Source organism: Ursus arctos, unplaced genomic scaffold (genome assembly GCF_023065955.2).
Source record: "Ursus arctos isolate Adak ecotype North America unplaced genomic scaffold, UrsArc2.0 scaffold_30, whole genome shotgun sequence".
NCBI classification, from domain to species: Eukaryota; Metazoa; Chordata; class Mammalia; order Carnivora; family Ursidae; genus Ursus; species Ursus arctos.
In genome coordinates this window covers 14,550,010-14,622,098 of record NW_026622986.1, presented here as the reverse complement: position 1 = coordinate 14,622,098, position 72,089 = coordinate 14,550,010, and the positions used below count along the sequence as shown (strand labels likewise).

The 72,089-nt window shown below is 38.2% G+C and overlaps 2 protein-coding genes and 1 long non-coding RNA gene across 4 annotated transcripts; 2 read left to right on the top strand and 1 right to left on the bottom strand.

Moving 5' to 3' along the window:
* Positions 1 to 14,971: 14,971 nt before the first annotated feature.
* Positions 14,972 to 27,440, top strand: LOC130542163 (uncharacterized). The gene is made up of 3 exons (XR_008956522.1): positions 14,972 to 15,855; positions 24,428 to 24,563; positions 25,842 to 27,440. It is a non-coding gene; the product is annotated as an uncharacterized LOC130542163 (long non-coding RNA).
* On the bottom strand, positions 14,973 to 38,993 carry ENKUR (enkurin, TRPC channel interacting protein). The gene is made up of 5 exons (XM_026478924.3): positions 38,214 to 38,993; positions 30,831 to 30,976; positions 26,936 to 27,159; positions 23,365 to 23,511; positions 14,973 to 15,823 (listed from the first exon to the last, which is right to left on the bottom strand). The coding sequence occupies exons 1-5, from the start codon at positions 38,288 to 38,290 to the stop codon at positions 15,647 to 15,649; spliced, it is 771 nt and encodes a 256-aa protein (XP_026334709.1). The 5' UTR covers positions 38,291 to 38,993; the 3' UTR covers positions 14,973 to 15,646.
* Positions 38,786 to 52,925, top strand: THNSL1 (threonine synthase like 1). Of its 2 annotated transcripts, none has more exons than XM_044392207.3 (3): positions 38,786 to 38,889; positions 44,783 to 44,939; positions 46,177 to 52,925. In XM_044392207.3, exon 3 carries the CDS (start codon positions 46,225 to 46,227, stop codon positions 48,454 to 48,456), a length of 2,232 nt encoding a protein of 743 aa, XP_044248142.1. In that variant the 5' UTR covers positions 38,786 to 38,889; positions 44,783 to 44,939; positions 46,177 to 46,224; the 3' UTR covers positions 48,457 to 52,925. The 2 variants fall into 2 exon arrangements, with proteins under 2 accessions (XP_044248142.1, XP_026334706.1); XM_026478921.4 differs by lacking the exon at positions 38,786 to 38,889 and adding an exon at positions 38,986 to 39,165.
* Positions 52,926 to 72,089: the final 19,164 nt, after the last annotated feature.

Sequence of the window (72,089 nt, the reverse complement as noted above, 5' to 3'; positions counted from 1 at the left end):
TTTTCTCTCTCCCACGGCTTTTCCTTGTACACGCCCAGACCTCAGGAGCCGCAGCCCTTCAGTACTCGCTCGGCCCCAATTCTGAGCCCCAGCATTACAGAAAGCTCACCACCACCTCTCTGGTTTTTAGAAAACCAAGGTCACATGCTTCAAAAAAATTAACAGAGCTGTCTTACTATTTGAGATGGTTTCATATAATATCCAAATGCTTAGCTGTCCATGCATGTAAAAAATTAAGTTCTCTGTGAAATGAACCAAAATACTCCTAGAGCTGGGGCAGGAGGAGTATGGAAGTCGTCTAGCCCAGCCAGGATTCCTTATATCGTGCTCCTGGCGTGTGGTCAGGGTATTTTCATTGAGGGGCACGCAGACCCATCTCGGTAAATTCTAATTCTTGCTACTGCCCTACCTTGTACGTTTTGGGTTTTCTTCTGGAACAATACTGGTTGCATCTTCCTCATTCCCTAATGAGCTCCATGGCCATCGGCAAGTCATGGGCCTACAAGTTGGCTGCATTTAATGGCTTTATATGTGAATACATCAAACACAAAACAAGGAAACTAATTCTGCAGCCACACAACCACCTGAAACCTAGTCTCATTTCTTGCATTTAGTGAGGACTGTATAACTTGGAAGATGACTGATCTCCCAGTGATCTGAACCTTCAGATAAAAGGTTTACAGAATACATTCAGATTCACAGTCTTCCTCCAGAAGAATCCGTTTCAAACACACTGCAAAGGGAGTATGAATTAAAACCTCCAAGTATGTCTAGAAAATAGAGAAAGAAACTTGAACGTGACTTTTAGGCCATTTCTGCATTGGCATTTATGTCACCCTTGTAATTGGAGAAGAAAAATGAAGTATGGAGGTGCTAGAGTGGCTCAGTCAGTTAAAGCTTCTGCCTTTGGCTCAGGTCATGATCTCAGGGTCCTGGGATCCAGACCTGCATCGGGCTCTTTGCTCAGCAGGGAGTCTGCTTCTCCCTCTCCCACTCTCTCTCTCAAACAAAGAAATAAAAATCTTTAATAAAAAAAGAAAACTGAAGTATGTGCAAACCTAGGGAATATGGCCAGTGGTGCTGGGATGGCGCTGTGTGGTGACAGACGGTAGCTCCGAGCCGGTGGTTCATCCCCCACAGCGCTGTTGAATCACTAGGTCGTACACCTGCAAGTCATGGAATGTTGTGGGCCAACCGTATCCAAGTGAAACAAAAAATTTTAAATGAAGTGTATAAAAAGGCTAATAAGGGGGAGACCCCATTACGTGTCGTATGTGCAACTTTCTCACTGAATTTGAAAGCCGGGCCGACACTCTCTGGGACTGTAACACCCACCGGTTTCCTCTCATCCTTCCTGCCAGGGCTGTAAGGCTTTTTCTGCACACCAGAAACACCTTCCTCTGAGTCACTTTCCAGCGTCAACTGAGCAGCGCGTGCTGCCAGCCCGGTTCCCGGACGCCTTTTCCATTACGCAATCTCCCTGGGTCAGGACGCACCGCTCCACGTACGCAGGCACTGAAGCGCATGGAGTATGGTGCACAAAGGGTGCTAGAGATGAAGGAAATCTGTGTAGGGGGCACTCCAGGTGCCCGGATATATACCTTTATTTAAGGACACCCACACTCTCCTATCAACACTTCCAGTACCAACCCTTAATGGTGGGATCTTGAACAATTACCTAACCTATCTGTGCCTCAGTTTCCCTGTTGGTAAAAGAGGGTGGTAATCATACTTACACCATAAGGTTATGATAAGCACTAAGTGAGTTTATTTAAGTCAAGCACGTAGAACAATACAGACCCTACAACTCCTGTATGTTTCATGTTCTTCCTTTTACAGAGAAGGAAATGGGGCAATGTCTCTGTTTCTCATTTTCTTGGCTCTTCGTGGCTTTGGGAAGTCATATAATAATTGAGTTATTTTTTTACTTAATTTAATGAGCAGATTTTGTCTCCACTATGAGCAAGACCCACTGCTTTGTTCATCATAACAGACCAGAAGATTCTAGATTCCATGGGTACCAGGTTCAATTTCTGTCTCCACAAATTTAGAGCTTCTGAAGTCGTCTTTTTCTGGAGTCTATGTGTGTGTGAGTGTGTGCGTGTGCCTGCACACCCCGAGAAAGTGGCAAAGATGTATCCAGCTGGTCTGGACGACCCATTCTTCTGTCATTCCTCTTCATAATGAAACCGTGTGATTTCTTTCAGCAAGTGCAGCTGGTACCACCTGGCCGGCCTCTAATGGACGCCCTGCCCAGAAAGGATGAAAGGCTTTGGTTCTTACAAATGAGAATATCCCTCCAAATGAGCTAAATACTCACCATGGAGGTAGGGCAGGAAAAATCACAAATTATATTTTTTCCTCATTCAGTAAAGCCCTAGTGTTTCTCACTGCATTACTCTTTGCGTAATTCAATATTTAGATCCTTGAATAAAAATTCTACAAGAGTCTTTCCAGCAGTCTTATTGTGATCCTGACCTTTCTTTATGCCCTTCATTGGATAGTACTGACACCGATATATATATATGGGTGTATAAAAAATATAGATATTTAATATATTTATACTTACATATAAATAAATAAATATGTGTATATATACACACGTGTGTGTATATATTTACACACACACACATATATATACATATATATATATATATATATACACACATATAATTTTGACCAAATAATTTTGGCTCAACACACTCAAGACTAAAAGATATTAGTCAGGGGCGCCTGGGTGGCTCAGTTGTTAGGCATCTGCCTTCGGCTCGGGTCATGATCCCAGGGTCCTGGGATCGAGCCCCACATCAGGCTCCCTGCTCAGCAGGAAGCCTGCTTCTCCCTCTCCCACTCCTCCTGCTTGTGTTCCCTCTCTCACAAGATCTCTCTCTGTCAAAGAAATAAAATCTTCAAAAAAAATAATAAAAGATATTAGTCATCCTAAACATAAAAGGAAGTAGTAAAGCAATATATAATTATTTTTCTAGAGATTTTATTTATTTATTTGACAGGGAGAGCACAAGTTGGGCAGCAACAGGCAAAGGGAGAGGGAGAAGCAGGATCCCTGCTAAGCAGGAAGCCCTATGTGGGGCTCGATCCCAGAACCCTGGGATCATGACCTGAGCTGAAGGCAGACGCTTAACCTACTGAGCCACCCAGGCGCCCCCATTTTGTATTCTTTATTAATAGCAAGGTGGATGCTGCCAATCCTTAAGTAAGCCCATGCTGCCCCTTTAATTATGAGGACTCAGCGTTTTAGAGTCTACACAGGCCATGCTTGCTGAGGAGTTACGTGCTTAAGATCCTATGAACATGTTTCATAACTCCTCTGCTAAAAGTCTGTCACAGAGCTATCAAATCCATAGATCTCTCTTTCTGGGAGTGAGCTCTGAAGAAAAATTCACATGCATACCCACAAAAGAAAGATAAAATGAAAAGGACACCATGACATAAACTTTTCTAATAAATGCTAAAGTTGTAGTTTTGGTGTTTTCTTCTCTTTTTTCTTTTCTTTTTTTCTTTCTTTTTTTTTCTATAATAAGACTGTAGCATATAATTTTTTTTAAAGATTTTATTTATTTATTTGACAGAGAGAGAGACAGCCAGCGAGAGAGGGAACACAAGCAGGGGGAGTGGGAGAGGAAGAAGCAGGCTCCCAGAAGAGGAGCCTGATGTGGGGCTCGATCCCAGAACGCTGGGATCATGCCCTGAGCTGAAGGCAGATGCTTAATGACTGTGCCACCCAGGCACCCCTGTAGCATATAATTTTTAAAGAGAAAAATTCATAGAGGCCAATTAATTTGAAGAAAAAGATCAGGAGGGCCTTTTGTTGCAAATACAAAGAAGAACACTTTTCAAAACTGTGGCTTAAGTGATGTCAATAGTTACAAAGTCCTTGGAACTGATGAATTTTATCCTGTGGAATGACATTTTAGGCCATTACTGACATTTATCCTTTCTTATCATGAGCATTCGTAGGTCATTCCCCAAGGAGTTCTAAAATTTTTCTAAGGAACTTCTGCATCATTCTAGAGTAGCATTTGCTAAACTTAATTGCCTTAGGAAAAAAAAACCACTCTTTTATATCATATTTTGCATAGCAACATCCCAAACACAGCAAACATGATGATGCATGGAAAATAGAGAGAGTCTGGGAGAAACACAGCTATGGAGGGACTGGTCATGTGTTCCCAGAAATCACTTGAGGACTGTGTTTCTGCTCTCTCATGACAGCTGCCAGGGGTCAGGCTCATCCATGGTTCTTATTTCCTGAACCTCTGCCTTAGCAATTCTTACAAACAAAGCTTTATTTTATTCGGAAATCAGGTGAAAAGGAAAGAAAAATCAATGCTTATTAAAGGGGTAAAAAAATCTTCCAAGATGATGTGTACTCCCATAAGGACGGGCTGCATATTTTAGAAGTATAGTAAGTATGCACTGGTCTGAAACAGTTGCTATAGGAACCAAACTTTTTCCCCATTAGATGGAAGGGTAGTCGCTGTAGTAAATTTCCACACAAATATCTAAGCTACACCAATTGAGCATCAGTTGGGAATCAAATCCAACAGACTGTAGACTTAATAGGCTGATGTTAGAGGCGGAGGATAAGGACTCTAATATAAGGAAAATCTTTGCACATCCAGTGATCGAACTAGATTTGCTAAACAAACCATCAAAATAGACACTTTGGTGCCCATTGCTGTTTTTATTCTGCTCTAATTTCCCAGAAGGGCATCACCCAACTGTCAGCCAAAAGCTGTGCTGAGCAATATCAAAGAGGAGTCTTACAGCATGGTTCATAAGAATTTATTCTGAAAAAAGAGAGCAAATGTGACAGAGCACCACATAGACGGATACATAGGGTTCTGGGAGCAATGGGACGTGTCAAGTGGGGTTAGAGTTATGGACGCTTCCACAATGAGCTGGATTTGAGTCTAGCTCTGAATGTAAAGACATTTTAGGATTACCTTAGCCTTAATCTCTTTATTTCACATAAGACTACATGAAGAAATCTGCATCTGAAGTTGAAAAGGGCTCTTTTCCTATAAAATAAAAATTCTAAGTGATAAGAAAGCATTGCAAAGGTTTGTTAAGATTTTTTTTTTCTTAATGGTACCTAAAATGATAGCTCTACGATGACATCTTACACTTAATGAGATACGGGCATAGGAGAAGGATGAATAAGGAAAATATGATCTTGAAGACACGCAACAGAAAAGCAGAAGTTCACTTTGTGAGATGGAGAGGGGGCGAAAGATCATACCACACAAGACTCCCAGAAAAATATTGGTTAGCAAACATAATAATTTTAGATTTAGTTTTCTCTTAAACATTTGAATAAACTATCTAGCACACATGAATTCTGATATGACTTTTAAAAGAATCTAACAATTTAAAATAGTTTTAAAATCTAATTATTTTAAGAAAATTAGTCCCAATGTGTGTATTGAAAGGATTGTAATAATAAAATATCAATCTAGGGGCACCTGGGTGGCTCAGTCAGTTGAGCGACCAACTGTTGATTTCAGCTCGGGTCATGATCTCAGGGTCGTGAGATCGAGCCCCACGTCAGGCTCTGTGCTCAGCGGGGAGTCTGCTTGAGATTCTCTCTCTCCCTCTGCCTCTGCTTCTCCCCCTGCTGACATGCTTTCTCTCTCTCTCTCTCTCATTCAAATAAATAAATAAGTCTTTAAAAACATGTATCAATCTAAACACTCTGAATTGAATTAAATTTACATGAAAAATACCTCAGTCTAAAAAAAATCCCCAAATACCAGATGTTGAATCAATGCCAAGAGATGACTTAAGGGCCGCCTGGGTGGCTCAGTCCATTAGGCATCTGCCTTTGGCTTGGGTCATGATCCCGGGGTCCTGGGATTGAGTCCCGCATCAGGCTCCTTGCTCAGTGAGCAGTCTGCTTCTTCTTCTGCCTGCTGCAGTCCCTGCTTGTGGGTTTCTACAGTCTCCCCCCTCTCTGTCTAACAAATAAATAAATAAAATCTTTAAAAAAAAGGAAATTACTTAAAATATACTTAAACTTCTAAAAGAACACTAGAAACCTAAGACTAAATGTTGATAGAATAATGTATCCTTTACAAAGAGCGTATTCTACTGAAGGCCCTTGACTTCCATTTTACTTTTTTAGAATTCTTCATTTCGTTTAATTTTTAAAAGCATAAGGGTCAATCGTCATCCATTTCTTGGCTCATACTGGAGTAACTAGAAATTTTGAACACTTAGAATCTTGGCACATTCTTTATTTTACGTTTTACGTTATAAAATATACTTAGAAGACTTCTTACCAGAGTCTTTAAGGCTTTACTACTGTATTTTAATTCCCTGAAGGGTGTGTCAAAGAGATTTAAAAAAAAAAAAGTTTTGGGTGCATTAAAAGAACTCCAGCAGTTTAATGCTATAGAAGACGATGACCTAAAATCTAAGATAATGCTATAATTTCAGGCTGAACTCACCAGTCTCACTCGTCTATACCACCCGTACCCTAGAAGGCCCTTGGGTTAATGCTGGACATCATCTCACTACGTGGGTGGCAGCTGCCTGTCATCTCAACAATTCTGAAGAAAAGCCAGGGAATTTGTTTGAAAGTATTTGTCCAGATGAAACCACATGTGGCCTCCAGGGTGCTCTGGGCCTGAAGCCTAAGCCTGCTGGCCATGGAGAGCCACAGAGCTCATCCAGAAGAAAATCTGATGTCTCCTCAAAGCCAGTAAAGATAAAAGAAACCTGCATTAGTCCAAAACAGCACAGTTCATGTGTGGGAATTGCACAAGATGAGGGCTTGTCCTCTTTGTTGGCCTCAGAAAGGCCACGGAATAGAAAGGAAAGTAGACAGCTGCTGAGTCCCTCTGTTTTGTTGTTTTCCTTGTTTACAAGAAACTTTGGACAGTTAACTTTGCCTTGATTAACCCTATGGGTGGATCAGGGGCCTTGAGCATATAATAGCGAACTGGTTACTACGTCCACTTAGGTGACGGAACCACACGACTGGAACAGAATGCTGTGACAAGTAAGGCTTGACAGGCTTTCTGTGCCTTAGAAAGGTCTGATTCCTCTTAATGGTGGTTGACTTGCATGACATATGGATGGTAGGAAAGATTCTCGGGCAGGCTGGAAAGCTGTTGACCCTTGTTATCCCATGGCAAAATATTTGGTAAAGTTGTCACTCAAATTGTCATAGAAGAGAAACCACTCACTTATCTATCCCGTCGAGGGGAACTGTTTGGAAGAACTCAGACTACTGCGGTAGGTCGACGGCTCCTTGTTGCTTTTCTCAAGATATGATGAGAGAAAAGAATTCAGGCAAGGGCCATGCAGTTTGCACGGAGAAATGGAAGTGAACAGACTTGTGTTAAGAAGGGCTTCTTAGAATGCAGCTTGCCATCTAAAGTCCAAATGTGTAGCCCTCTAGTGTTGGAAAATGCAATCAAGAAAGAGAGAAACACAAAACAAAGGGGGCAGGACACCCAACACAGACTCTACCCCTGGGAAGATGAAAGGGGATCTCAGAGGGCTGCAGCGACTCCAGATTGGAAAATTCACCCAGTACCGATGGCCTCTCTTCCATCCAGAACGTACAGAGACCTAGCGAAGGTTATCCTATGACCTTCCAGAATGTAGACAGAGGCATCCAGAAGGCACAGAGGCTTTCCTGATGGAATCCACAGTGCTGTTGGTGTCTGGCTGATGAAGAATGATAAGACAACAAAAAAATCTATTCCTTACTTGAATACTTAGAGTGATCGATGATGCCTTTCTTGGCAAGAGTCTTCTGATTCTCATAGGCTGTAACAGAAGAAAACTGCATTATCTGTCAGACTGGAGTACTTCTCCTAGAGATAATATAGGATTGTTTTAATATTATAGATACATGTGCATAGAATATTCTTTGGAGACATACACAAGAAGCCGGTCACAGTGGTTGCTTCTGGGAAGAGGGGTACCGTACCTGTAGGAAACAGCATGAGGGAGGCTTCCTTCCCCCTGTTCCCAATTAGGTAAATCATCAGTCCGTGCACATCCATCTCTTATTCACACACACACCGCAAAGTAAAAAAAAAAAAGTTTCTGGGGCGCCTGGGTGGCTCAGTCGTTAAGCGTCTGCCTTCGGCTCAGGGCGTGATCCCGGCGTTCTGGGATCGAGCCCCACATCAGGCTCCTCCGCTGGGAGCCTGCTTCTTCCTCTCCCACTCCCCCTGCTTGTGTTCCCTCTCTCACTGGCTGTTTCTCTCTGTAATAAATAAAATCTTTAAAAAAAAAGTTCCTAATAAAATTACAAGTGCACATACCTTTTCACCTAGTTCTCTCCCTCTTGTCAATGATCTACAGATAGAACCAAATGTGTGAAATGATGTCTGTTTAAAGTCGTTAAATTGTAGCATCCCTTTTAATAGCAAATATTGAAAACAACTTAAGTGAAATCTTAAGCGTCCATCGACAGGGCACTGGTGAGGTGTCTTACATACAGCCTTATGATTTAATACCCACATCCACAAAAAAGAGATAAAGAACAGTATATACTGGTAAAAATGAGCTCTACAATATTACTAACTCAAAGAGGCAAGTATTACGCAGTCTCATTTGAGCTAACTAAATGAGAGGAATATATACGTGTATGTATAAATACGTGTATATATATAGTTAGCGTGTTTTTGTATATACATATATATATTCATTTGTTTTGATTAAATATTTCTGAAAGGTACATAAAAGATGATAACATACGCTGTCTCAGAAAAGGAGAACTTGGCAGAGGTTCAGGGGTGGGGTAAGTAACACTTATTCCAAAAGAATTCCATATCCATATTCCATATCGATAATAACGTTTAGGTGTATAACCTTGCTTCATACACAACATTCGAGTGCCTAAGTTAAGGCATTTAAAAAAATATGTATATATATATATTACCTCTCCAAACTCATTTCCTTATATAGGCAGCATCCCGTAGAATAAAAAGTGTGATTCTAAAGGCCATATCCGCATGTACAATTTTAAAAATTAATATGTGCATGGATTTTTTACACCGATCTTGTGAAACAGTATGTTCAGTTTCCAGGGATAATTAGCATCAACTTAGTCTGTTGCTAATTTCAGTTATTTCTCACCAAGTACATTACGGAGAAAAAAAATGCTGCTGCCACCTTTGATGTCTTTCACCAATGAATGAGTGAATCAATTGTTTATTGTGAAGACCAGCTTCCTTTTTACTTATTTATTTTTTGGCCACGGGCATCGAGTCTGTGGCATGGTCAGAGAGAATGTTCTTCTGTAATGGAAACCACTCTTTCTAGCTACAAGGACATATTCCATTTCTTTTTAAAATGTTCTCTTCCTCTCCCTGTTGCCTTCCCTCCTTCTCTTTGTTTTCCACTTCTTTCCTTCTGTTTTTCAGCATTAGTTTCCTAGAGAGACCATTTGTTTAAAATCCTTAGAGTAAAGAATACCTTAGAGCAGTTGGAAACCTCTAATGACTATTATTAATAAAGCTTTCATCTAAAAAGACCTAAAAACTAGCAAGAGTTTTGCTTTACTTAACATTCTTTCTAGTATGTCAAATGGCAGATTGAGCTGGTCAGTGTTGGTGCAAATCATTGGCTCTGGATCTTCTAGTGCTTTTCTGTGTCCCGAAGAGTTTCGAGACCAAATTTCTGCATAAACTAAATTGAAAATAGTCAGATACTTTGAGAGCAATGGACCATTAGAACTGGAGGGAGGGTTGAACAAAGCCTACTTCAGTTTCTTTGCTTTACAGATGAGGAGACTAAGGTTAAGGGACACTGAGTGATTTCTCAAAGGTCGCATTACTTAACAGTCAGAGCCAAAATTTTTCACCATAGAGGTCTCAGCCAGGAAGAAACAAACCCTCCAGAAAAATTATCTTGCTCTTTTTGTCCCTTATCTATGCTTGTCTTTTACTTGGAGTAACCTGTGTTTATGAACAAATCACCTTCTGTGGGTTACTAAGAACTTGGAAATGAGAGAAGTTACATTGCCCTCTTAAGAGTTAATCGTGCTATTAACCAGCATTGGCCTTCTTACCTCCTGAAAAATTCCCTTGAGCTGTTGAAAAGTATCCTTGGCTTTGGTGGTCAAATTGTTAATGTGGGCTGTATTAATAGACAAGTAAATTCACATGCTAATCTTGTGACATTGGCCGATGATATTAACATATCTAGAGAGATAAGAGGATTTCAGCATAAGAGTTTGAACTGCAAATATAGAACAGGAGCAGGGGAGCCAAGGTGGGAGTTGACCTGTATCCTGCTCAGAGCAGGGGAGAGGAAAGCCCAGCTAGGGTGTTGAGAATTTCATTGTCCAGCATCTCCCTTAGGAAAAGAGTCCTTCTGTTTTGAATTTCCTTGGGTTCCTGGTTTTCTTTTGACCTCTGAGGCCACTCATTCTCTAATCACTTTCTCCTTCCTGCTCTCCCATCTGACTTCTAAGTGGTAGAGTCATTGAAACCTCATTCATTGTCTTCTCACCCGATAACTTTGTCCCAAGGTGATCTCATTCATACTGATGAATTCTCAGATTTATAGCTCTATCCCAGATCTCTTTTCTTTTTTCTTAGAGACAGACAAAGAGAGAGAGAGTGAGTGTGTGTATCCCAAGGAGGTCCATGCACAGCACAGAGCCCAACACTGGGTTGGATCTCACAACCCTGAGATCAAGACCTGAGCTGAAATCAAGAGTCAGACACTTAATCGACTGAGCCACCCAGGTGCCCCTCTGACTCAAATATCTATCTATCTATCTATCTATCTATCTATCTATCTATCTATCTATCTATCCATCCACCTACCTACCTGTATATATCGTCTAACTCCAACTAGATGTCACAAGATTGTCATAAATACAAAAGGTCTAAAATTATATTCTTGATCTTTTTACCTATCCTCCCCAGTCTGGTCTGTGTTTAGATGTCCCCAACTCAGAAAATGGCACCTCCATTGCCTGGCTGCTAAAATCATAAGTTTAGTGGTCATCCTTGAAATCTCCCTCCTTCTCCCCTTTTAATCCATCACCATGTTACATTTTTATTTTTTATATATTTCTTGACGCCAGAAGCTATGCTTTGTCTTCACTACCATGGCACTGGTAAATGCCAGTATCTTCTTTACCTGGTGGGCTGTGATAGTGTCCTAGTCTTCCCACATTCATTCATTCTTCTGCTTTAGTCCATGTAGCAATTGATCATTTGCCCCCTCTCTGCTTAGAACATGTTAATGCCCATTGCTTCCCTCTTCATCGTCAGCTTAAATCCTTCTGCTTTCTCTGTATCCTCCAGCCCCAATGGCTACCTTCCTCCTGTGGGTTGAGGGTTCCTTGCCCCATATCCTTTATACATTTTATTCTCTCTGCTTGGAGTTCTTTTACTTCCACAATCCTTCTCTTCCTCATCTCTCCCAGCTTCTATTAATTCTTTAGTCTAATTTAAATGTCATAGAGACAGAAAGTAGAATGGCAGTTGCCAGGGGCTGGGGGGTGGGGGAGAATGGGGAGTTATTGTTTAGAGGGTATAGAATTTGTTTTATAAGATGATAAGACTCATGGAGAAAGATGGTGGTGATGGGTGCACAACACATTGAATGTTTTTTTTTAAAGATTTTATTTATTTATTCGACAGAGAGAGAGACAGCCAGCGAGAGAGGGAACACAAGCCGGGGGAGTGGGAGAGGAAGAAGCAGGCTCATAGCGGAGGAGCCTGATGTGGGGCTTGATCCCATAACGCCGGGATCACGCCCTGAGCCGAAGGCAGACGCTTAACCGCTGCGCCACCCAGGCGCCCCCCATTGAATGTATTTAATCCCACTGAAATGTACACTTAAAAATGGTTAAGATAGTAAATTTTGTCAGGTATTTTATCACAATAAAAAAATGATGTTCAGGTGACAACTCAGACTCACGTGCCTTTTGATTCTGTGCACCAGTCTCTGAGGTCCTGTAGACAGTGAACCTGTGGGCCCTCAGACTTGAGGTCAGGCCCTGGGCCACACTAATTCACTAATAAATATCACCCAGGAGGCTTTGTTGGAGACAACCTTGCAAACCGTTTTCCTCAGTGATGCTTGGCAGCATTACTGACTTCAGCTTATCTTTTTGGGGGGTAATATCTGTGCTGAGTAATTCAGGAAGTATTGCCAAATTTTTGCCAGTTATTAAAGATAGCAGTTTCCAAATACAGTTATCATCTGCGTGCGCCACTAAGGACATTAGCCAGGCTGGGGTAATTTCAGGCTAGGACTTCTAAACTGTTCAATCTGGTCCTTTCCTGTAACTGGATTTCATAAGCTTGGAAAGTTCTGCTGATAGTATGCTAATGGGCCCAGAACCAACTGGACAAAAGTACTACAGAGTTGAAGAGTTTGTTTTTGTTTTTGTTTTTGTTTTTTTTGAGAGAGAGTGCGTGAGCTTGGCGGGGGGTGGGGGGGGCAAGAGTTGCAGAGGGAGAGAGAAAATCTTGAGCAGGCTCCATGCCAAGTGCAGAGCCCCACACAGGGCTCAATCCCATGATCCTGAGATCATGACCTGAGCTGAGACCAAGAGTCAGACACTTAACCAACCAAGCCAGCCAGGTGCCCCAGAATTATATTAATAATAATTATTAATAATAAATAATAAAATAATAAATAATTATTAATAATAAGCCTTAGCAAGGAATGTATTGTCTTTCTACATACCAGGGACTATGCTGTTATATTGTTTCATTTCGTTTTCATCACAACTCGACAAAGCATGGCTATAGGTTTTCAACCCCATCTTATAGACTAGGAAAACATATCTTCAATTTTGAAGCACGGTTAATAGGTGCTGAGCTGCGATGTGAACCTGAGTCCACCCGACTCCAGAGTTTGAGCTCATAAGCACGACAAGAGATTGCCCTCTGACTTGCTCATGCAGCTAGTTGCTGTGCGCTCAACTGCTTTGTTTAGTAGCCAAAATCCCTATCCTCTAAGTCTGGTTTATGTCATGATAATAATGCCAATGGGTCATCAAAATATATGTTCGGACATCATTGATTTATTCAACAAAGGTTTTTTGAGCACATTTTATGATGTAGATTCTAAGGAATGTAGACGAAAAATACGGTCACTTCTCCCCAGAAGCTTGCAGCTTTGTGGGAAAAAAGCAGATAATCACACAAGCACAATACAAGATGAGCCATACTGGAATAGGAGGATTGAGTCTGGGACTCAAAAAGGGGTGTCAGGAGACAGAAAAGGGCAGAGGGAACAATGTGCAAAGACTGGGGGGCAGGGGGCAGGCATCTATACCTCAGTATTATAGGAACACCCATCACCGCGGGGAGGGGGCAGCATTTCAAGGAATCAAGCCGAAGAGATCACAGGCAAGGGGCCAGACCACATGGGCTCTTTATTTGACTCAGAGCTCTTTTGAATAGGAATAAAAACCAAGTCAAACCAGCTGCAGGAATGAAGTCTGACCTTTTAGGCTCAAGTGCCTGCTCCCAAATGGCTCTGGTCTCTGTGTCTCTTAATTCACACCCTTGAGAAAAAGAATCTGATCAGTCACTGACCGATCGCTGAGTCCGGTGTCTGCCCCTCTTCTGCCTGGTAGAGTGAGCCAGGTATATGCGCGTGTGTGTTTGAATGTAGATGCAGGAAGCTAGCACTGGAGATTTCAAGGTCGGGATCCCATGGTAGGAGTGCAGGATAATGTCTCAGGAATCACAGATGGGAAGGTTTCCCTCAGAGGCCTGTGAGTGAGAAGGGCAATAAAGTCAACCTAGCAGGACATTGTGGGCCATGGAGAAAAGTCTATTCTTTAGTAGACATTTACAGGAAGCAAGAGAAAAACCATCTGTTAAAACCACAAAGTTATCATGTAAGGCAACTCTCATTCACGGCCCCCAAGCCTAACCATCGTAAGGCTGAAATAATTAGAATATTTTTGTATCACTACTGATTGTGAATTTTAAAAAACGTAGTATGTGTAGGGATCATCTCACAAATAAAATACTAACCTAAACATCTTATCCTTCAGTGTGGCAGAGAAGGGTGACTGTACCAGCAGAGCCACTAGACAGAAGGAGACTTAAGTCCCTGAGTGACTGCATGGAACAGAGTGTGGTCCCCCTGCCCCCATTCACCTAGGGCAGTAACATAAATGAGAAATTAATGTTTATCAGGCAAATAAGATTTGGAGGTGGTTTGTGTTTGGAGGTAGTTTGTGTAACTAGTGTTCCTGACTTAGAAAATGCAAAGAGAAATGATGTGCACCTTTTCTAGGCTTGGCCTGCACACAACACTCTGTACTCTGGAAAGAACAGAGCCTATCGCTCCGTAAGTCTGGGTCCTTGAGCAACTTTGTGCAAAGGAGTTCCTGTTCATTTATTCGCAGCACAGTACTGTTACGTGAGCAAGAAATGAGTTTCTATTGTGTTATTATTATACGTTTTGGGGTTTATTGTTATGGATATTCAGCTATCCTAAATAGCAAGCAACCATTCTGGATAATCACTAGCCTTAGTTTTGTATCTGCTATAAGGTAATAAATACAGAAATGATCTTCATAAAAAGATGTGAAAAAAGTTTAAAGTGAGTTTTCAAAAACATTTGTATAGAACCATTTTTATTTAATTAAAGTAAGCTTTTCTACAATGCTCTCAAATTCTGTTTGTGAAAAAGCTAAAAAGAAAATGCCATTTTTTTCTATCGCCCCTGAGATAAAAATCAGTGTAAGCAGCTGTTATTGCTCTGATATTTTGTATTTCATGTGCTACTGAATTTCTCTAATTTAAAATTTCACACAAGAATCTTTTCCTTTTAGACTTTCCCTAGATGCTTATTTTGAGTTGAAGACAGCTCTACTCACATAAACTTATTGCTTAATAAATTAGTCATACAAAAGGAAACTTCAGAATTCACCAAATAGATACAGAGGAACAAAAAAGAAAAAGGAACATTCCATTTTAGTGAAACATCCATAGTGAATTACGGAATAAAGCATATTGAGTGGCAAAGTTTTTAAAAGTTGCTATGCCCGGAAGAAGGCTATTCTCTTTGATTATCCTCAGTGATGCATTTTCTAACTTGTCTTCTTGACTTTAGGTTGCCTTCTTCATTTTTCTTCCTCCCAATACGAGCCCTTCGGCATAGCTAGCATTACGGACACTGACGGTATTTGGGAAGAGCTGCAAATGACATAGACTAAGAGAGACCGTATGCTGTTGAACGTGCAGCTGTCTTCCCGCTGGAGTAGGAAGAAAGCATGCGCCGGTGTGTCCCATTCAAAATACTTCACAGTCTTTAATGCTGTGCTCTTTGTATCATGCAGTATAGAAAAAATCTTAAGTTCCGAGTGCTGACGATATTCTTTAGCACCCAGAAATTAATCTTTGTGTGAAACAAGTACATAAAAATAATGGATCACCTTACAGATTGGAACACGCCACATCAAACTTCCGTGTCTACGGGGAAAACCTAATGCTGGTAAAAAAAAAAATTTTCTCTCACCTAAGTAGAATAATTTGAATACTGTTTAATCATTGCCTCGGCATTTTGGTAAAGACTATTTTTATTCTCTTCACAGTGTTTTCCTCTTTGAAAAGCAAAGTTTCGGTTTTTTTCCCTATGTGAAAATGACTATATATATTTTTTAAAAACTCCATTATTCCTTATTGGCAATATAAATAATCTTGTGCTTTTCGATGACGCTGATATCATGTTCCAGTTGCTTCATCTCTTCTTCCAGCTTCTGCTTGCGGATCTTCTTTGGGATGGAGTCGATGAACACCGAGAGGGACTGGAACTCCTTATGTACCTCTTCCCAGTTCTTCTTCAGCCCCTGCAAAGGGGATGAGAACTGTGAATACTACGGTAACTGCAAAAGTAATGTAACTGGCTAAAAAAATATATAGTGTACTGGTGAAGAGAACTGTAACTAGGTAAAGGAAACTGATGAAAATAACTTTAACAAAACGATATGTATTTATTGCGTACTTGGCTACAGTAACAGAAAATATTGTGCAGAGGCCAAATCCTGTCCTCCACTGCGCGCTCAATTTCCAGAGGGAGTATTTATTTGTTCTGTGTTTCATGTTACTGTTACTTGTTTTTGCCATTAAATATGCGTATGCAGAGTTAGGGGTAGTATGAAACGAAGCTCATAGCAAATGCTTTGGTAAAGACGAGAATCGATGTCCCCGCCCCCCACCCCAAGCAAGACATATTTTTGAACAGGAAATTATTTCTTATAAAAATTTTAGTTTTTTTCTTTAGAATTTTAGTTTTGAACCATTATCCCCATTCATCAAAAGACCTGATTTGGACTTGCACGTTTGCTTCTATCTGGCTTAAATGGAATTGTACAAAATGCCCAAAATTCAATGTAACAAGAGATGATCCTTTGTGTATTTTTTCAATATATTAGAAAGAACTCTTCATATAGTCAAGGGGGCTATACTTCCCATTAACGTCTACCCGAAATGACTGAGATGTCGTTAAATGTAACACACATGCTAATTCAGTAATGTAGTTAATGTTTTATATTCTCAGAAGCTGACAAATGCAAAATTAGGGGTCTCTAAGGAGCAATAAAGGTTATTTTCGTCTGCCTAGTCCCCATTTCTTATCACAGTGCACTTAGAGGGTCCCATTGACAAAACGGGCTGAAACCTCTAATCAAATTCGAGTCATGAAATTTTTGCAAAATTAACACTTTCTGTTATTTACTAAGGGTACACAAATCACTTTATTTACACAAAAACAAAAAGTCTAACTGAAAGTAGAATTTAAAATATTGCCTTGAAGGGATGGTCCTTGAAATCCATGGCTATATATTTAGGTGTAAGAAAAGATGAGAAGTATCTTACATAGTAACATCTTCATAATAAGCCCTCATAGTACAACTTTAATCTTGTAGAAACTTTCAGGGGATAATAACATTTCAGAGGTTTATTCCTATGCTTAGGTAAAAATGATGATAGGGACGGCGCACACTGTTGGCCGGGGAAAGGGCAACAGATTTTTGAACCCTTATTGAGTGAGACTAGATGAAAGCTTTAAGGAAAGGGAAAGAAAGAGGGAAAATATCCAGGTTACATTTTAAAAAGAGGAGGATGGGTTAGTACAGTTCTTCATAGTGTATGAGATGTATTCCAAAAAGAGGTCCTCAGAAGAATTCTTTTTTCATAGCTTTTCATTGTGAAATGAGAAATCTGTTTCCACGGTGCCCCACGGGGCTGCCTACTGCACAGAGGAAATCTATGCATTTATACACTTTCAACTATCAAAGGTTTTTCATAGCTACTTGAGTGGTATGTCCACATTTTCTGTGGTCACAGCAGCTACACTTTTTCTCTGTAGCCTTTATCTTTTAAAGGATAGTTTGCTTTATCTGCTGGTGTGCACAAAAACCTTTGGATCAAAGTCAACAGGCAGGGATGGGAACTACATGTAACTCATATATTATATTGACATAGCCTCTCTGCTGTTCTTAAGACTTATTTTTGTTAGTTCATCTAAAAAATCTTTTATTCATTGCAGGAATAGTGATTTTCTTTTTTTCTTAATTGACTTCTCTCTCTTCTATTTTATTTTATGTTTTTATTGTTAGTTTGGGAAAAGCTTCAAGTAGGGAGAAGCGGTCATAAAATAAAGAAGAAGTGCCTTCAGTTCCATGCTCCTTGTCCTGCTCTGGGCCTAAGGCAGGGTGTTGCGAGGTGGCTGCCCACGCCATCCCCTCCCCCGCCCCCCACTCTTTCGCCCTCCAGCCTCTGAGTCCAAGTTCAACACTGGTGGGAGGAGAGAGAGGTTGGGGCATTTCTTCTTCCTCTCCCTTAATGTTACCTGGACCCTAGTTCTGGCTCACGTGTCTGTGAGAGCAGCATGGCTCAGCGGCCCCTCTTCCAGGCTCCAGATCTTACCAGGCTCTGGTAACACTGTTTCTTGCCTCTGCCCTTTGAGCCTAGGGTGGTGATGGATTTCCACGGTCCTTAATCCTGGGGTGCTTCGGGGTTTTTTGTTGGCTCCCTTAGCCCTGCTTTCCTTCTGTAAATAGTTCCTTCATAAACGCCCTTCAGAATCCTGCCGAGGGTGCCTTGCATTTCCTGCGGGATCTCTGACCGACAGAGCTTCCTTTCGTCACTTCCCGTGCACGTGTGACACTGTAGTGGGGGAAGCGCTGGCCCAGGAGTTGGCCGATGTGGGCTTTAATCCCTGTGTAGCTACCGGATAGTTTTGTGACCAAGGGCAAATGTAAACCAAACTCTAAGTTCACCGACAGTAAAGAGGGCATTTGTCTTGCTCACAATAGTATCCCCTGGGCCGGGTATAGTGAATGAATAGATAAATGAACAAAACTTAATATATTTGCATTTTATATCCTCATATGTCAGATGAGAAGTGTGGAATCATTAGACCAGATGATCCTTTAGGTAGAATGAGACTGTTATTTTATGAAGAATGAGCAGGATGTGGCCTATTCAGGGACATACAGCTATATTGTCATAGTGCCGTGTGCCACTCTGAACCAGGGAGGGAAACATGACTCAGGGTTTGTCAGGAGCAGAGCTGGTCGTTTTGTTACCATGGCAGCTATATTACCTGGCTAATAAGGCATATAAGGAAGAGTCTGCTATTGTTCTATCAAACTCCGCAGTGACCGTATTAGGAAACTGAGGGCTGCTTATCCACTATAGCCAAAAAGACACAGGACCGAAGAGCCTTTTCCTCTGAGGGAAGTTCTTCCTCTCGTTTTCTGTTTTTGTTGTTGTTGTTTTTGTTATAATATAACATTATATCGGTTTCAGGTGTACAACATAATGATTTGATATTTGTATATGTTGTGAAATAATCAGCACGAGTCTAGTTACAATGTCACTGTACAAAGATACAGAATATTTTTTTCTTGTGATGAAGGCTTTTAAGATTCACTCTTTTAGCCACTTTCAAATAGGTGATACGCTATTACTGACTATAGTCACCATGGTGTGCATTACATCCCCAGACTTATTTTATATGAAGTTTGTATCTCTTGATTCCCTTCACCCACTTCCCCTACCCCCCACCTCATTCCCCTCTGGCAACCACCACTCTGTTCTCTGTGTCGGTGAATTTTGTTTTGTTTGTTTTGCTTTTTAGATTCCACGTATAAGTGAAATCATAGAGTATGTCTTTTTCTGTGTGACTTATTTCACTTGGCATAACACACACACACACACACACACACACACACACACACTCACAGGTATGCCACATCTTTCTCACCCATCCGTACATCAATGGGCACTTAGGTGGCTTCCATATCTTGGCTGTTGTAAATAATGCTGCAGTGAACATGGAGGTGCATATATAGTTTCAAATTAGTGTCTCCATCCTCTTTGGATAAATACCCAGACGTGGAATCGCTGGATCATTTGGTAGTTCTCTGTTTCATCTTTGAGGAACCTCCACACTGTCTTCCACAGTGGCTGCAGCAGTGTGCATTCCCACCAACAGGGCAGGTGGTTCCCTTTTCTCTGCGTCATCATCAACACTTCTTATTTATTGTCTTTTTGGTAATACTCATTTTGACAGATGTAAGGTAGTATTTCATTGTGCTTTTTGATTTGCATTTCCTCGCTGATTAGTGATGTTGAGCATCTATTCACGTGCCAGTTGGCCATCTGTATCTCTTCTTTGGGAAAATATCTATCCAGATCCTCTGCCCATTTTTTTTTAAAGATTATTTATTTATTTATTTATTTATTCGATGGAGACAGAGATAGAGACAGCCAGCGAGAGAGGGAACACAAGCAGGGGGAGTGGGAGAGGAAGAAGCAGGCTCATAGCGGAGGAGCCCGATGTGGGGCTCGATCCCAGAACGCCGCGCTCACGACCTGAGCCGAAGGCAGACGCTTAACGACTGAGCCACCCAGGCACCCCCCTTTGCCCAATTTTTAACTGGATTGTGTGGGGGTGTTTTGTGGTGGTGGTTGAATTGTATGAGTTCTTTATATATTTTGGATATTAACTTCTTATCAGATGTATGATTTGCAAATATCTTCTTCCATTCAGGAGGTTGCCTTTTCATTTTGTTGATGGTTTTCTTCCCTGTGCAGAAGCTTACTAGTTTGATATGGTCCCAGCTGTTCATTTGTGCTTCTGTTGCTCTTGCCTTTAGAGTCAGAGCCCAAAAAACCATTTCCAAGACTGATATCAAGGAGTTTACCACCTATGTTTTCTTCTAGGAGTTTTATGGCTTCAGGTCTACATTCAAGTTTTAAGTCAATAATGAATTAATTTTTGCATATGGTGTAAGATAATGGTCCAGTTTCATTCTTTTGCATGTGGTTGTCTAGTTTTCCCAACACCCTTTTTGAAAAGACTGTTCTTTTCTCATTGTATATTCTTGCCTCTTTTGTCATAAATTAATTGACCATATATGCATGGGTTTATTTTTGGGCTCTCTATTCTCTCTATTGGGTTCTTTCCATCTATGTGTCTGTTTTTATGCCATTACCATATTGTTTTTAAATTACTATATCTTAGTAATATAGTTTGAAATCGGGGAGTGATTTGAGCCATCTTTTCATCCCTGGAATAAATCCCACTTGATTATGGTAAATGATACATTTAACGTATTGTGGAATTGATTTGCTAATATTTTGTTAAGGTTTTTTGTATGTACGTTCAACGGGGATATTTATGGCCTATGATTTGCGAGTGTATGTGGTGTCCTTGACTGGTTTTAGTATCAGGGTAATGCTGGCCTTGTAAAATGAGCTTGGAAGCATTCCTTCATGTTCAATTTTTTGGAAGAGTTTGAGGAGGGTATGTGTTAAATCTTTGAATGTTTGGTAGAATTCATCAATGAAGCCATCTGGCCCTGAACTTTTATTTGTTGGGAGTTTCCTAATTACTGATTAAATCTACTTACTAATACTTGGTCTATGTAGATTTTCTACTTCTTCATGATTCAGTCTTGGAAGATTGTATGTTTCTAGGAATTTATCCATTTTTTCTAGATTGTTCAAAATGTTGGCATATAACTGTTCATAGTAGTCTATTATGATCATTTGTAGTCCTGTGTTCAGTTGTAACTTTTTCTCTTTCATTTCTGACTTTATTTATTTAAGCCCTCTCTTTTTTTTTCTTAGTGAGTCTAGCTAAAGGTTAATGTACTTTATTTTTTTAGAGAACCAGCTCTTACTTTCATTGATCTTTTCTAGTCTTATTGGTTTCTATTTCATTTATATCCACTCTGATCTTTATTATTTTCTTTTTTTCTAGAATGTTGGGCTTCTTCTGCTCTTCTTTTTCTAGTTCCCTTAGCTATAAAATTAGGTGGTTTCTTTGAGATTTTTATTGTCATAAAATTCCCTCTTAAACTGTCATCCCATAGATTTTGGTTGTATTTCTATTTTCATTTGTCTGAAAGTATTTTTTTAAAAGATTTTATTCATTTATTTAGGGAGAGAACATGAGAGAGGGGGGAGGGGTATAGGGAGAGGAAGAGAGAGAATCTCAAGCAGACCCTGCACTGACTGTGGAGCCCTACATAGGGCTTGATCCCACGACCCTGAGATCATGACCTGAGCTGAAACCAAGAGTCAGACACTTAACTGACTGAATCATCCAGGCACCCCCAAAGTATTTTTTGAATTCTCCTTTGATTTCTTCATTGATCCATTAGTTGTTCATTAGATTATTGTTCAATCTCCATATGTTTGTGATTTTTCCAGTTTTCTTCTTGTAATTGATTTCTAGTTTTGTGCCATGATGGTTGGAAAAGATGCTTGCTATGATTTCAATCTTCTTAAATTTATTGAGACTTGGTTTGTGGCTTAACATACGATCTTTCCTGGAGAATGTTCCATGTACACTTGAGAAGAATGTGTATTCTGGTTTGGATGGAATGTTCTGTATCTATCTGTGAAGTCCATCTGGTCTAATATGTTGTTTAAGTCTGAGGTTTCCTTATTGATTTTCTGTCTGGATGGTCTATCCATTGGTGTTTTTTCCTATTTTTCAACATTGGTTAGATAGAAAAACCTGGCTTTCACAAAAGCATGTACTTTCTATAAATGGTAGAATTCAAACTAGAGAGAGATGGAGTGGGAGAAGGAGAAAGAGAAAGAGCAAGAGAGAGAGAGGGGGGTGGGTGGACCAAAACCCAGTACTCTGAAAATGACATCCAAAGTCCCACCTCCATGTCTGCCAGCCTTCTTGCCTACCTTCTTCCTTTCTTCTTTCCAGCACACCAATATTAAAGCTCTGTGTTTATAATAGACACTGAGTTAGGCACAAAGGAGACTGCTGTCAACAAGAAGACACAGTCTTTGCCCATAGGTCAATTCTGCTGTCTGGAAGACCTTTTTACTGTGCAGATTAAGGCCCACCTACATCCTTCAGTGGATACTCTGTCTTAGGACTTGATAAAACTTACAATCTTCTACACACACACACACACATCTACATACATACGTATATACATATCACCTCTCATCCATTATATTACGACATTATCTATAGTAGAATTTTATCTTATGTCTTTTTAATATCCTTGAGGCTTAGCATGACACTTAATGCAAAACAGGAATTTAGTAAATGTTTGCTAATGATTATGACATTAATAAAATGTTAAGAATTTATAACAGCATACAAATCCATTTTCAAGAGAAGTTAATGTGGAAAAAAAAATTTTCTGGTCACTAGAAATGACTTTTGTAGAAATCTTTCAAAATAACAAAGTAAGAATAAAGTACTATTTTTACCTCTACAAGAGATATCATGACTATAGAAGAGTACAATTAGGTGCTTAATTAATACTCTGTAAAGATATTTTAAATGCTTCAGATAAAAGTCTTGCATTAAACACATAAGGTCATATATTTTTAAGCCTATTTTATTCAAAACAAGGAAAATACATAAAAAACCTAACACCTGGTTATTTTAAAATTGGACGTTTGGCTTATAGGAAAGGAACAAAAAAAGTTGGTCTAGGAGCAGTTTCAATTATTCTAGAGCTCCATCTAGTGAAAAACATCTATTTTATGGATATCAGTTTTGAAAAATTCAGGGACATGACAATGAAAATAAAAATGCCTTTTCACTTTACTTACGCATGTTCGTTGAAGGAGAAGGTAGGCTTCCTTACCACACTAACTACCCCCAGGAAGAAACAGAAGCTCGCAAATTTGGAAACAAAATATTATTCAATAATTCCTAATTGCAACTTTTGCTCTCCCCAAAGAGCCAGTGTGCTGTATGTAGCCCTCACCATAACCAAAGAGAGTGTTCTGATTTCAAAGTCAAGGTGCAGGCTTTCATATTCATTGATAATGGACCATTCTTTCAAAGATGTTCCAAAGTACTACATATGAATATAAATTACAGAACAGTTACCTGCAGAACCGCCTCCCTTTCTTCATCGGAGAGCCTTTTCATTGCTGCTTTCCTAAGGTTTTCCTGGATATAATTATCATATTCTTCTTGGGCTTTCTTTACTTCCTCATTTCGCTTACATATATATTCAGGTGTGACGCCATAATCCTTATAAGAATTTTTCAGAAAAAAAATTAATATCCTGAATGCAATCTTGTATATGTGTACATATCAACTAATGATTGGGAGAAAAAGAAATGTTACAGATTTTTTTGAGCAAAACATGACAAATTGACAAAATTTAATGTTTTTTTTTTTTTCTTTTCCCATTGGGAACTAGTTGATTCTATGTCTTTTAAAACCATCTGAATTGTTATTGTGGCTGCTTGTTTTTCTCTTCTGAAGTTTCCAGCCCCTGTTCCTGGCTGATGACTCAGTCCTTGTTTCACCTCTAAGAGTTGGCTTTTCTTTATTTCTTTTAGGTGCTCCAGCTTTTACCTTTAAAGATCTTGAATATCTTGAGGTCTCTTTTACAAGTTCTTGTTATATAAGAGAAGATAAATGCTTCCAAAGTATTATAAAAAAACAAATACATGACGCATGTCTGCTTTAAGTAAAAACTGAGTTGGGACCTTAAGGTGGTTTTTGGAATGCAAAATCGATTTTTAAGGTTCCTGGGCTGCTTACAAGGACTGACAGTGAAGCAATCTGTTGTGATTTTTTCAGACTAGTAAATATGCTTGATATCACTGTGTACAGAAACAGATCTACTCCTTACTTATTTTTCAAAAAATTATTTAAGAATGTACTTGATTCCAGGTATACCAGTGAATAAGAAAGGCAAAGTTGCTGTCCTTATGGAATGTGCATTCTATGGTGAGGGAAACTCACCAAAAATAGAGTATAAAGTAACATATGCATCAGTGTTCCAAACTGAAACAAAGAATAGTAAGGGGGAAGAAAGAAATAGGATCTATTTTAGATAAATAAGGAGGTCAGTGAAAAACTCTCAGAGGAAGCAGCTGTTAAGAAGTATGATAGCCATTAAAATTATTCATAAACATTCTGGTTCTTCTCCTTCTAGGCAGTTGATGGGACAACACTTTCCTGATCCCCTTGGAGTAAGATGTGATCATGTGACGTGACTTGCCCAGTGAGAGTGGAAGTGACCTCTGTCCGTTTTGGGTAGAAGCCTCAAGAATTAACAGATGACTTGCCATGTTAGTATTCTGTTTAGTATAATGATGGGAAATATTTGGGGCTGCCTGGGTCTTGGAATGAGGACAAGAAGCAGAGCTTCCAACCCTTAATGGACATGGAGCATAAGCAAACAATAAAACTTAGTTGCTTTTAGCTACTAAAATCGGGGGTTATTTGTTACCAAAGCATAACTTAACCCATCCTGGCTAAAAAAGGGATAGTTTGAAATCCTAGCCATAAATGTGCTCTGGCAAGTTGCAAAACACTCTACAAATAAATCCTAAGAGCACAGTATTCTGGTAAGTTAGTGCAGTGGTAAACAGTCCAACTCATTTCAGGAAACACCGAGGGCAAAACCTCATTACAGCTAAGTAGTTACTGATGCTCCTAACAGATGATTCTGAGTCATCGCAAAAGGATTAGATTATATTTGGCATATTCTGTTTAATAAAGGGGATAACGTAATACATTTCAGGAAAAAGAACTATCTCGCAAAAGGGCAAAAGCTTCAGTGATCTGAAATATTCCCACGTGCTGGGTCACTGAGGGCTGATGCATATTCTTAATGTTAATAATTAATAATACCCACTCTCTATGGAACTTCTATTAGGTGCTAGATACCGTGTCAAGCGCTTGATAGATTTTATATCCTCTAATCCTCACTACAACTCTGTGATAAATCTAATAATGTGTAAAAGTTCACAGGGTTAAGTGGCGGAGTCAGAATTCGAAGTGACGTCTCACTCTCATTGCTCTAGACCTCAGGCAACCATCAGTGCTCTGGTTTGTTTTCACAGATGCTTTCCCATGGCACAAATGGGCATACAATATTTTATTTGAAACTAAAACATGAGGTTCACTCACTTTTTCTAAAAAAATGACATTGCCCTTTGAAGACTTGATCTCTCACTTACCATTAATAGGTTTTAAAAACTTAACTCTGAGCAGTGGCGAGTAAGTTGAGAAAGTCTTTCGTGAGCTCTGAATGCCGGCCAGCAACCCCAAGAGTGTGACAGGTGCAGAGCGTTTGCATGGCTTGGTAAACAAGCACAGGGAGACTAACTTAATATTTTTCTGTCTCCATGATGAGTGCTCTCAATTTGCTGTTCAGGGCAGAAAATGTACTGAAGCGGACAGCTTAGGCAGAAGGCAGCCAGAAGGAGGGGCACGGTGTGGACAGTTGGTGGCATAACCAGTAAAGGAGAAGGGTTTTTACATCATAGCGGACAAATAATGGATTGGAAGTTGCCTTAAAGAACCAGCCAGAAGAGTGAGATTTCTGTTTTTCCACCCCGTAGGGGACAAGGGCTATAAGCAGCCTTCGGGGCACGGGAGGAAGCATTCATAGAAGCTGGAAATAACTTTATCGCCACGTGCTGCCAACCCCTAGATACCTGCTAAGGTCTCTCAAAAGTGTCTTAGCTTATTGAGTGACAAGAGCTTCGCAGACAATAAGTGGTGGACTCCGACAACGGCCTCGAGGTTCCCGTTTGATTTGGAACAGGCACCGGATTCATCGTGGTAGATAACTAAACCCCTCAGACATCACTGCTGCAATTTCTATTTTTCCTCTTCCTTTCTTCCTTCTGTCCTCCCTTTCTTTTTTGCTACAACTTATTACTATGGATTGTTACTCTTGAGGATTTTGCACTCATATTTTACTATGTGTGTTCCAAGCGATTTTGCACTCTGTAAGTATACAAAGTAAAATAGGTTTTGTATGAGGTTATTTTTGTAAGCTTTTTAAATTTTAAAGATTTTCTATATTTAAACAACCTGAAGCTCCTATAATTTTCAACAGTAAAATTGTATGCCTATCTCATAAGCACTTTTTCAGATAGAGATGAAGGTCCCCAAAGGACTAGATTATTGTACAGTACTTTCAAGGTCTGCTTTATTCCACACACATTCAAGTTGAAATTGTAATGTGAATTATTTACACTACATTGATAGGATGGATGGCTCTAAAATTATTTTCCTCTTCATTTTTCCTCATTCTGTTACCAAGATACTACAACCCGATGACTAAATCTTTGGACTTTCCGAAAGGTTATTTCTTAGTAATGACTCATAGTAATGACTATGCTGTTCATGAAATTTCCACCACACTAAAAATTAACATCTTTTAGGGAATGTTTGCTATAATTGTTAAATATATTCATAATTGAAATTAAGGGAAATAACTAGAGTTTTCCTCTACTGGACTACTTGGTGTTATTCTCTCCAAATTCTCCGTAACTTCATCACATTAGATTTGGACCAAACACCACATTAGATTTGGAGGAATAATTTGCCCAGTGAGAACACTATTAATAATATTATGGATAATCATTATGAACACCATACTTAAATTATTTGCATTTAAGGTCTCATTAATACATCACAAGGCTACCTTTTTATTGATGTATTTCGGAACTAGTCCTGAGGTTTCAAGATCATGCTTGTCTCCAGTTCTTTTGTCAACATAAATTGGTTTAGGCTTTTTAGCCACACCCATAATGACGTCGGCTGCATTTGTATTTATAAAATTTTTGTCGCTCTGTATTCCCATGAGTGGATGTTCAGTCCTCAGTGGCACGGGAGGCTTTCTGGGCTCGTTCCGATCAAACTTTTTTTCTGTTAAACATAACATTTTCTTGTTAATATTAAATTATAAACATTGCTATTCAGTACTATCATATCTAGATATTTTACCACTAGTATATTAGAGTTTTATTAATACCATATTCAAATATTTAGGGGAAAATCAGTAATCATAAATGCCAAAAATTAAGTGCAACATAATTAATATGTTGAAGAACGGTATACAAATTTAAGGGAAGAAGATAAGCACCCCAATCATATGCCAGCTAACTAGTATATTTTTACTAGCTATTGTAAAAATATTTTCTAAAAAAGATATCAAAAATAAATGTTTAGCTTTTTCACTGAAAAAAATTCAAAGAAACTTCGAAACTCTTTTCTGAGTACTAGCAATATTACTAGTAATTGTTTTTTCAGAGGAAAGTTACTGTAAAGTCATCAATAACTCAAACTTGATGAAAGTCCAAGAATTATGGATTTTTTTCACCAGAACTTTTATTATAAGGCATGAAGATCATGTAATAGCCATGTCCCCAACATGCACCTTAATGAATAAAAATTACCAACACAGCTGAAGTTTCTAATTCGTTCCTCCCTGATTGCATCTCACTTCCTAAAATCACTACTATCCAGAATTGATCTTATTTATTTCTCTCTACCACATTCTCTTCATTAGCAGCAGATGAGACTGGCCATGTTTACACAACCTCTTCAACTTGACCATTCTGACTCCTCCACTTTGATGGAGCCACATCAAAACAAGAATGCTAAATGTAAGATAAGCTAAAATGTGAGATAATCACAATTTATTTCCAAGAACTGAAAGCAACAGCCATCTTGACAAAACCTTACCCAAATCTTAATCCCACACAATTACTAGGTACTTTGCCTTTATTCATTTCTGTTTGAACTTTTTATGAGTTTATGTAACTTTTATTAGTGGAAAAGAGATACTTACTATTAAATGTCTAAGGCCTGGATAAACCTCTTGTAATGGGCTGAATTGTGTCCCCTCCAGTATACATATGTGGAAGCTCTAACACTAGTACCAAATACATTTCTGTTTAAGCCACCCAGTCCGCAATATTTCATTATGGCAGCCCTAGCAAGCCAACACTGCTGATATTAATTCCACACACCCAGAAATATTATCAAGGGGTTTTTGAATAGTTACTTATTCATTAATTCACGCACTGTGTTTTTGTTGAGAAATACTACGTCCCCAGTTAATGTCCTCGGAACTGCAGATATAGTAATGAACATGAGACAAGTCCCTGTTCTCATGGAATTTACGTCATGGGGGGAAAGAAAAAATAAAATTTAATACGTAGACTATAATATATGTATTTGCTTGAACTATATGTGAAATTGTTTACTGTTTCTGATCTACCAAAATTGTATCTTCCGATTTAACGTATTAATGAGATGTTGTGAGCATTGTTAGAAATTGAATTTGTATTAAGGAGGGCACGTATTGCATGGTGCACTGGGTGTTATACGCAAGTAATGAATCATGGAACTTTACATCAAAAACTTGGGGTGTACTGTATGGTGACTAACATAACATAATAAAAAATTATTATAAAAAAAAAAAGAAATTGAATTTGGAGTTCCTATAAAGCCTGGAGCAGAGAATAAGGGCTCGTTGTTACAACCCAAATAGCTTCCTTCTACCAGATACATTCAACCAAATGAGGTTTGCCTAATCTGTTTGCCTAAAAAACTAGAGTTATCTATTCTCTAGACGTTCACTTGGAAAATATTAAGAGGCCCAATTTAATTATGAATTGAAAGTGCATGCAAAGGTAACTCTAAGGAAATCTGCAGCGTTAGAAATGTATATAAGAGGGAAAACTGAATTCTTAGAAAATGAGGAAACAGTTTAGAAAGGCTGATAATTCATTCTTACGTGAGTAAATTACAACCCTTGACTGGCTTTGGTTGTCCGCCCGATGGTGCCTAGAGCCGGCCCTGTCTTTTCGTCATGTTAATCTATTTAAACCTCACCTTTTCTGTCATCCCAGGTGTAGGGGTTGGCAGTGGGGTGAGGCTTGAAAAATGGCATGAGGGCGTCTCTTCACAAGTTATTTGGTAGCTGTGATAATAAATCTGAAAACCAAATGGTTTGTTTTTTATCAAAATGGCAAGGTCAACACAGCCTTGTCATGCAGATGTTCTATCATTTGAAGTTAGAGAAATGTTCATGTATCTGTAAAGTATCGTTCAGTGTGTCTAGCAAATTACTCTCTTCAAAACTATTGTGTTCAAAATGACAGAATATTCGAAAAGAGACTGGAAGCGGCCTTGCTCTACATTACCTTTAACTCATTGGATTGAACTCTTGCAACACCCCCACCTTCTTGATTATTCACGAGGCTAATATAATTTTGTGTTTGTTTTGTCCTGTTATAAGGGGAGAGAGAGACTTCATCTCTTTTTCCTTATTTGATATTTAGGATTTATATGTTTGGTAGTTGTGTTATATAATGTGCTTAACTCCAGAGAGGATACATGAGAACCTAAATAATATCATTGAAATAAACTGATTCCATTTTAAGATTTTCCAGTGCTCTCAAGTGGTTGTGGGTCACAAAGTACCAAGACTCCCCTTGAGAAATATACAAAAGAGACTTTTGAAAGACATGAATTTATGCAAAAATGTTGTATTTTTAGAGTTGCTTTTTCCATCTTTCCTGATAATATCCTCATCCTTTGTCATGCCATTATGGGTTATGAAAGGGGATTGTGGGATATAAAATATTGCCAAAGGGAGAAGTAGTTTCACTTTTGTCAAAAGGTACAGCCTAGCTGGGCTTGAGATGTTGCATTATTTCCTTGATGCCAGGCAACAGAAAAAGGCTAACTGTAAAAGAGAGAGACTAATTTCCCTGTCCTCTCTATCATCCTAAAACATCAGGAAAGACACACCCAGGATAGGAAGAAGCTGCTTCCATGCATACATACCCGTCTGTTTTCCAGGTGGCCTTTTTCCTAATAGCTATATACTCTAGGACCATGATTAATTACATAATTTGCAAAGCCTACTACAAGATGACGACGTGGAGCTCCTTGATCAAAAATTAAGAATTTCAAGAGAGCAAAGCAGAGCATTAAGCCAAACTTCTAAGCACACGGCCCTGTGTGACTACACACAGGCCCAAGAAGTTGGCTTTGTCTCCCACTCATTCATGAAGCCTCCTCCATGACACCTGACTCATTTACTGTCTTAATGGTCTTAGAGATCTGGGACAGTTAAAGCCCATGCCTGATAGTTGCTTCAACTGGTATAACAGTTGTGAGTCTCATCTCTTACAGAAAAGACCAGATAGTGTTTAGAAGCCACACAATCTTCTCACTGGGGTTTCGAACTCTTCTTGTAATTGTTATTTGTTACTGAGATCATCTGGCTAGGGACCAAAATGGTGAGGCATGTGGGGCTGGAGGTGGGGCTTTACTGGCTAGTCCACGATGTAGGTCAGATGCTTGTACCATCACAGGGAAAGTCGATTTTGGGGACAACTTAGTATTCTCCACCTTCTTGTTCCACTACATTCTCTACTACTACTTTCTCCTAGAACTTCAGATTCTGTTAAATATGAGGTAAACTTCTCACCTGTGAACATTCGATATTCATTGACTGTAAGATAATTCTAGTTAATTGATCTGTTAGCCCTTTTACTATTAAATAGAGTGATAAAACCTACTGGGTGGTAGAGGTTTTTCCTTTGAATGTTTCTTCAGGAAATCCTTTGGAGAAGGTACTTCAACTTTTGGTGGTCCCATAGTCTTCATTGCAGTTTTATGTTTTTGCATGTTATCTTTTACAGATGTCTTAAAAATGGATATGTACCTAAAATTAAAAAAAAAAAAGTTGTAGCATTTGTATTTCCAGTAAAAGTGATTTCAAGTTTAAGAAAAGATATACACTTTAAATATATATAAGTCTATATTCATTCAGAGACAGACATAAAGTGTGATTATCTGAGCCCTGTCTATCAAGCACCCTTGATGGAAGCTTTGCCCTCAGAGAGAGGCTCCAGGGTCAAGTTTATAGTATTTCCTTGTTAACTTGTGAACATGTGTAGCATCGACAGGGATGTCACCTCTCCCATTCCTGATATTGGTGAATTGTGTCCTTGTTCTCTCTGCTGATCTGTCTAGCTAGGCATTTATTTCATTGATCTTGTCATTGTGTTTCTCTAATGTTCACATGTTTTCCATTTCAGTGATTTCCACACTTATCTTTATTATTTCCCCTTATTCTGGTTTAATTTGCCCTTCTCGATTGAGTTTCTTAGGGTGCATCTTTAGGTATTTGACTTTAAACTTAATAGTTTCCTATTAGAAGTATTTAAAACTGTAGAATTCCTCTAAGCCTGCTTATAGCTGCATCCCACGAATCTTGATATGCTTGTGTCGTCCTTTTCATTCAGCTTACAATACTTTCTTAATTCTTTTCCGTTATTTTCTTTGACTTAAGAGTTTCCTTAGATGTGCTTTGTTTGGTTTCCAAATATTTGGGGATTTTCCAGATGTCTTTCTGATTTCTAATTAATTTCTACTATGGCTAAAGTATATATTTTGTACAATTTCAATCCTCTTAAACTTTCTGACACTTGTATTATGGCACAAAGTAGAGTCTAACCTGGTAAATGTTCTATATACAGTCAAAAAGAAAATGTACTTGGCTGTTGCTGGCCGGAATGTTCTATAAATATCACTCAGGTCACACGGGTAGTATTTTCAAGTGGTCTACTAATTATGGAAAAATGTTGAAATCTCTGACTACAATTGTGGATTTGTTCGTTTCTTCTTTTAGTTCTATCAATTGTTGCTTTCTGTATTTTGAAATTCTGATCATAGGTCATAACATTTAAAATTACCAGATCGTCTTGAAGCGACTACTTCATCATTATGAAGTAAAGTTCTTTATTCCTTTTGAAACTCTGTACTCTAAAATCTGCTCTATCTCGTATTAACAAAACCACCTCAGGACTCCTTTGATCTGTGGCAACACAGTGTTATTCCATTCTTTGACTTTTTACTTATTTTGTGACTATTTGTTAAAGGGTTGGTTTTTTTTTTTTTTATGGAGGGCACAGAAATTTAACTCTTTCTAATCTCTTTTATTTGTTTAGACCATTAATACCTGATGTAATTTTAAAAATACATTTGTGTTTAAATTTTCCATCGCGCTATTTGTTTTCTACATACACCTTTGTTCATTCTTCCTCTTTTTGTTTCACCTTAGTTTTTATTTTTGTTTGACTTTATTTTGTGGATATTCTAAAGTTTACAATATACATGTTTAACTTACCAGAGCCTACCTTCAAGTAACATTATACCATGTCACACACAGTATAAGAACTGTACAAAAGAATATTTCCATTTACTCCTCCTCCCACCTTTGTCCCAGTGTTTAATATATTTTACTTCAATGTGTTATAAAACCCATAATTCATTGTGATTAATCCCCTGTAAAAAGCTAACTATATTTTAATTAAATTTAAAGAGAAAAATAATTTCTAATATTTATCGTATATTTACCATTTCCAGTGTTCTTTATTTCATTATGTAAATCCAAATTTCCAACTTATACCCTTTCTTGTGCATTAAGGACTTTGTAACTTCTGGCTTCTATTGTTTCTGATGAGATATTTGCTATCTTTCTTCTTGTGTATTCGATGTTTCTTTTTCCTTTGGCTGCTTTTAAGATTTTTCTCTTTATTTCTGGTTTTAAGAAATTTGATTGTAATATCCCTTGGTATGGTCTTCTTCTTCTCCTCCTCCTTCTTCTTTTTCTTCTTTCTGCTTAGGGCTCATTGTGATTCTTGGATTTGTGGATTTGGAAATTTCATTAACTATGTCAAAATTTTGGTCATTATTCAAGTATGTTTTCTATTTACCCATCTCTCTCCTCTCCTTCTGCAATTCTAATTATACTTATGTTAGGCTGCTTGATGTCGTCTACAACTCACTGATTCACTTTTTTCCTTTTCGGTTTTTTCCTTTCATTTTGTATTGTTCTATTACTTTGTCTTCAAATTCAACAGTATTTTCTTCAGTGTTTTAGCTACTGTTAATCCCATCCAGTAGACCATTTTCATTCTAGAAGTGGTATCCTTTATGTCTAGAAGTTAGAATTTGGTTTTGTTTTTTGTTTTTTTGTTTTGTTTTGTTTTGTTTTTGTTTGGTCTTTTTTTTTTAGTCCTTCCATTTCTCTTTGTATCTTGCTCATGTTTTCCTCTACCTTTTTGAATACATAGAGAATATTTAAAATAATTTTAATGCTCTTGTCTACTAATTCTCTCATTGATGTCATTTCTTTGTCTGTTTGTATTGACTGATTTTTCTTTTGGTTATGGATTATATTTCTGGGTCCAGAAAAGCTTTAAGTCTAGCTCTAATTTGGCCCCACTACTGAGGCAGGCAATATACTTTTGAGTGGACTACTCAATGCCCTGTGCCCCAGGAGGTGTTTCCACTCTGGCTGGTGGGAATTCAAACTTTATCCGGCTCTACTATCTTCTGTTGGTTATGTTTCTGGCCTCTGTAGGTTCATTGCATACATGTAATGTCAACCAAAGATTTCAGAAAAATCTTGCATATTTCTATAGCACACACACTCCCTCTCTTTTTCTCTCTCTCCGGTTCTTTCCTCTCTGGTACTCCGTGTCTCTGTGCTATGAACTCTACATGCCTTGAACTCCCCAGGCTCTGAACTCTGTCCCATTTAACTCAAGGAACTGCTGGGTTTTGTTTAAATTCCTCTTCTCTGGACTTTGGCCTGGAAACTCTCTAGGAAGAATGGTGGGGCAATTGTGAGGCTTGTTTCTCTTCTCCTAGGGATGACTGCTCTGTGCTGCTTGTTGTCCATTGTCTGAAAACCATTGATGTACACTTTTCCCCCCTATTGTTTTAGTTGTTTAAGGTGAGAGACGAAATTCCATCCTTGATTGGACACAGAAGTTTAGCTATACCACTTTTAACAACTTGTACTCTCTTCTTACACAATCTGGATAAATTTCTTTGGAGCAACACTGAATTGCTTCTTGCTTTTTGGGGACTTCCTCAATCTTGAATTCAATAGCTAAGGATTAATTATGGTCTAAACTGAATGAGCTCATTAGATACCTTCAGAAAATAATGTTCAATCCAAACTTGTGCCTTAAATTTCATACGCAGGTTGGAACTGGCAGATATTATCTCTTGATTAATGAAATAACTTTCCTTGTGGTAAGAAAAGAGTATGTATACTCTCACCTCTTTTTAATTTTCAATCTTGTGATTCAATACATTATTTTGTGAGCTGAAAATACGTTTTGTTACATGAAACAATACGTTTTATTCTATTTGAATAATTTTTTGCTTTTCCAAATTACAAAAATAGAAAACAATGATGAAACTAATATAATGGTATATGCCAGTTACATCTCAATTTTAAAAAATGAATAAAAATCTAGTTTTCCTCAACCCATTTTCCAAATAAATTCAGTTTTCTATATTTCTATTTATGTATGAAATATAACTTGCTTTTTAAAACTTAATACAATGTGATCTCTTTCCATGTTAGTACATGTAAAGTTTACTTTCTTTTCTTTACAAGAGATGAAAAGAAGTGTTATTATTATGGAAGTCTGCAGAGACTGGACAGCCAAATTAAAAATCTGAATAACAATTTCTAACACTAGGTACAAAATTCTGAGACCATATATTGGAACAATGGGAATTTTAACATAAAATTTCACTATACTAAAAACAAAGGCTTTGGAATATTTTTGACATTCTTTGAATAGAAGTTCATTTGAAAGGACTACTGCTTTCCCCAATTGAATTATTGGCTACAAATTGTCTGAATCTCAGGAGAAAATGATCCTGTCATCTAAGATTTCACAATAGTCAAGATTGCTTAGCAAAGTTAGATACATAGCTAGACTTTAAACGAAGAGATGTTACAAAGCCTCAGAAAATACAGATTTAACAGTATGGAAATTGGAAAAAAATGAAAGATAGTCCAAGAAGAATGAGGAGCTCTGCAAATGAAATTCCGACTACATGTCACAGTTAACATCAATGAAAACCAGAAAGCCTAAAAACAGCCAACTAGTGGGTGCTTACACATTAAATACTTCCATTTTTAAAAAAGTATGCACCCAGAAACTCCACAATGGTGAGCCTGAGGTCAATTTTGGAGCGCATCTAAAAACTTATAGAGAAGCAATGATTAAACAAGCCATTTGGAGTTTCAGTTCACTGAAATGAACATCATTTTTAAAAAAAGATTATTTGACTCATAAATCAGGCAAATACCTTAGACGTAATATACATCTTATGTTGGCAAAGCCTCTTATCCTTGCTGATAAGGTAAAGAAATATGAATTGATTAATGGATGCATATGGATGACTGACTGAACCCTCAAAATCTGTGTTGGTGTCAGCCTAAAAAGATGTGTCTAGTAGCCTACTAAAGAAGTAGCCTACTAAAGTGCAAAGTACTTGCCCTGTTCGATGACAGGTGGAGATATAAAAGACATACTTACTAGATTTGCAAAAGACACAAAGCTGGGAGGGATGGTTGAGAGAGTATATGAAAGAGTCAAAGTTCAAAACTATCTCCACAGATAACAATGAGTTTAGATCAAAAACAGTTACATTAATTATAAGATGGTAGAGACCAACCTTAGTCATAGTTCATGTGGAAATTTCAATGTGAGGCAATGGCAGGGAAATGAATGTCAAAATGCTAATGAGTGTATTAATAAAAGTATTGCACTGCAAGGAAAGAGATATGGTACCATGGGCTGTTCAGTACATACCTAGAATATTACCTTAAACAAAAAAGAAAGACAGAATGATTGGAGACATTAAGTAACTGGAGCCATCAGTAGAAGGGTGACAAATTTGGTGAACATCTTGGAAACTATCTCAAGCATCATGAGCAACTGAAATTTTGAAAATGGATTCATGGCTTCTCATTGACTTTAACACCATTACATCTTGAGTCCCAGCTCATTAAGTTCAACTGCAAGAGGATGCCCTTCACCCCACTTTTGTTACATATATCCATTTTCTGAGTTCTCAGTTATCTGCATCTCTCATTAGGGTTTCCAATAATATATGGTTTTATTGTTAGTCAACATGTTCATGTTTATACTGTAGTGTCCCAAGGAGACTGTAACCTCTGAGATGTGGGAGATCACAATGCAGTTAAGTTGTTGAGGAATCCACTTCTTTGTGAAAGCTGGACATTTTTTGCTAATCTTGCAAAGAGCTGCAGTGAGCTTTCCTGAAGCTGGATTTGTAACTCAGTAATGCAAATAAGTCTTGTAGGTTAATACATTTCTTTCTTATTATTAATTCTTCCCATTAGTAAGGGGATTGGGTCAGGACAAGTAAACGTTAGTGTGGTGAGAGGAATGTGTTATCATGCTCTGTTTTTATATATCGGTGGTTTGCTTGCCTGACACATTTTCACATTAAAACCTTCTCAGGGTTGTTGCAAACAGCATAGGTTGTTGTGGATAGTCTCACTCTAACAGAGAGAGTTCTTTGGCACATTTGGATGCCTTCTATTCCCTTCACCAGGAGTTCCTTTTCCCTACTTAGTCCTTCAGAGTCAACCAAGGAGTTTGTGCTGTCACTTCCAACATTTCCCAAGAGCATTCTCCAAGGGCAACGTTATACACATAACAGGGGCTCATTTATTGCTTGCCAAATGAATAAAGATTGTTCCTAGGAAATTTCGTGAAAAAATTACTTAGAGGCAGTAAAGGTGCATCTTTTTTAATTACCAGTGAACAAAACACCTATCTCATAAAATACCTTAACGTTCAAATTCAGTTCTCTATAGAAAATACAATCTACCGGTGGTTACAGAAAGGAGGAGCTTCATCTAATACAACATACAGGAATTTGTGACCAAAAATTCATTCAGCAGTAGTTAATTTGAATCCTTTTCCCAAACTCTGAAACTCCATCACATTTTACTTTACATTCCTCTTTCCAGTTTCAACTAGATTTTGAGAAGCTAATAGAATATAATATAGGTACTGCTCTTGTTAAAACTAGATACTCAGGCTTAAAATGGAAGGATTTGCCCACTTGTTGATGCTATGCACCTAAGTGATTACTGAAAGGAAACGTAAAGATTATCTGAATCATTTAGTTTGTTTTACACATCATAAAACAAATGAAAATTTATTAATGATTCCCAAACCAATTAGTTACAGAGCCTACTTTTTAGCCTAGTGCTTTTTCAATGTGGTTTTGACTTGCATCAGCAAAAGAAGGTAAAAACCAGCAAATATTTTGAGTACTAGGAGGAATAAAATTTTCTGCACTAGTCACCTTCTTTTCTCCCCATAGATTTACATAAGTTCTAAATTCCTACAGAGGATAGTAAATGAGATATTTACTTTGGGGTTAACTTTTTGAAATGTGGGGAACTTAAGGGCTCCTAATACCTTGTAAATATTTTAACTCAATTACATACTTTTGGGCCACCACCCATCTACTCTTCCTTCTATCCAACTATCAGATCCAGAGAAGACCTTAGAAGCTAATCTATTCTGTTTTACCAATCAAAAAACTGAGCTTCAGAATCAAACAAGAATTTATATTTGACAATAATCTCAGAAATAAATAACTACTCTCCCTTTAGAGAGGGATCAGTAGTGTAGTCAGAAATAAAACAATGAACTCCTGAAACCAAATACCAAGTATCCTAACACAGGATAATATAAATGATTTTTTCTTCTCAACAGCAACAAGAAATTTCACGCTATTTTGTATACCACATCATGTATGAACAATTAAATAAATTACGAAACAATTACATACTGTATTAACAGGCAGCTAACATAATAAAACGGCCCTCTCACAGCACTGGATGGCCCTCTCTGTGAATTGTGAGATGCGAAATACCTAGATTTGCAGCCACTTCCTTAGGCTGAAATCCAAGGCTACTTCAGTGAGACAAAAATATATGTTCTTTCTTTCTCAACGTCATACGATGCTCAGTTAACCCTAAATGGCAATAATTTTTCCCTCTTCTTGTTTCAAGTGATAATCTTTGCTTACCCACATACCTAGGAGGCTGGGGAGGCTCCTTCCAGTCAATAGGTATGAGGTTATAAATGCTCTCAGAAAAGCAAGTTGTATCCATGGCCACCAAAATGACTCCTTAAAAATATTCAGCTTTTTTTCTCACTATACCAACATCTGTCTTTTTCTTCACTGTTTCTCCTTTCCTACTCTTGTCTTCTCAGAGAACTACGGTTTCTCTCTTTCACCTAATTCCCCTTTGACCTCTTCTTAACAGTCCTCTTGGGAAGAAAATAAAATTACCCTTCTAATTCTCTTGGGGTTGCTTAGCGTTGTTGACGGCGTGGTTGCCTTGGAAACAGTTGCTAGGCTACGGGGAAGTGGAAGGCAGCACGGTCAACTAGGTTTCCCCCTGCAGTTTTTCTGCTTGAGTTCAATATGGAAACCACTGTTTATATGTGCCTTTGGGAATAATGAGTTGAATGGCATCCCCTTAAAAATATTGCTCGTTTCTGTCTCTGCGTATCTGGAGAGAAAGATATACTCTACCAGAGACAGTACGGAAGCGCAGTTGGTACGCAGCCGTCACACAATAAGGCTCTTGTGCGCAGGCGCCAATACCGGCGGGGGCGGGGCGAGTCGTTGAGGCCGCGCTGGCGCCGGGCCTCTGGGGAGAGCTGGACCCGGTGGGGAGGAGCCTGAGGAGCAGGAAGGATTCAGGTAGGTGGAGCGGGTACCGAGGGTCACGTGCCCGATGTGCGTTCCTCGGGGCGTGGGTGTGGCGGCGGGCGCGCAGGCCTTCACTGACGCAGGCGCAGAGACAGCAGCACGGGGCTGGGGGCGGGTCAGGCGTAGCGAAGGCCTGGGGCCTGGGCTGTGGGCGAGCCCGGTGAGCCCCAGAGGTGTGGTACTACGTCCTGAGGCGGCACTGGCGGCTCCTGGACGCTCCTCCCCATTTTCTTTCCTTTCTCCCGTCTTCCCAGTGTGATTTTCTTGGTGAGTGATTTGAGGAGAAAGAAAGGGAAACGGAAGAAACCGGTCCGTTCCCATTGCATGCCTTCCGCACCTCGTTCCTTCCCCTGTCCGCTACTCCGTTGTAATCTCAACTCTGCGCTCATTTTCCCCGCTGCTTCTGCCTGGGGCTGCATGGAGCTCGCTGCGCGGCCCTGCTCGCCACCTGTGGGAGTGCGCGCCCACACGCGTCGCGCGGTCCTCCCCATCCACCTGTCGCGTAGTGATCCTCCCGTCGACCCGACCTCCCTCCTCCCCCGGTTCTCTGCTCTCAGCCTTGTGTACCTCCTGGTCGGGCCCCTCCTCTTAGGTCTTTATCCACAGGCGTGTGGACTTGATGTTTGTTAAATAAGCAGCCTAACCTAGGAGAAGCCTCTTAAATGGGCCCCTGAATTTTTGTCAATTTTTATGGTGTCCCATTTTGAAAATGTCTTCTCGGGAGCGGTTTTGTTCTGTTTTCAACCGTCTGCACTAACATAAACCTATTTATGCGCGTATGGCTGCTGAAAGAAATTCATGCAGAAGCCTTTGCCATCTGGAGTCTCTAAAAGACGTTTTGGCAATATCTGGGAAAGAAGATAGTTGGTCTGAACGAACCTTACAGATGCCACTGCCCAAAGGGAATAGAGATGGTTTAAGATAAAAAACCAACACCAGTTTTGGTCATCTCACTGCCAGTGTGATCGGTGGAGAGAGAAAAACAGCATGATGGCTTCGTTAACCTTTTAGTTCCTGCTTAAAAGTCTGTGCAGAATGTGTGGGTACTTATAGGTTGGGGCTCTTAGCGAATTTGATTAGATAAGAATAAATTTAGTTTTTTCTTATCTAGTTGATCAGATTTTCATTTTTTATCCCAGGCGTTGAGCATTTTATTTCAGATGAGTGGCACGTTGGAGATGATGGTCCTGTTCTTCACATCAGACCTTCTACTTTTCAAAACTTTTTTTTTTTTTTGGTATATACCACTTTGTCGTTTTCCTTTCCCCTTTGACTATTTTATGTTTTGGGTTTGGAGGGCTATTTTGTTTGTTTGTGTGTGTGTGTGTGTGTGTGTGTGTGTGTGTTTTCTCTTTATACATGCTAAGATTTGAACTAAGGACTGGTAATGATGATACCATTAACCAAGTGGATAGTCATTGGCCAAAGCTTATACATTTTCTAATGAAGAAGAAACACTTTGGGATGCTTCATATTAATCAGTTCCTAAAAAAGCCAGTAAGGGCAAAGCATGATTTCTCCAATTAGTAAGTACCAACCAACCTTAACTAGTCTTGACTTTCTGGTGTTACTGAATACAGTAATTTCAGGGGTGTCAGTATATTTATTGTGGTTTTAAAAATACCAATTCATGATCTCCTCACTGTAGTATATTTCATTTACAGTCATGATGAAGTTGTTAAATCATTTAGAAAGGAACTTTTTCCTTAGATACTTGATCTATAATTCTGCTTGCCTTTTGAAAGCATGTTTACAAAGACTATAGTTCTCATTTTTATAATTCCCTCAGAATGGCAGTACTGTTCAAAAAATGTCTATGTCCAGTACGCCTACGGGGAATTAGTATTGGTATACTGACAGGTCATAAGCTTTTTCTGTAAAGGGCTAGATAATAAATACTTTAGGCCTTTGCAGGCCAAATGGTTTTGGTCAAAACTGCTCAACTCTACTGTTGTCGCTCAAGAGCAGCCAAAGACAATACAAAACAGATGAACAAATAAATAAGCAAAGTTGTGTTCCCATGAAACTTAATTTACAAAAGGGTGGTTATAATTTTACACAGATTTGGCCTGTGGGTTATAGTTTGCACAGACCCCTGCTGTAAATGGTTGTATGTACAAGTTAGAGTTTTTTGCTAAAGATTAATTCTAATTTACTTAGATGAACAAAATGAGCTTAGGTAGGAATATAGAAAAAGACAACTAGGAGGAAAATTAACTCTGTATAAGAGATATTCTTTATAATAATATATTTCTAAGTTATAAAATTAAAAAGGGTACTTAAAAAGTCTTTTGAATTAAATACTCATATCATTAGGAGGATATCTAACAGTTAAAGGCTAGCAACAGGAAAGGCTTAATCAGCTTTGGTACTAAGACAGGGGCAAAGACGAGTGATTAACTTGTAAATTCTACTTGATTGTAAGATCCCTTGGGTACAAGATGACTGGAGTGTGTGGTCCTTCCACCCTCTCCACCTTGCTATTTGCAGGGAAGTAATAGCTGACTGACCAAAAGGCGTGTTGAGAGGATTTTGGTCAATAGTCCAGAGTAGCACAACTTCACCTCACCCTGGTTAGTTTATGTCCTAGGAAATTTGCATTTTTTATTATGTATTGGAAAACAATTTATTGCTCTAAAAATACAGTCATTTTTAAGAATTAAAAAAAAATAGTCTTCATAAGATGAAGGACTAGATTTAGTCATTCTGAGAAATTTAGATTGTATTAATATAGGGTGACAAGCATAATCGTGGCATAAATATTTTCAGAAGTTCACTGAACCACAGCCAGTTCTCAAGAAATAATTTTTAAAGTGCTATGACTTCTGTTTTATTTTGGAATAGTATGTAACAAATATTTTAAAAGGGTGACAAATGCTAAATCATCCTGACTAAATAGGATTTGGATAATTTCCCAGAGGAACTGGAAACTAGGTGATTCTATAATGGAATTGAAAAAACTCTTCTGGACCATTTTGGGAGTAAAAATTGATAGTAGGTATGGTTTTAGTTGATTAGCAATCATATAGTGGTGTCCTTAGGAAAGCATCACTGTAAATAGGTTGCTGAAAATTAATATGAATTTCTGGTTTAAAAATGTAAGTTTATTAGCATTCATAGGAAATAATTTAAAAGTGATTTTAGAAAGTGATTTCTGTACTTTTTTTCTTGAATTCATTATTCAGTTTTGATCAGCTTGCCACAGTAAAATTGTTAAATTTTGTGTCGAGATCAAAGAGTACTTGAATTATATTGTACATGTGGACATTCTGTTTATGTTTTTTGAAGTTCTTGCTGTGACACTGACAGCCTTTTCATTTGTCTGTTTGAATGACAAGTGTCTATTATGTCTAAAAAGTATCCAGTGGAGTTAGTGGATCAAAAAACCCCACTCTAGGTGATCAGCAGGAAAACCTATTTAAAAAGTATTCACGTATGATGGAGTTGGGTAGATCTTCCACCCTCTGAGGAGTTAGACTAAAATGTTTTCATGAAGAACTTGGCTCTACAAAAAAATATTTAAGAACATTGATACAGTAAAACTTGAGTACTTTATGGCCAAGAGATTTGGTCTTTAAGTACTACTTTGTTTTCTGCCTCCCGTGATTGACTTCCATTTAATTTGAAAAAGTTTTGTCCTTTGGCTGAAGAAAAACTGCCTGTTCGTGACCACTAGACTGAAATACCTATAAAGTATAAATAAATGCAAGAGCTTAATAACATGGCTTTGAATCGTAAAGGAAAATGATACACAGGTGATCCTCACTTCTCACAGGTTCCATATTTGTGAATTCTACTCACTAAAATTTTTTTATAAGCCCAAATTAATACTTGCAGAACTTGTGCATTCATTCATGGGCACACGCACAGTGGTGGAAAATTTGAGTCTCCTGATGTGCGTGCTCCAAGCTGTGGTCAAGCAAGACGATGCTCTGCCTTGCTGTTTCAGCTCAAATGCCGTAAACCAGTGTCCTCTCGCCACTCTAGTTAATGCCACACTTTTCACATTTTTGTGCCTCTAGTTGGTGATTTTGCTGCTTAAAATGCCCCCTAGATTGCTGACATGCTGCCTAGTGTTCCTAAGGTATTAAGGGTATAATGTGCCTTACAGATAAAACGTGTGTTAGATAAACTTCATTCAGGCATAAGTTAGAGTGCTGTTGGCTGTTCAGTGATAATGAGTCAGCTACGTATATATATGTGTATAAATTATATGTTAAAAATATAAGAAATATATAAAATGACTTTAAACCCAAACACATAAAACAAGCCTATGTATTGATCAATTGGCAAAAATGTGACTTGAGGGTCACAGAAACCTAACCCTGTATTTCCCTAGGAGCAATGGGAATACGCACTGTTCACTAATTCAGTACTCGTGATGACTTTATAGAACATAATACCATGAATAATGAGAATTGAGTTTATTACCTCTGAAGTAAAGACTTAGTTTCCAGATGAAAGTTATATGCTGTGGATATTATTCTATCTTGTCTTTTGGTTTGCTTACAATGGATGTTGAAACCCTAAAATTAATTTGTGGCTAAATGTTACAAAATAAAATTAGTATGTTACTTAAAATAGAATTTATCTTCTTTATTTTTCTTTAAAAATGATAATATTTGTTACCTGTTATAGCCCTTTAACAACTGCCTTTTGCTATTTTCAGGAAGATTTTTATTGTGAAATAATATACTAAATTCAATTAAACTGTCATAATTTTCTGGTTTTAATTCATATAAAATAAAGGAAAACAGGTTAAAAAAATAAGGCGACCAACGCATAATGTTTGTGTTACGGTCTTCTACTTTTAATGGTAAGCATTGTAGCAACCAACACAAAGTGAAAAAGATCAGTTAAAAGATTGAATGTCCAGAAAAACCAACCAGCTACTCAGGTAATACAATTACTGTTAATCCAGACATCAGAAAGTTACTCATCAGGAGCTGAAAAAGAACACACACTCCTGAATAACAGGTGAATCGGGTGGTTTTAGAAAGTGTTCCCCCTCCTCCAAGGAAACTAGCTGGTGTTAAAGTACTATACTAGAATGCAGTTTGGTAAAAAGACATTTGCCAATATGGTTCAAGTGTATACTTCTCTGACCCTTGGTTTATGGCAGGGAAGGAATTACACTGTGCATAGCAAAACAGTTCTTGATTCATGTAAGTACCCATATTTTCTCTGAAGCCTTATAAACTAACCAAACCATAAAAAAAAGAATACACCTAGCCTTGAGTCTAGATACTCTGATTCAATTTATATGTTTTTGGTTCATTGTCGTGGAGTGACAATAATATTCCTATATCTATGACAATATTCTTATATGCCAGCCTATGATATGTGTTTTGAATTTATTGTAAACTCAATTAAATAGCCAAGGTGTACCTGTGTGTAGCAGACACCTTATTTGCACTTTTTACAGTAGGTATTATTACATACAAATCATGTAGTGATTCAGATGGATAAAACAACCTACAAGAGTAATTCAAACATTCATTTCATAGCTTTAGTCCACTGATTTAAATTTTTCTCCCATTACTGAACATCCAGTTAAGTAATTAAAATTTCGGGTGTCATTGTGAGAGATTTTATATTTGTTCTTATTTGGTTTTATTGCTGTCCTTCATATTGCTTGGTGGAAGAAATTCCTTCAGTACTGTTTAATGAAATTTCTTTTCCATTATAAGACACAGATGTTGGGGGAAAAAAAAGTATCTTAATCTTTTAATAATAGATTTGGGGAAACATGAAAAGGGTCAATTCGTTCTTTTTTGTGTACTTTAAATTTTTTCAGGTGGATATTTTAATAACAGACCAGTCTGTGTGGAATTTTATAACATTGTACGCAGTGATGATTAACTTGAAAATTTTTCTGTTATAGACTCCGTTTTTTGCAAAGATTGACTTTGCCTCAGCATCAACAAACCCTTCATCTGAGATTGGTTCCTGTATGTCATATGGTTTACAAGTCAGCACATACAAGCTGAAAAGCCAAATAAGGAAATATATTCCTTCTCTTGACAGTTCTAATTTAACTTGTAAGTTAAATTCGGTGTTAGTTTTAAAATGGTTTAAATGTTTAATTACAGAACACAGTAGCACAGATAATCAGAGTAGTAAAGGATTGAAAGTTTTCAGAACGTATTTGAACATGCCATCTGATATTTAATATGGCTTAGTTGCAGAACATGTGAACAGCCCCACTACATGTCTGAGGACTTCCTTTAGTCAATATGAATGAACACTGCAGCAGTTACTAAATTGCATGTTACGTGTGACTAAGAATTTGACTTGTCTGGCATACATTTGTGTTTTAATGCTGAGTATATTTCCAAAGACAGGGATTTGAGCAATATGGGGAATAGCAGAGCTTCTTTGGATGCCAGAATAATTATTTCCTCTCATCATTGGAAACGTTCCTGAGTTTTTGTTTTTTTGGGTTTTGATTTTTTTTGCTATCACTGTAGAGTCTGGAATTTGAGTGAAGTTGTCTCCACTGATAATGTTTAGAGGACAGAAACAAAAGTGACAGTTTCATGCTGTTAAGGTTATAGATATCCAGTACTCAGTAGCCTTTGACTGTGCTGTTAATTATCAGTTTTTCTTAACTATTTACATAATTTATACCTTTCATTTTAACTTTTTTAAAAAGTTAAAAAGTAAGGGTGATTCTTTACAGCACACATACAAAAGGCACATAAGAAAGAAAATCCCATATCTCTGCCCTATAGTTTGGAAAGTTATTTAAGCATTTTGTAAGCAAATATTCTACTTTGCTGTTGTGAATTTTATGAGAAATTTATGAGTAGCAAGATAGTCTGTCAGCATGTTCGTATAACTGAAGTTAGAAATTAAATATAAAGAATGTTCAGCTTTTATGAATTACAAGTAAATAGCATTCCAAATAATCCTTGTTTATATAGGTTGTAAGCCAAGAAACAATTTTCATTACAGGAAAAGAAATACTAATCTGATTTAGTATGTTTTTTTTAAAAAAAGCTTCTATGATATGGCATTTTCCGAATAAAGCGTTGCTTGTAGTTTCAAATTTTTAAAGTTTTGATTATCCAGTCTTGAGATTAAAAACATTATTAAAGGGATAAGATGTTATATATGAGAATTTGGGTTTGAATACTTCAAAAAATGTCCCATACATTTGAAAGATTTCTAAACAGTTTATGTACCGTGGACATGGTTATTTTCAGTCCCACTTGGGATTTTAAGTTTGCTGAAATTAGTAACCAAATGTCTTTTTTGTTTTTATGTTTTGAAAAGGGCTAAAGCCAGTTTTTAGGTTGACTTGGGCAGAAAAGTGAAAAGAAAATGCTCCACTTTAACCGATGTCCGCATCTGAAACAAATAGCCCAGAAATGTTTTTCTAGTATACATGTTAGAACGGATAAACATGTGCAGCTGTTTCTTTCAAGAACCTTTGCACTTGCAGAATTCAGGAAGTCGTGGCGCTCAACCCACTCTCTTGTTGGAGACAAAAATATTATCCTGATGGGACTGCCTGGTGCTGGGAAAACAACAGTAGGCAGAATAATAGGTCAGAAACTAGGTTGTTGTGTCATAGATGTGGATGATGATATCCTTGAAAAAACCTGGAATATGAGTGTGTCTGAAAAATTACAGGATGTTGGTAATGAGCAATTTTTAGAAGAGGAAGGAAAAGCCGTGTTAAACTTCTCTGCATCTGGAAGTGTGATTTCCCTTACGGGGTCCAATCCCATGCATGACGCTAGCATGTGGCATCTGAAGAAAAATGGAATAATTGTATACCTGGATGTACCTCTACTAGATATAGTCAGCCGCTTAAAACTAATGAAAATCGATAGGATCGTCGGTCAGGATGCTGGAACGTCTATGAAAGACTTACTTAAGTTTAGAAGACAGTATTACAAGAAGTGGTACGATACCCGTGTTTTCTGTGAAAGTGGGGCTTCCCCAGAGGAAGTAGCTGACAAAGTGCTCAGTGCAGTCAAACGATACCAGGATGTGGACTCAGAAACGTTCGTTTCAACGAGACACATTTGGCCTAAAGACGAGGAACGGAAGGTGTCAACAAAATTCTTTAGCGAAGCAGTGATTGAGGGGTTGGCTTCTGACGGCGGACTCTTCGTTCCTGAGAAAGAGTTTCCGAAATTAAACTGTAGGGAGTGGAAAAGCCTCGTAGGAGCAACCTACATAGAAAGGGCACAAATACTGCTGGAAAAGTGTATACATCCTGCGGATGTACCCGCTGCCAGATTGGGAGAAATGATTGAAACTGCTTATGGGGAAAACTTTGCCTGCTCAAAAATCGCCCCTGTCAGGCACCTTGCAGGCAACCAGTTCATCCTGGAGTTGTTTCACGGACCAACAGGGTCATTTAAAGATTTGTCTTTACAGCTTATGCCTCATCTTTTTGCACACTGTATTCCCCCAGGTTGCAATTATATGATACTTGTAGCTACTTCAGGAGACACGGGGAGTGCAGTCTTAAATGGTTTTGGCCGTATTAATAACAATGATAAGCAAAGAATAGCTGTGGCCACATTTTTTCCTGAGAACGGAGTAAGTGATTTTCAGAAGGCTCAGATAATTGGCAGTCAGAAAGAAAATGGATGGGCAGTGGGTGTCGAGTCAGATTTTGATTTTTGCCAGACAGCTGTAAAAGGAATTTTTAGAGATTCTGATTTTACTGGCTTTCTTATTATGGAATATGGAACAGTCTTAAGTTCAGCTAATTCCATAAACTGGGGCCGACTGCTTCCCCAAGTAGTTTATCATGCTTCTGCATATCTTGATCTTGTTAGCCAAGGATTTATTTCTTTTGGAAGCCCAGTCGATGTCTGTATTCCCACAGGAAACTTTGGTAACATTTTAGCCGCAGTGTATGCCAAAAGGATGGGAATCCCTATTCGAAAATTTATTTGCGCCTCTAATCAGAACCATGTTTTGACCGATTTTATAAAAACAGGACACTATGATCTAAGGGAAAGAAAATTAACACAAACCTTTTCACCAGCAATCGATATTCTTAAAGCTTCAAACCTGGAACGACATTTACACCTGATGGCTGATAAAGATGGAGAATTAATGACAAAATTATACAGTCAGTTAGAAGAGCAGCGTCACTTCCAGATAGAGAAGATGCTCGTTGAGAAACTTCAGCAGGATTTTGTAGCCGACTGGTGCTCCGAGGGAGAGTGTCTGGCAGCTATTCGTTCCACCTACAATACTTCAGGCTATATTCTGGATCCACACACGGCTGTTGCCAAAGCGGTCGCAGACAGAATGCAAGACAAAACTTGCCCGGTGATTGTCTCCTCTACGGCTCATTACTCCAAGTTTGCACCTGCTGTCATGCAGGCTTTAAAGATTAAAGAAATCAACCATACTTCATCAAGTCAGCTTTATTTACTGAGTTCCTACAAGGCGTTGCCTCCCCCGCATGAAGCCTTATTAGAGAGAACGAAACTGCAAGAGAAGATGGAGTACCACGTCTGTGCAGCTGATGTGAACGTCCTGAAGAGTCATGTGGAAAAACTAATACAAAATCAATTCATATAAAAACTTTTGGAGTCAAATATTTTTTTTTCCTGGCGATAAGCATGCAATAATAAATCCCAGATGTTGTCTGGAGTACAATAGCATTTTCATTTTTTGGTAAATATATCTACATGTAGATCTATTATCTCGGAATTTCAAATAGCCTGATCTCTATAACTGAATATTGCACATCTTCCTTGGAACCTTATAATCTGGAAATGACGAAGGATAGCATAGTGCATGGACCTTTGTGTTGTGCTGTGCTTTGCACTCGTGAGGGATATATCCGTTTCCAATCCCTCATCCCCACTTTTAAGTGGATCAGAATGTCTCGTAGTCAACTTGGCAATTAGAATATTTAAGCGTAGTTGTTAAGTAATACATCTGTAACAATTGCTAGTTTTCTATTGACTGGAAAGATGATCTATCATTCAAATGGCTAACCTGTATGAAGGAGTAGTAAGTTCATCTGTTAAGGTAGGGCCAGTGTTCGTACCTCTCTTCCAAGTCCCATTTTGGACTACAACCAATTAGATGTATCCTACACCATTCAACTTAGATAAGTGCTCTGTCCTTCACTTCCCTTTGGATGGTTATAGTTAGGGTTATGTATTTTAAAAATCAAGACACGTGATTTAAATCTAGGATGTAATAGTCAACATAACTACTTAGTAGTGGATATAGAAGTAAATATCTATTTCATGAGAAAAGCTTTCCAAAATTCAGAGTATTTCAATAGTCTTAAAAGTTATAAGTAGCAGTTTTTCTGTATTATTTGGAGTCCATTCCCATATAATTCGTCTGTTGTCTCTCTCTTCGATAAACATTGTCTTTTTTGGCAACTGAAGCCACACACAATTGATAACACACATATCGAGCTTTTCTTTCTTTGTAGTAGCAATTTTAACCATGATTTACGTTTGTGAGTTTACTGGATATTTTATTTCTGAATTAAAGATTGTTACTGAAAGGATCTGTAGTGTAATGGACTGCTCTCAACCACAAGATGGCATTCCTAACATAATTTGTCTTTGCAGATAATATTCTGCTTCATTTTCTAAGAGAACCACCTCCATGAAGAAGCATACTAAAAGTTGTAAAGAAAACATTTTAATAGTTTATAGAAACAATTTGTTTAAAAAAATACTAAAAACCAAACAGTTTTGTGTTAACATTGAATGTCTGGCTTGGCTTCTACAAAGTAAGTTCTAAAACCAAAAATTGAAAACCAGAAGCAGTGACAAGAAAATAATGGAGGATTCAAAGTCCAGTTATTCATGTATTCTTATTTTTTTCTTTTTCTTTTAAGAATATCTGTTTAAGTAGATGACATATTTAAAAAATAGAACAACAAACAACTAAATAAATGTTCACTGTATGAGAATGCACTCTTTTTCTGAAAGGGGGAGCAACGGTGCCCCCCAAAAACAACAGTGATTTCTGTCCTCCACTGTAGCTAGGGACACCACACAAAAAAATGAAACCGCGTACAGCACAAAAGAGTTACTGCAAGATAGTTATGAGTAAGTAAAAAATGAGTGATACAGCTAAGTGCTGTAAGGATTAAAAGGAAAAGGAAAGGATTGCCATGGAATAGTCAGAACAGGTTTCACAGAGGACGTGGAACCTGAGGTGAGTCATGGGAAAATTTGCTAGGTGAAAAGGAAGGGGCAGTATGTTCTAGACAGAGGCCAGGGAAACGCGTAAGGTGAAATGCCCAAGAGAGCACCTGCATTTATCTGGAGTCAGTTTCTCTCACTGCCCCAAGCTGTCATTTGATGCCTTCATTTCTTTTTTTTTTTTTTAAGATTTTATTTATTTATTCGACAGAGATAGAGACAGCCAGCGAGAGAGGGAACACAAGCAGGGGGAGTGGGAGAGGAAGAAGCAGGCTCATAGCGGAGGAGCCTGACGTGGGGCTCGATCCCATAACGCCAGGATCACACCCTGAGCCGAAGGCAGACGCTTAACAGCTGTGCCACCCAGGCGCCCCAATGCCTTCATTTCTTAAAGCCAGCTCTGCCCTTCCCCTCTCAGCTAGTAACCTTGTCTCATTCAAGAGAAGCCAGCCACCATATCTGAAGTACTTCCGTTTCCCATCATCGACTGTATAAATCTGTGCCCGTCATTCTAACTTTTCCTACTACCCTCTGCCCGAATGAGTCATGCTGCTGCTCCTTTCAGAGGCAAACTTTCACTGTGTGCCTCTCCTCATCAGTCATCCCTGCTGTTTCTTCAGCCTCTCCCCTCAGATGGAACCTTTCTGTCATTCAGATGCTCTCTCTCCATATCTTAAGAGCAAAACAAAATCTCTGAAAACATTCACATTTCTTCCCATCTACTCTTTCATTCCTTTAGACTCCAGATCAGTGCTCTTCAAAAAGAGTTGTCTATACAGTCACCATTTTCTTTCCTCTCATTTTCTCCAGTGTGTCAAGTGTATGTACAGGTTAAAGAGGAGTAATAAAACAATAACCCATGTACTCACCACCTTGCTCTAAGAGTAGAATGTTACATCTTTGATAGCCACACTGTCTCCTCTTTGATTACGAGCACTTCTCTCCCGCTGAGATAACCACTATCCTAAATTTTCATCATTCTTTGTTTTTATAACTTTCCATTGCTTAGTTTTGCCTCTTTTTGAATCTTATGTAAGTGGAGTCACACTGCGTGTTTTTCCATGACTTTATAGTTTGCTCAAAAACTTTAAAATCCATCCATGCAGATGAATGGAACCACAGTTCATTAAATTTGTATTACTATATATATATAATATTCCATTGTATGAATACCACAGTCTATCCATTTACCAGTTAGTGGACATCTAGACTGTCTCATGTTTATCTCTTCTTGGATGTAGTAGGTGTACTGTTTTGTAAGATTTGTGTGGAAGACTAGTGAATATGGACTTTCAAACATTTGTGCTTCTTTCCAATAACATGTAAAAATAGGTTTCATATCTCGGCATTATTAAAAACTTGTGCTTTGTCTATGAAATGAAAAATTGTTATTAAATTTCAGGCTATCATAATTTCTAGCTTTATCTTTGAGAAAGTATTTTATAATGTCATAAATACAGCAAATTTAAGATTTTTGAGAAAAAATGAGACTTTAAAATTACTTCTTAATGGAAATCATAAAATATGTTTCCATCAAAATAGATAGTAGAAGGCCTGAGATTGTTTTGTGTGAGGTTTTCTTGGATTGTAATAACAATTCCCTTTGAAAACCAATCACGGCAAATAGTTTCAATCCATTAAATAACTTACAAACCTTACATAATTCAAACCACTTAATGTTAGTTTTCTTAAAAAGGCTATTTTCATGTGAACCTCAAACCCATAAAAACATACAGGTTTTGTCCCAATCCAGGATGTTGAATAAAGTTGCATGTGAAATAGTTATTTGTGTGGGCCCTGTGTGTGCAGTCCAACCATTAAAATCATTGGTTTTATCTCTTCAAACTTAAAAAACAAATAGGCTCTTTTAAAATCAAAGTTAGCATAAGCTTCTCTGGTTCAAAAAAGTAGAGCCAAGAAGTTGCCAAGCAAAAGGGACCCGTCAGAGACAAGAAACGAAGTCAGCATAATGTCTAGCAATACTCTGATCAATTGGCAATGTTTTCATGAGAGCTCTACATCAAAAAGTTGAGTTTGCTTCCTACAGAGGGTGCATTAGTCAATTTAGCTATTTTTGTTTTAAAACTCTTTTATCTCTTTCTGAGTTCTTAATGACTTTCTTCATCTAAGTGGTGATAATGGTCCTCTGGAGTCACTGCACTGAAGTTCATGTGCAGATGCGACATTAATTAGGTTATCGTTGTAGACTATATTGAGAGTTCAGTGGCCTATGATACGCAGACTTGCTAAGGGCAGGTTAAATTTCATTCACGAATATTAGGAGAGTTTATAACTTAAACCCCCAATGAATTATTTTAAGTAAATTCTCATATTTGGTGAATGAGTCCTAAGATTAGTCAATTTAATACCCTCTCATACTAAATTTGATGGTATCCTTGCGAGGCGTTTTAAACAAATGATTTGTTACTGTTTTTCAAAATGGAAACTTTAAGATCAATATTCCAGAGTTCATGAGAAATGCCAGAAAAAGAAAATCCTCCAGGAGCCATTTTGAATAGTTAGAAGTTAATTTTTTTGACAAAAGTTATGTTCTTGGTACTCTTCATGGCACAAATACCAACACATGTTAATTTTTAATTTTATTTCAAAGTAAATTAGGCTTTTTGTATTCATGGTAACATTAAAATTTAATTTAATTATATGTGCAACAATAGGTTTTCTTTGAAGGCATGTAAAAAATATTGTTTTGGGTATACTTGATAGCATATGCCCCAGATTGGCAATTCTTGTGATCGTATGTCATTTTCCTGAAAATTCAAGGACTTCTATGTTTCAAAATAGTTTGTTTCGCGTACAGCACTCATTATCTCATGTTCTTATTGAAAATAAATAGTATTTTGGAAAAAAAAATTTCTTGTGTAAGATTTAAAGTTTTTATTTTAGTTCTTTGAGGAAAGAACTTGAATATTTCCACCTGTTACCTAAGATATCTATCTGCTCTTTTGTCAAATAAAATGGAGACTCATTTGGTAGGACCTGAAGTTAATATATGGTTGGATTTTTGATTTGGGTTCAAAAAAAAGATTATTTGTCAAGTACATCTGTTTTTCCTTCATCTGTCTCAAAATTGATTCACATTTCTTTTACCTAATTTTAGTTACTGCCAGTCTCTGTTAAAATATTGATTATAAACATTGATAAACTGCATAATATTTAAAAATAGGGTCATAGAATTAGGAACTGAGGAAGAGAGGGCTTAATAAGGTGGCCTTGGACTCACAAGTGGAGGTGTGTGGTGGGCTGAGATTAGCTGGCAAGAGGAAGTTTCTGATCTCCATAGGTTATGGGGTGTCAGTCCTGATCTACGAACTCTTTGCGAGAAGGCAATTCATCTTCGAATTTTTTTTTGTAGTAAATACAGTGTAGTGATTAGTAAGTGTTTACTGGAAGATATTACATCTTCCTTGATCCTCAGTTGATCTCCTTGTGCCTCAGTTTCTCTATGTGTTGTAGATGGATAATACTTAGAATTTGCCCCATTCTTTAGAGAACAATGATCATTGGGATTAGTAAATAACTAAGTCCTCCTTGGAATTAAATTGCTATATAAGTAATTTCTATATAAATTGGACTATTCTGTAGTGACTTGGGAATTAAGCTAGGAGTATATAAGATCAGGAACGCTAGAATGAAATGAATGAAAATGGTGGTCTAATACATTCGGAAGGTAGGTGGTTTATTCCTAGGGCAGCAGATTTCAAATATAATGCACGTCAGAATGAATGTGGGTCCTTGTTAAAAATACTGATTCCCCAGGCTCAGCCTTGAGTTCTGGCCCATTAAGTCAGGAGTGGGACCTAGAAACTCGTATTGTTTTAAATTATTTATAATTATGGCAAAATGCACATAACCTGACTTCTCATGTTAGCCGTTTTTAAGTGTACAGTTCAGTGCTGTTATTCACAAGATTTATCCACTTGTGCAACCAGTTCTCCAGAACTCTTTGCAGCTTGCAAAACTGAAACTGTATACACATTTAAAAATGCCCCATTTCCCCTGCCTGCCAGGCCCTGGAAACCACCATTCTACTTTCTCTTCCTGTGAGTTTGACTACTCTAATTATCTCGTGTAAGTGGAATCATACGGTATTTGGCCTCTTGTGACTGGTGTATTTCACTTAGCACAGTGTCCTCAAGTTTCCATCCGTGTTGTGCCACCTTTCGTTCATCCACTCATCCCCCAGCGGCCACTTGCACTGCCTGCACATTTTGGCTGTTGTAGAAATGGCTGCCATAAACATGGGTGTACAGATATCTTTCAAAACACCACTTTCAATTCTTTTGAACCTACTTCCAGAAGTGGAGTTGCTAGATCATATAATTCTATTTCTATGATTTTTTGAGGAACTGCCTACTGTTTTTCATAGCTGCTGCCCCATTTCCTATCCCAACCAGTGGAAGCTTGTATGATTTTTAAATTGTTTTTTTTTTAATTTTTTAAAAAATATTTATTTATTTGACAGTGACAGCCAGCGAGAGAGGGAACGCAAGCAGGGGGAGTGGGAGAGGAAGAAGCAGGCTCCCAGCGGAGAAGCCTGATGTGGGGCTCGATCTCAGGACCCTGGGATCACACCCTGAGCCGAAGGCAGATGTTTGACTGTGCCACCCAGGCACCCCTAAATTGTGTTTTTATGCATATACTTAGTTTTAAAAGTCAGTCCTGGAAAGCTGAGGAGATGGCAGACTGTTGTCCCAAAGAACCACCTCCTCGAGCCTGAGATTTGAGCTTCTTTTATGTTAGGAAGAGGGGAAGGTGGGGAGGAGTCGGAGTCAAAAGATGACTGATGCCTGTAGTTGAAGAAGGTTGAGTAACTTCTCTGTCCTTGGTCAGTTGATCTATGCGTACAGGAATCTGGTCATGGCATTCCTGTAAATCTTAAACATAGCTCAGTCATTTCCGTACGTACTTCCTTATCTCCACAGGTAGGTTTCGGGTTAAAAAAAAGCAGTTTTTGCAAATCTTAGCTGTAACATGCCTACATGCAGGGCTAAGCAGAAGTTTCGAAGGTATAGGTCACAGCAGCTAGGGGAATAGAAGCAACATGGGATTAGACATGCTAAGTTTTTCCGTGGTACACATAATAGCATATTAATCTGGCTTTAAGGAAACTTGTTTTAACTTTAACACTTTCTTCCCAAACTTATTTGACAATTGAAAGAAAACTTGTAAATATTTTGCAGGACACACTGCAAAAAATGTTGGAATGGGTGAAATTGGCTGAGGAACTTTGGAGAGGTTTCATGTGTCATGAGTAGTGCCTCTACACTATTTTTTTTTTTAAAGCAAGGAAGCAATTTAATCCAACCTATTTGAGAATGAAATAAAAACTGGACAATAATGAGAGTACAACATAAAATATATACTGTGCAGCTACGTTGGAAATTAGACACATAAGGCCTGCAATGCTTTTAATATGTATGCACATGTATGTGTATGTATGTGTGTGTGTATATAAGCTAGAAAAGAAACCTAATAACCCCCCAAAAGATTTAAGAATTAAGGAAAATGTCAGTCAACACTTGTAATTGAATTACATGCCTTCATTAATCATAACCATAGGTTGACTATGGATGTAAGAGTTAGACAAAAATTAACTACAGAATTCTGTGAAAATCAGTTGGTTATATAGAATTACAGAAAACAGTATTGTATATTTTATTATTATTCATAATTTTGCTATACATTTTTTAATCAGTAAAAGTCATAATAAACGTAAACACACACATTTTTTTTTCCAGGGAGCCTTTTACTACTACCGCACCGAATATCTGGCAAACACCTAATATTACTTTTCTAAAATCTGAAGAAGTTTTAATTCCAAAACACATTTACCCTATGGGTTTTGGATAAGGGATGTTGAGGCTGTTCATTTTAGCACAACACAGTTTTCTAATAGAACAGAAAATATGTGCAAGAAAAGAGCATTTCTACGGGCTCGAGTGGCGTAATTAAATGATTTAATATACTGGTTTGACAAAATAGAAGACTATTCATATTTGTTTTGAATTTTACAAGGCTCAAGTCAAGTAGCAGTTTTTTGAAAAATAATTTTACTCTCCCTCGGTAGTACTTTTTTTCTCTCCAACCTCCAAGCAGATTATCTCTCCAATCTGCTTGAGACTTTAAATATAATTGGTTGACATAATATTGAAACAACTGCCAAATCAATATGGGTTGTTACCAGAAAATACATCATTTCTTGTAAATTCCACATCTGTGTAATTTCTTCTCAGTAAAGCAATGTAACTTAATCCTAAAAGATCCTAGTAGCTTATTTTTTCACAGAATTCTGTATATTTTCCAGAAGAAGAGTCATCCGGTCAAGAGGTATCCCTTTTTCTTTTCAATGTTGTAGGCTACTATGAAGAAATACAGATCATTTTTCTCTTGAGAAAAGTTGAACAATATTTTACTGGCAGCAGAAAGAAGGAAAATATTAGTTTAAATCAGGTCAAGAGCACACAATTTCTACTGGTCAAAAGTAGTACAAAAATGCAATAAAATTTTAGGACAAAAATAATCAAAGCTTAAATATCCTTTGAAATATGCAGGTCATTCTCATCAAAGAGGAAAAAATACATGTAGGAACTTGATAATTTTGAAAATGGTTACACATATATTATTTGATTTGATTTTCTCAAAACCTCAGATAGGTTGAGGTGGTCACCAGAATGAGAGGTCCAGAAATTACGATTTGTCCATGTGCACACAGTTGATCAGATTTAGAGATATCTTCTATTCCACTTTTAGGAGGATAATGTATAAACTAGAAGGCAAATTTATTGATTTGTAATGGTAGATGTATTTTTCTAGGGACCATAGATTTGGTCTTCTCCTTCCAGGACTCTCCATCCCTTGTATGAAAATAGGAATCGAGCAGTCAGTGGTATACTTGGTAAACAGGAGGTCAAATCAAAGAAAGCACAGTTTTAAGGGTTATTCCACCCACAATTTTCTGTGCTTTTCTCATGATAAAGAAGGTCTCTGTAGTGAGCATAGTATTCTTATCTGTTTGACTCAAGGTCTTTCTTCTCTGGACAATGCTGCCGTCTGGACACACCACTACATTTTGGCCTTTGGGTGTCAGTTCATTGTACTTTAAGATCACACATTTGGGTGAACATGTCCCTCTTTTGGACTTGTTACAAAACAAAAAGTCATAGTCTCAGCACTTGGGAAATTTATGGAGAACTTCGATAGGTCATTTGACTTATTACAAGATCAGGTCATAAATTTTATGATCAGGACCGGATAGAACCATGGCGTTTCCTGAGAAAGCTAATTAGATCTTTGTTTTCCCTTCGGACTGATATTCTTTAAGTATCTGATCCACTTTTCTTTTGGAGAGAGACCACAGTTTCTCACAGACTCTCACACCACAAGCACAGTGCAGGGAAGGCTGGAAAGAGACCTCTGATGGCAGAGGATAACCTGTCCTATATTGTTCCCAACAGTTCAGCTCTGACTCCAGACCTGTAATCCTTAACCAGCAGAACAAAAATATGGGAACTAACCAAACGCACCCTCTTTGGAAGGCAGTTTAGGAACCACTTATTGCTATTCAAGCATATTCTTGGGTCTTCTCAGACTTCTGATTCCTAGAAGCATATCAAAGTAGTCTTTTTAACGACATACAGAATTGGTAAACACATTTTTTTCTCTGTAATGTTCCTAACGAAGGTTACGTCTTCCTGAAGGTTGGTGCCGTGGACGGTTGCCTGGCTGGCCCTTCCCTAATCTGCTTCAGGCCATGATCATATTCTAGACCTAAGGCTATTGGAAGAGGCCAGGCAGAGAAAGAGACATCAGAGTGAGCGATTAAAGGTGTTGCGGAGGAGATGATCACGTATGAGTCAAACTTTAAAAGTCAAGTGACTGTTACATAGATAAATTGTGGGCAGAGGGAGACGACATGGCATGGAGTACAGTATGTATAGTTCAGTTTGCCTGGAACAAAATGTCAACGTGGGGTTATAAAGATGAAGCTAGAAAATCAGGCAGGATCTATGGGTTTATAATTTTTGAAAGCTACGAGGTGTCACTGAGGGATTTTAAGTAGAGTACCATAATCAACATTTTGTTTTAGAAAGCTCGTGCTGGCAAGGCTGGGGATGGAGGGATAGAAGGGATGGAGGGAATGGCCTCATGAGCCATTTAGGAGTCCAGCGCATGGACTGAGGAGGTGGAAGGAGTGAGCAGTTTCAAGAACTGGGAAGACACTTTATAGGATTTGGTGACAGATTCAGTGAGAGGCATGGAGAGAGATTCTGGTTCGTAAACTAGATGGATGGTTTTACCATTCACAAAGATCAAGAATATCGAAGGACGTGCAGTTTTTGTGACAAATGAGTGGGGAGGAGATGTTGATTTTTTTGCACGCCCAACTCGCTGAACACTCACTTTGCCTTTTACTCTCCACCACAAATTATAATAAATAGTCTCCAAATCCTCTTCAAAGGAGAGAAAGGAAAATACCTCAATCACTAATGAGAGCATCTGGGGATTTTCCAAGTTTTACCTCCAAATAAATGCATTTCTACTTTTCCCCTAACTTCCAATCCTTTCTTGCACTTCTTTCCTCCTTATCTTGTTTACTAAAAATGACTTCATAAATCCGACCCACCTATTCGTCACCATTTTCATGCTGCAATTCAGGATTTACTTCGTTTCATTGTTCCCTGAGCCACCGCCATGCTTGCTCTTTTGAGCATTAGTATTTATATGCCGTTTATAATAATTTCTAGAGTTCACTTGTTAAAATAACAAGATTTCTTTCTGATAAATACTTATCATTTTCACAACTTAATTATAACTCTCTTTAGAAGTCTAAATTCCTTGGTACCTGCCAAGGGTAACAGTATATTATTGTCTAAAGGATAAATTCTTAGTTAACTGACTTCTTGGTATATTTCATTCTGGTACCTGGCAATAAAATATACCCCACACTCAATTATTGGAATTGAATCTTGTTGGGCAGCCTTCTTTATGTAATGGAACATTTTAACTTGCAGCCATTTTCCAAGGTACAGAATATTATAGGATATTTCAGATTCTCTCTGGGTGCCATTTTGTTCAATATCTACTCTTATTTATTTTCTTTATATATATATAAGGTAAGGTATCATAGGAAGTGCTAGTTTCCCTTTGAAAGGAGCTGTTGTTTTGCTTTTTTGGTTATCAGGAAACATGACAGAAGTTTGATAACTGGCTGGAAGATTCCCATGAAACTTATGCTTTAAATAGACATGAAGCAGGGTTGTGTCCCCATTTCCCTATCTGCCTTATAGTGCTGACTGCAGCAAACGTCGTGATCTCCACTGACAATAATACATGAATTAGGCATTAGACATTTAACTCTTAGGGAACTTAGGTTTACAATTGAAAAGACACTCTTATGACAGTGACAGTAAGCACCTTTCTCATCTATACAGGGCCCTGTTTCTTAATCTATAAAATTGATACATACCTGTTGTGGGTAGCTAATAAAATAATGCCTGTGAGGCGATTTTTGAAAGAATACATGATATTATTCTTACAGGTGCGATTACTATTTACGGTCTTAAATGTTGAAAGAACTTATCTTAGAAAAAGCGATTTCTTTAGTTAGAAGCTTCCTTTTTGGAATGATTTTAACATGTTCCAGAAGAATCCTTATAATACTACCTTAGGTTGATTTCTGAAATGAATGCCGATTATTGACACTGGAATAGAATGGATGAATATGATTTCAAAGGCACAGTTTTGTTTCAAATTGTGTGGTTTTTTAAGTAGCTCTTAAATAGTATCTATTTCTCAAATGTCAACTATGTGGAATGACCTGGGCCTACATTGCATGGAATGAGAAAGATTCAATAGTTGTCAAAGGTAGTATGACTTATTTAAATAAGGATGTGTATACTGAGAATCACTGAGATCACTTTGGCAATTTGTTTGCATAGCAGATGTCTCTACAATGAATTCAAAATTTTCACTGCCATGAATTTTGATAGTCATTTTAGCAGAACATTGCTTTAAATTATTTACTCTGTTACTGTGAATTTTCAAATATACCTTGGTGAAATGAATTTAATGTCACATAACAATTCTACGTGCCAAAATCATAAAGCTTAAAAAACAATATGATGCCTTCTTGGAAAGCAAATTCATCAAGCTTTTCTTGAATACCCAAACATGGTCTTTTTAATAGGGACCGTTTGGCTCTTGCATGCTCACTCAAAATGGTCACCATGTTATGTACCGGGCATTTTCTCACTCTCTAGCTATACGCAGTATTTAAGTTGGTGTCGAGATTTTTAACTGAATGGTAATGTTTCAGTTATACCTATGCGTGACAAACTCCAGCAAATACTCAGTAGCTTACAACAACCACCACTTACTGCTGTCCCTGTGGATTAGGACCTCAGGCAGCAGTGGAAATGGCTCATCCTTGTTTCATGTGGTATCAGCTGGGACAACATCGCTAGACTTGGAGGATCCCAAAAAGCTTCAGTCCCAAGTCTGGGCCCTGGTGCTGGATGTTAGCTGTGGTGTCTCCATTCTCTGTGTGTCCTCTCTCTTTCCATGGTCTCCCATCCTCCTAGGGGCTCGCTCCTCATGTGACTTCTCTTCCCACTAGGATAGCCTTTACATAGTGGCTGCATTCCAAAAGCAGAAGCAGAAGCTAGCAGGCTACTTAAGATTCGGGCTCCATAATCCCAGAACACCACTTCCACTACATTCTATTGGTCAAAGCAGGTCACAAGGCCAGTTAGATTCAGGAGAAATACACCCCCACCTCTCAACAGAAAGAGTAGACATGGCAAAGGGGTGTAGACTCAGAGAGGCACAGTTCACTGGGGACCATTTTAAACAATTTGCCATGGTTATATTAAACGTTCCTCTTAAAATTCAATTGAAGTTCCTCTTTTTAAGAGGAGTCCACTTAAATCAAGAAGACATAGCTTCTTGGTCATGATTTGGGAATTTTAACACTAAGATAAAATAATGTTGAAAATAATAATATTTGAAACTAATGGTAGTTCAAACTTTGGTCTTTCTTCCTTAGACAAAGCTGCGGTATTGTCTTCCTTGCTTTGGTGAGAATTTGTTTGCATAAGTTCAGAAAATATGACATGCATGCCTTTTAAATAGTTTGCTTTCCAAATTTGACAAGATTGTGGGTATCTTCTCATGTTAATAAGTATATGAATAGGATTTAAATGACTGAATAGAAATTTATACAGGGGCACCTGTATAACCTGGGTGGCTCAGTTGGTTTAGTCGATTCTTGATTTCAGCTCAGGTAATGGTCTCAGGGTCTTGAGATCAAGCCCTGCATCAGGCTTCAGGCTCAGCGGGGAGTCTGCTTGAGATTCTCTCCCTCTCCCTCTGCCCCTCTACCCCTGTGCCTGCTGACATGCTCTTTCTCTCTCTCTCTCTCAAATAAATCTTAAAAAAAAAAAGAAATTTATGCAGATGTACAATGATACATTTAATCTCTTTTCTGCTGATTCATATGTATTTATAGTTCCAGCTGTTTTAAGCAAAACTTAAATGAGCATTTTAGGTGCTTTTTGATCATTTATTTATACCAAATTCCTTGAAGTGTAATTTTGAGTTAAGGGGTATAAACATTTAAAAATTTGATGCTGTTCTTCAGAAAAGAAGTTATTCCACTGTCTCATGATTTCCATGGTTTTGATGAGAAACTGCAGTAATTTGGATCATTTTTTCTCCCAATGTAATCTATCTTTTTCCTCTAGCTGTTTTCGGGGCTTTTCTCTGTATCTTTTATTTCTAGCAGATTATGGTGTGGCTAGCCACCACTTTCTTTGGATTCATCCTGTTTAGAGTTTGTTAAACTTCTTGAATCTGTAAACTTATGTCTTTCACTAAATAGGGGAAGCATTTGGCCGTTATTTCTACAAATATTTTTTCTGTCCTGATCTCCCTCTTCTCTGTCTAGGACTCTAGACATTTTCATGATGTCAGACAGGTTCCTGAAGCTCTATTACTATTTTTTCTGTTCTTTTCTGCAGTGTTTTTTCTCTCCATTCTTCACCTTTGATCATTTTGATTGATCTATCATCAAGTTTACTGACATTTCCCTCTGCACCTCCATTATTTTTATGAGCTCATCCAGTGATTTTCTTATATCAGTTACAGTGTTTTAAGTCTTCCATTTGGTTTTTTTTTTTTTTCACTGTTTTCATTTCTCTGCTGATATTTCCCATTTTTTGAGGGAAGTCTGCAAGATAAGTGTCCTGTATTGTTCAAAAATTCTGAGACCAAGAAAGATCTAAGAGATTGTAGAACTCTCTCAGATTAAAGGACACTAAACATATGTGACCAAAAAATGCAACCTGTGATCCTGGATTGGATGCTGGAGCAGACATTATTTTTTGTTTTGATACAAAAAACATTAGTGGGTTGATTGACAAAAATGTCTGTAGGTTAGATAAGAGTATTATATCAACGTTAATTTTCTGAGTTTGAGAATTGTGCTGTGGTAGTGTAAGAAAGAGTCCTTGTTAATAGAAAATTCACACTGAAGTTGCAGAAGTAAGGAGGCATCATGGCTGCATTTTTCTCTGAAATGCTTTGGGAAAAAGAAAGAAGAAAAATGTGTTAAAATGGTTATGGTTTGAGGAATCTGGATGAAGAGCATATAGAAATTCATGTGCTCTTGGGGCGCCTGGGTGGCTCAGTCGTTAAGAGTCTGCCTTCGGCTCAGGGCGTGATCCCAGAGTCCTGGGATCGAGCCCCACATCAGGCTCTTTTGCTGGGAGCCTGCTTCTTCCTCTCCCACTCCCCCTACTTGTGTTCCCTCTCTCACTGACTGTCTCTCTCTGTGTCAAATAAATAAAATCTTTAAAAAAAAAAAGAAATTCATGTACTCTGAAATTTTTGTTAGTCTAAAATTAGTTCAGAATACAAAGTATAAAAAACTTAAAGGTCATGAAAATTAAGGAGTGATCTAAAAACTGTTCCAGATTGGAGGGTACAGAAGAAATAAAAATGCAATGCATGATCTGGACTTAATCATAGATCTATAAATGACATTATTAGACACTCAGCAAAATTTGAAAGAAATATTTGGATTACATGGTGGTGGCTATCAGTATTAAGTTCCTTGTTTTGAGGGTTGTGTTATTGTTATGTATGAGAGTGTCATTGTTTTTCAGATATACATACTGAAATATTAAGGAGTAATAGGCCATCCATATATAATTTGGAAATTTGAGAAGAGAAAAATAATCACTTATAATGCCACCACTTTATTTATTTATTTAAGATTTTATTTGTATAAGATTTTATTTATTCATGAGAGAGAGAATGAAAGCATGAGTCAGGGATGCGGGCAATGGGGAGGGCCAGAGGGAGAGGGAGAAACAGGTCCCCACTGAGCAAGAAGCCCAATTTGGGACTTGATCCCAGGACCCAGGGATTATGACCTGAGCTGTAGGCAGACAACACACTGAGCCACCCAGGCACCCTCCCACTACCACTTTAATGTAATGATCATTACCATCTTTATTTTTCTGTGTATTTTAAAATAATCTGAAGTATATATTACATGTCATAATATTATTTACTCAATTTTGTATCATGTTTTGACTTTGTATGTTCCTTTTTGACATTAAAAAAGAAACAGCATTTCTTTTAGTTAATTTAGTCAATTATAAAACTTTCGCTCCAAAATTTCTCAAAACCACTGAAATATAGTAACAAATTTCATGAATTAGTTTAAAATATCATTAGTTATGTGAAAGCCTATTTATGTTCTAATTAAAATTTTTTTTTAATTTGTCCAATTTCTAATTAAATATCAGTCATTATTCATACCTTTTCCCATCCTTGTTCCTCTGTGCGTAACATCTTTTTGCCTGTATACATCTTTTTACATTGGCTGCTTTCAAGATTCTTACTTTATCTGATTGGTTTTTAAGGTCATCAATCCTTTACTTCCATTGTGTCCAATCTGCTGTTAATCACATCTAATACATTTTTAATTTCAGATGTTATAGATTTTGGTTCTAGAGTTTCCATTTGATCCTTTTTTATACTTCCCATATTTCTCCTAAAAGCCCGCATCATCTTATGCATTATAGTTATATTTTCCAATAAATTTTAAGACATATTTATCAGAGTTATTTTTAAGTCTTTGCTAATTTCAACATCTGGGTCATCTGTGGGACTGTTTGAATTGACAGATATTTCTCTTAATAATGGGTCACATTTTCCTGTTTCTTCTCATGTCTAGTAAGTTTTTATTATATACCAGACATGGTGGATAGATCACTGTAAAGCTCCTGAATTCTATGGTCTACCTTTATTTTTTTAAAGATTTTATTTATTTATTTGCCAGAGAGAGAGCACAAGCAGGGGGAGCGGCAGGCAGAGGAAGAAGCAGGCTCCCCGCTGAGCAAGGAGCCTCATGAAGGACTCGATCCCAGGACCCTGGGATTATGACCTGAGCCAAAGGCAGACACTTAACTGACTGCACCACCCAGGCGTCCCTAGGTCTACCTTTAAAGAACGTCAGGTTTTGTTGTAGCAGGTGGGTAAATTGCTCACCAGTCGTTTTGAACTTGTAGAAGTTTGGTTTTAGGTTTTATTAGTGTAGGTCTATTTTAGTTTTTCTCTGAGTTCCAAGGCAAATCCCTTTAGACTGGGATTTGAACTTCACTTTGAAAGAGTGGCCCTTCTGGGTTTTCAGTGAAATGTTGTAAGTGTTTGTCAAACCCCTCTGAGTTTTCTGGTCTTTAATTCCCTTTGTCTTCTCTGCAGTCCACAGTGGCTAAAATCTCTGCTCTTTGCAGTGTCCAGCTGCTGTTTTCCTCAGGTGTCCCCGGAGTCATGCCTTGCACACCCTCCGTTCCAGGTCAACCAAGCACTTAATGGTAGTTTATGCTCCGATTTGAGAGCTTATCTCTACCACAGGTTCCTCTTTTTCCTGGAATTAGCCTCCTCAATTTCCAACCACTCGAGTAGCTCCTAATTTCATCTCTGACTCCTTAGGCTAATAAAATGGCGACTTCTTGGTTGAGCTGTGTCCCTTCATGCCTCACAGTCTGAAGGATGCTCTCAGGGAAAAGTTAAATAAATATGGGTTATATCTAGTACAGTCCCCTTATTTCAAGAATTTAATCCCTTTGAGTTTCTGCCTAAGTTATTCACTCTACATTGTCTTTAAATGGCTGTTTTATTTGTATGTTGTCTAGATTGATAATTCATACTCTTAGGTGAGTTGGTCTGATATAAGCCACTTGGCCATATCAGAAGCTTCCGGAATGAGCATGATGAGACTAGGACTTACAGGTTTCCTCCAGTGTATTTTCACTACGTGACCCATCCTGCTCTGGAGCTTTTCTTTTCTTTCTTTTTTTTCTTAAGTTTATTTTTTAATAATCTCTATACCCAATGTGGGGCTCGAACCTATGACCCCAAACTCAGAAGTTGGACGCTGCTCCTCTGACTGAGCCAGCCAGACACCCCTGGAACTTTTCTTTTGAGGGCCAGATTTCTATTCCTTGCCACTTCATGGGAAAATAAGATGTGAATACAGTATTCACGTAATGATGTTTAAAATATAAGTTGTAGTAGAGAGGAAACTAATATGAGTCTCATTCAATAATCAAACAGCTTCAAATATTTCTAAACGATAGTATATGAGCATAAAAAGTATAAACATATCACTAAGAGAATTCTTATCAATGAACACAATTTTATAACTCAAACGTTATTTCCAGAAATTGTTTAAATCAGTCTTTGTTTTGATTTAGCATTGATGAAACCCTCAGTCATTTTTTTCAGTCTTTTTTTTTGTGTGTGAACAGCAAAAGGATTGGAAGAAAAAAGTTACAAGAGGATGTGGAGCAGTGCTTAGCAAATGTGATGGAAGGAGTTTTTATTAATTATTACAATTCAATCTGGCAAACGGAATATCTCCTAGGCAAACAATCAAAATGATACTATAAGCTAGGTCTTTGCAAAGCCAGAATGATCTACAGAAAGCTTAAGTACAGTGTATCGAGTCCAGAATTAATCTCTCTGATTAATGAATGATAAAGAGGAATTCATGATCAGTAGTATCTATGAGCTTTTGATGAGAGCTGAGCTTCTGATGAGAGCATTATGTCAAACAGAACTATCACCTTCATTTTCTTGTGTGGGTGGTACGCTCTAGTTCCATAATTTTTTTAAAGATTTATTTATTTGAGAGAGAGAGAGACAAAGAGAGATAGAGAGAGCACAGGCAGGAGGTGCAGGGGAATCTCAAGCCAACCCACGCTGAATGTGGAGCCCGAGGTGGGGCTCGATCTCATGACCCTGAGATCATAACTTGAGGCAAAACCGAGAGTCAGACGCTTAACCAATTGCACCACCCAGGTGCCCCTCTAGGTCCATAATTTAAATGTTTTCTTGTGTCTTGCAATCTCTGTAATACATTAGAGGTGAAAAACTTCCCCTTTGCTTTATAGAGACAGTTCTGGGGCTCGGTCAGCTGCAGGCAGGTCCTGGCTCCAAAACCAGCTTTAAGATGCTGGGAAATGTATTATATCTACCTTCAAAAACATATGAATAAAAATACTTGCCTTACTGGGCTGTGAGGATGAAAAGAGATAGTTCATAGAAAGCGCTACAATGCTTTACTTTCATCAGTCTTCCATAGGATGAACCTAAAGTAATTTGTTCCATAAAATACTGAAATCTCACTATAACTTTCCTTAAACAGATTGACTTTTTACCAAACTCTGCTCTGTTGTCTTCTAGCCAAAAGGTTTATTTACGGAAGTGCCCACAGGTCTTTGTTAAGTAGTTATTGTTTTTAAAAGTAAGTCCTACATGTCAGTTTCGATCTCTTAGAAATACACAGTGCCTAAGTGGCGCTATTTTATTTAGATGGAAAAAATGAGAATTTGTCATTTGCAAGCTAATTTGAGGTTTGGGCCAAACTGCTTTTCACCAACTAAAATGAGTTTTTGGCAGCAAGATTCAAGGTAATTGACTCTGAAGCTGCTGGAGCTTTAAGTATTGTCTAACCAAATTTCTATAGTTCAGAGAACAGAAAACCCCAACTTTCCCTCTCATGAATTTAACCCAGTGTAAACACAAACTTTCAAGGTTTGTGCAGGGATGCTAATTACTTTCTTCTTCAATTTTTCTATGATGAAGCTATTCTTGGATGACAGCAAGCAGGCTTAAACCTCAGGAGCATGTGAGGCCACTGGAAAATGCTTCATTGTCTTTCCATCTTTCTGGGTCACTCAGTATTTGATTATCCAGACTAATTGTAGGAAGGGAAAGCATGAATAATTAAATTGCACAGACTAGCTCTTGTACCTTATTTTGGCTGAAGACTGCACCCTTATTCTCCAACTATTTTCCAGAAGAGCTAACACGTAAAGTAAAATGGTTTGTTTCCAGTCTTTGCTATTTCCTCCGTCCTTTCAGAGAAGTATTGACAAATGACAAAACGTCTCCCTCCTAAGTACCCCATTTCCTCTGCCTAAAGCAGTAGTATCAACAACGAGGAAACAAGCAGAGATCGAGGTAATAATTCCCCAAAAAGGTAGACTTCCCTATTCTAGAACTTTCTGGTTATAAAAAGAAAGACAGAACTCGAGGCTGAATTTGGCTCCTGCCTTTTCCTTTTCTTGATCATTTCCCAATGAACTTAAAAAGCTATTCTCCTCTTTCTTCCCATTACAGGGTTTGCTGGCACCTGAGAAGTAACAATGGAAATAAACATTTAACAGATGGTCCCAGCAGTTTCCCTGACACACACACACACACACACAGTACGAAAGGGAAGCATACATAATGGAGTGGATTAGATCTTATTTTAATTCACGTTATTTCCCACAGAATAATTTCTGGTCACAATTTGTTTGTTTGTTTGTTTCTGCTTTTTATCTCTGTAGTCCCTTACATACAGTTTCTGGAGTCTTCCTCAAGGGCAAACCTTGTACCTCTCTTGTCCCCTCCTCCACACCACGGACAACAGTGCATGATACTGTTAGCATAAATGGCTTCACCACAGCTCCCCTGCAGAAGTCCTTTGGGAAAAATTAGGAAGGTTTCCCACATCTGCACCTGGTTCTCATGAAACCAGAGGTCACAGGGTGGAGGTAAACTGAGGAATATTAGCAAGAGAGGAAGAAAGGAAAAAATTGAGGGAATATATTAAGGGCCTTTCATTGATAAGCGGGAGAACGAGAAAAACTGAGAGTACCCTTGTTAGCCTCAGGGTCATAGGGAAGCCCGAGAGGATATGAAATGACCACCACTGGGAATCTGACTTTTCCACATGGCCTGGAGGTGACACGTGGGTTCAAGGCCAGAGTGTTCACAAACATAATCAGGCCACTTAGTCTTATGATAAAGAGCAAAACCAAGTTCTGAATCCGAGCATTCCAAGGCATGAAGAGACGGGCAAGAGGTCAGCAGGCTAAGGTCTGCATGAGGAGGAGCAAACAAGCAGAAGGAGAGCCAAGCCCAGGCCCCAGTCAGGGGCTTCACAGCAAGCAGGAGAGGCTGATAAGAAGCAGATCAGCAGCCAAACCCAATGAAATCCAGGGGTAAAGATCGAAGACGGCGGTTCTTCTGTTCTCCCCACTGTGTGTATAACTCATCATGGGGTGGGAGCAGGCCAGGGCTGGAGGACGTGCTGGGGACCTAGGAGAGGCAAGGGATTCTCGCAAAGCCACACTTGGGCACTGGACTCCTTGTGGTCTTGCTGCCCCCGTGCCTTAGATAAGGGTAAAATTTCAAGGTTTTATCTTAAAGGCAGATACATATTGACTTGGAAACATCCAGTGTTACAGGAGAAAGGAAGGAAGTGGAAATGGGTGTAGGGAGGGAGGAGGAAAGGGAAGGCATTCAGCGCTTGCTTTCTAAGAGGCTGTCTATAGAGAAAGGAAGTCAAGAAGGCCGGCTTCCCAAGGTGATGGGTGTGTTAGCTGAACTTACCTTGGTGACCATTTTGCAGTATTTACGTACTAAATCACATCGTTATGTTGTACGCTTAAAACTTATACAATGTTAAGTGTAAATTATATCTCAGTACAGCTGGGGGGAAAAAAGAAGGCCTGCTTTGGAGTCACAATACCTCTATGGAAATCCTGTCTCTGCCACTTACTAGTGGAGTAACCAGGGCAAGTGTTGAATGTCTATGTCCCACCTATAAAGTGAGGATAACAGAGTCTCCTTCCTCATAAGGTTGTGGGGAGGATTCACTGTAAATTGCTTAGAAGAGTACCTTGCACAAAGTAGGTCTCAATATACTAATTTAGCCGTTGTTTTGCTCTTAGGTGTCTTCTCAGCAGAGAGTTATTGACCATCTGCAATTGACCAGCCTTGCCAGGGGCTGGGAGGACGGTGGTAAATGAAAGACACATAATCCTTGTGGTCTTAGGAAGTAACAAGTGAACAGAATTTGGAAATCTAGGTACAGGTCTGTAAATAAAACATCACAGAAGGCAAAAAAAGTTGATTTGAGTGACACGAGATGACAGATCGTTTTTTTGACTACTTAAGTTGTGGAAATAGGAAAGAGTCCGGGTATCTCGGAGAGAGCAGTCAGAGACTCGGTGTCATCATGAGAACCCTGTGGCAGTAATGACAAGGAGAGGGTGGTGATCAGAATGTGCAGGGCGCACAGGAAAACCCAGGGTTACATACTTGGGGTTTGTGGAAAATTCCTTGAATGAGGTCAAGGTGTCAGAAAGAGCAACGGAATTTCGTCTCTGAAGCCAACCCGTTCTCTGAGAGCCGGACCAATTATTACAAATCCGTCCGACTGGAGACCTACCATGACAGTGAGGACTTGCTGAGCCAGGATCCCAAAGAGAAGGAGCCTCCAGAGAAGCAAAACCATTGGTGTCATAGCTCCCCTTCCTGGCTTCGCCGGTTGTGGAAGCCAGAGCCGAGAGGCTGGAAAGCTGAGCAAAGCTTTTGGTTTACCCGTGGGGTAAAGTTTAGGGCCGCAAGGGGGAGAATCTCTGGCGAATACCCCCAGTTTTCACTGGGACTCTGTGTAGGTTTAGCTATTCATGGGCCTTACTTCCTCCATAGAAATTTCGGAGTCTGTTGAGTTCCTTAAAAAAGTCCTGTCGGAATTCGAATTCCATTAAATAGATTACTTTGGGGAAGAATTAATATCTTTATAATAATAAGTTGCCCTTCCTTAACCCATGGAATGTGTTTCCGTTTACTCAGATCATCTTTTATGTCCTGGAGTTTAACAAATTTCTCCTGAGAGATCTTATGTAGTATTGGAAAAATTAATCTCTAGATATTTATAGTTTTATTGTTATTGTGAATGGTAACTTGGACATAATGAGTTATATAGTTGGATAGGACTGACATAGAGAAATAGCATAGTTTATTGTCATTTGATCTTGCATCCAGCAGCCTTGCTAAACTTTCTTACTTGGATGATTTTTCCAGGGAGGAGATCATATCAGCTGTAAATGATGACTTTTTTTATCCTTTGTCTCTATTTCTCTTTCTTTCCTTTAATGTTGGCAAGGACCTCCCATACTACGTTAGGCAGGATCAATGATAACAGGTACTCTTGTGATCTTCAAGGGAAGTGTCTATACTTTCTCCATTAAATAGAAAATGAGTCTTAAAATTTTTAGTAAATAATCTTTACCCACTGGCGTAGAATGCCTCATTCCCTGATGGTGCCAGGTTGAAGAGATATGTTACCATTATTATCCTCCTCGTTCCTTTCTCATCTTTACTAAAGTATGTTGAATTACTCATCATTTTCTTAATTGCTTAATATTTTCCTTGAGTAATATTTATACCGATATAATCAGTATCCTTGAGTAATACAGAAACTGTCAAAGTCATCATCGTGGGTAATTCCAATCACCAATTCTTTCTTTCTTTATGTGGAGGCTGAGTTTTAGTAGAAGTCTCAAAGTTGGATAGTAAGTAGCAAACACCTGAGCAGAGTTTTTAAAGTCCTTGGTGGTAATTGGTGAAGAGCACTGTTTCATGATCCAGCCTCAGACTTTGCTTTCGTGCCGTCCCCATGAAAGGGCTGCTGGACCCGACCGGACTGTATAACTAAATCAGTAAACTCTATTTTTCTCTGACTCATTTTTTTCCCCTTACAAATCATCTTTCCTTTTTCGAAGAAATTATACCTACACTTAATCGGGGTCCTTTACATCATACCGTCACCCACATCTAGAACTGTAGAAGAATCAACATGAAATTTATAGTTAGGATTTTAAAAAGCATGTGAGATTAAAAACCTTAAATTCATAACTTTGTAAGATAGAGGTGATAATCAGCTGGTTTTGAAATTAGATCTGTTGGCAGTTCTATGAGTTTATTGCTGCACTGATGACACGCAAACTAGAGGGAGGGGAGGGGCTACTGAGGGCCACCTTTGTGTCCAGGTGCTCAGGGCTAAGCATTAGCTGGGCCATATAGGTTTGCAGCTCTCCTACTTTTACTTCTTTTCTCAGCAAGTAAGACAACACAGACGTTTGTTGCAGAGTAAAGCTTATAAGTGGAGTTGAGTCAAGTGACTTAAGTTTCAAAAAGGTGAAAGGCATTTTATGATAAAATGGGGCTGCTTTATCAAAATTAAGGTAAGTGGCAAATTATGGTATAATTAAATCGTTTCTAATTCAACTCAAATTTCATACTTTTTTACTGATGATTTACGTTCCTATATGTGCCTTTTAGGTACAGACTTTGGAAACCGGACATTTTTTTTTTAAGATTTTATTTATTTATTTGGCAGAGAGAGAGAGCACAAGCCAGGGGGAGCAGCAAGCAGAGGGAGAAGCAGGCTTCCCACTGAGCAGGGGGCCCGATGTGGGACTCGATCCCAGGACCCTGGGATCATGACCTGAGCCGAAGGCAGCCACTTAACCGACTGAGCCACACAGGTGCCCCAGAAACTAGACATTTTATTTATAAACTGAATTTACAAGCTTCTACACTACAACATTATACAAGGGCTACATAAACAAAAGTATAAAACTGAATGTAGTTGCAAGTCTT

What these genes read in the sequence shown, in the direction of transcription:
- ENKUR (XM_026478924.3), bottom strand. Translation starts at nt 38,290, where the DNA reads ATGGATACAACTTGCTTTTCTGAGAGCATTTATAACCTCATACCTATT. An exon ending in GAGCCTCCCCAGCCTCCTAG is followed by an intron (nt 30,977 to 38,213) that starts GTATGTGGGTAA and finishes TTTTAATTTTAG; the next exon opens with GTACATATCCATTTTTAAGA. An exon ending in CGAAATACATCAATAAAAAG is followed by an intron (nt 23,512 to 26,935) that starts GTAGCCTTGTGA and finishes AATTCTTATAAG; the next exon opens with GATTATGGCGTCACACCTGA.
- THNSL1 (XM_044392207.3), top strand. Translation starts at nt 46,225, where the DNA reads ATGCTCCACTTTAACCGATGTCCGCATCTGAAACAAATAGCCCAGAAA.